The following is a 72,089-nucleotide window of genomic DNA, read 5'->3' as shown; positions in this document are numbered from 1 at the left end:
TTGTCCCATTCATCATGAAGAACAATAGCATACTTATATTTTGTTAAAGCCAAGGAAAATTCTTAGAGATGAATGTTAATAAACTCTGTCTACATGGCCACAGGTGGAGTCAAGATGTAACTAATGTTATGTTTATTTGACTAAGAGAGGGAGCCAAACTGGATAATTCCCAAATCTAATCAAACCAATTTTACTGGAAGTATCAGATTTTCGCTGCTTATTTTGGTCTTTATTCTACGTGGTGTTGAAAAGAGACAACTTAGTCTTAAGGCATAGATTTCAGCCTATCCTAGCTGCTTACCCAATTGATGCAGAGAAAAATCCAAAAAATAATAAAGAAAAAAAATGCATTTAGGATACAAAGACATGGAGGGATCTGGTTCTTTCCTAAGTTTCCTTCCCGGTCTTTCTGTTTTTCCAAAGAAGCTTCAGAAAAAATTGCTAAATGTTTAATCCAGTGCTAATGACTAATAAGAATGACAAGATCATTCTTGACGAGTGGATTAGATCTATTTTTATTCTACCCAGTCACACAATATCTGCTTAATGGAAAGCCCCCTCCTGTGTTCCTCAGTGATTAAAGAGACTTGCCCCAGAGGTAACATGGGAACTTCCTGGTTACATGAAGTTTGTACACAAGTTCTAACTTGAAATATTCCTCATCCAATGCTTAATTGTCTGTCACAAATTGGAAAAAGTAGCTGGGGACTTGGATTTATTCTGGGTTTGACTCTTCTCTGGAGGTTTTCAAAATTTTTCAGCATCCACTGACACACCATGAAGTTAGAGGTTTGGGTCAACTCAAGATTTACCTGATTTTTTTATTTTAAAGCCATTGTTGGTTTAAAATCATTCTGGTTTGGGGGCACCTGGGTGGCTCAGTTGTTTGAGCATCTGGCTCTTGGTCGCAGAGGGGGTCATAGTCTCTCAGCTCATGGGATCAGGCCCACGTCGGCCTCCATGCTGAAAGGACAGAGCCTGCTTGGGATTCTTTCTCTCCACCACTCATGCTTTCCCTCTTTTCCTCCCTCAAATTAAAGAACTAAAACATTAAAAAAATTTTAATAAAAATAATAACATAAAATCATTCTGGTTTTAAAGTCAAAATGGCCTCCTCAGCCATCCCTGTGCTTTCAGTAAGTGGACCTAAAATTCAACAATTTGATGCAAATAATTTACAGCCCTGCCTCCAACAGCCAAGCAAAAGTCTCACGAAATATATTATCAGTAAAGCTATCTTTGATATTAGCTACATATAGGATAGGTGTATATATGTGTATATATATATATATATATATATATATATGTAATAAAAAGGTAAACAAATCTTTTTGATCAAACAGGTAAACAGATCATTTGAAAACTAAAAAGTATACTTAGGAGAAGAGTTAAGTTTATTAAGATAGATAATCAATATACAATAAAGCATGAATATTTATTTCAGAATGTTTCATAAAACCTTTTTTCTCATATGGAACCATCACAGAATGTCACAAAATGTTAAACAGCCTTTTATAGACCAATCTCTTATGCCATGGGTAAATCCAATCAATCTTTCTGGTTTCTGTCGAAATAAATTTGGGGAAGGAAATACCAATTTTTGGACAGTCATAGAAGTGCTTCCATATATTACACTGAATTCTATCTGTAATTTCCAAATCAACTTCCTTGACTCCTTTTCCAGGTTACCATTCTACCATTGGATGGTTATTCTCAAAGCCTTCTCCCAAGTGTTTCTTTAGGAAGCCATACATTCCTAACTAGTTCATGCATTTGTTCATTAATTTATTCAATATTTATTGAGTATCTATTATATACTAGGCACTGGGGAACTTTTTTTTTTTAAGATATAGCTCCTGCCTTCAAGAAGCTTATGGTTTTTAGGAAGAGATAAACACACAAAAAGAAAATTCACTATAGAGTGTGGCATACACTTACATAGAGGTTGGCTAGACTTTGTGAGAGCTTACAGCAGGAACATGTTATCTGGGTTTGGGTGTGGGAGGGTGACCAGAGAAACCCTCTAGAAAAGAAGACACTTGAAAGAAGTTTTGGTGACCAAATTGGAGTTACCTAAGTGGCTAATAATGAAAACAGTGATCCCATTTACCATGTGCCAGGCACTGAGCTGAACCCTTTACAAACATAATCTCATTAGTCTTTAGTAATATAGTAGAGAATGATTTTTTTTTTCTCATTTCATAGATGAGGCAATGAAGGCTTAGAACTGGTCAGTGCCTTAAGCAAGGTATACAGCAAATAGGAGAGCTCTATCCAGGAGAGTGTTTCTGGCCAAGAAAACAGCATATGAGCAGGTCTTAAAAGGGGTAATAGTCTGACCTGTGTGAGCCCGGAGGTGGGACTGTGTATCTGACCCAAAACCAGCATGTGCGGCAGGGAGCGTGGCTGTTGTGTATAAGGAGTCTACAGCTGAGCAATGCGGAATCGCTAAGTTAAATATTTTCAATTTAATTCCACAGCTATGATAAACTCTTGAAAGATCCTACCGAGGACAAGAAAAACTTGAGTATATTTATATGTGAAGGCTTTAGTTCATCTTTTATTTTATTTGAGACGTGGTGTTACCAATTGGCAGGACTTGAACACCTCCCATTCTTCCAGTGATCATTTTGCACCTAACGTCCCCTCTGCTAATTAACATAGATTTCAGTGGTAGGATTTGAAGTGCTAAGTAACTCCCTCAGAAGTGTTGATCCCTCATTAGGGTTTTTCAAACGGTAAATAACCCATTTAGTTGGGTTAATCCGTGCCTGACTAGGACACTTCAGGTGCCTCCTCACTACGCAGATTAGACAGATATATTTTAAAGCAAATCAACACAGAGACGACGTAACCGCCAGATGAGAGCTTACTAGTAAAAACAGGAGAGAAAAGTGTCCCTTTGTGTGTGTGTGTGTGTGTGTGTGTGTGTTTGAGGCAGTTGCCGCAAGGACGAGTGGAGACACGCTAGGAGTGAGGTGGCCCCAGTCATTTCCTTTTCCTGAATGGGTGTGCAGATGATGAGTTAGGAATGTGTGAGCCTCTGCACCCCTTTGTCTGAAAAGCCTCGTGACACGCTCTGGCTCCATAAACACAGCCATTATCCCTCATGCCTTTTCCACAGTTGGGCGGTGCTGACGTGGAGAAGTCAAGGCACAGACAGGCTGACACTGAGAAATGAGAGCAGTATCTGAAACAAAGGCTCCGGATGGCATCATGTTTCCACGTGGCTGGCCTGGAGACAGATGGCACATTTGCTGGGCGCTGCTTGGGAGAAGGGGACTTATTCTGGGCTAAAGACAAAGCCCTGGCACCCCCCGGGACAAGCTGACAGGCAGGATGGCAGTGTGCCTCTTTCCGAGCAAGATCTGAAGGAGATCTGGTACGTATTCCTTTTGTGTGTGATGCCCTCAACTCAATCAATGCAGCACTTCAGGAACCACGTGGGATTCCTAGGCTTACAGAATCTCTTAACAGCTCAGGCCCCAACCCTCCCTCGCAAATGAGGGAGCACATCTGCACATACTCACATGATTTTGTGTATACTTTCAGGAGGACCATGGATCTTCCCCGTTCCTAAAAGACTAGTGTCTTCCAGAGCAGCTTAAACTAGAATGATCTCTGAGGGCAAAAATATCAACAAAGTAAATACATTTTCCATCATTTCACCTCATTTCAAATCAGATTTTCGCTGAAAATAAAACCAGAATTGTCCGGCCTTTGAGGTGTCTTACAGCAACATGAACAGCCCTCATTTCTTTATTCCTAGTAATGTTTGGCTGAGGTTGGGGGCTACCCAGCAGGAATGCTAGGGAGGGGGTTCCTATACTGGATGGGAGATTGGACACGATGACCTATGCATGGGCCTTACAACTCTTGAGTCCATGAGCTTCCATTTACAGACACCCTTATGACTCCAGAGAAGGAGACTGCTGGAGAATCTCCAGGAGTCACAGAGAATTCATCTCCTCACAGGAGGGTCAAAGGTTGTCTGGAAAGACTTCAGGTCTCTACAGGGAATCAATTCTAAGAACACTGAGTTCAGTAACATGTGCCCATCAAGCCTGCTTGCTTCCTTAAGAAGCCCCTAGATTGGGGACTGGGGGCTGGGACTGAGAGGCAGGAAGGGCAGGAAACAGGAAGCAGGCCTAGGGGTCAAATTTCCTCCAGGACTAAGAAGACAGAGATGAGCAGTTGGGGTATTTGAGATCTGGGGGGCTACTTGGAGAGTGGAGTGCAGTTTTCCTGTGGAGTTTGTTATCCCCTCGTCACCTCCCAACCCTAGGCAAAGAGAGTCAGCATTCAAAGATGTTTATTTGAAGACGAAAAATGCTTATACACAAAAGAAAAAATAAAACACACACATATAAACAGTAAGACAACACTGAAAGGGACAATAAAATGTTCCTAGTAAATTACTTTTGGGTTGTGAATTTATAGGTAATCTTGGTATGTTGTATTTTATACATATCTTTATATGGATAGTCTGTTTTCTACAACAAACATTATGACTGTTTTCCAAAAAAGCAATCACAACATTTGTAGATACAAATTCTTATTTAGAAATACAACCCGTCATTTTTGTTAGGTGCGGGCCTGGTAAGACCAGATTAAATAACTCTGGGAGATAAGCGGGCTCTAGGCTTCTTTGGATGCCTTGAGATAATCACCAACGCCATGAAACACAGGCAATACACGGACAGGGTTTTGCATTCAACAAACTGAATCTTGCTTAAGGGAGTCTAAACACAAGCTGAGCGCATAATACTTTCAAACACAGTGACAGCCTCAGTGATAGAAAATCCCTTCTTGATTTCGGATTCCATCCCTTTGGACACCCTCTCTTTTTCCTGGCACAATTTCAGACTTCTCTTTCGAGAGTTATATGTAATCTCAGGAGAGGTTGGGAACAGCGACGTTGGCCACACCTTCTATTTCTATTCTCATGGTGGCAGCCTAGCCTCGCCTCTCTGACCTCCTGCCTGAACTATTCCAAGAATCTCTACCCATTCTCTGCCTCCATCTCATCCTTCCCACACCGCCCAAACCAGAGTTTCTGTCTGTGATGCCACCTTGCCTGGTGAATCAACACCTCCATCTGAGATTCAAGACCAGGTGCCCTTAACTCCAAGCCCTGATTTTCAACCAAGCTGTTCCTAACGCAAATAACTTTGTATAGAAAGATCCAGGGCAATTAGAAGCAGGAGTTTCTTTATTGAAAACCATTAAATGATTCTCCCAAGCAACTGCAGACGGGTTGATCTTGGTTTGCATGTTCTCATTTCGGTCACACTGCCTTTCAGACTAGGCTTCCTGGTCCAGAGGGGAAGTTGCAAAGGTCAGAAAACATTTGAATTGGGCTTTGAAGCAAGAGTGAGACGAAACCAATACAGACTTGAAGGAAGAGCATTAGAGGCAGAGGGAATGACGCGCAAAAGCGCAGAGAGGTGAGAAGCAGATTACATATAGAGAAGCACACGTCTCCCATGTGGCTGGAACTACATGATGAGGTGGGAAGAGGGGAGCTGGCTTCAAGGAGGTAGGCTATAGGGAAGACCAGGATGGGGGGGAGTGTGCAGATGGTGGGGAGCTGGGAGGGGTGAGGAGGGGGCTTCCTCTCCTGATTCCTCCTTTCATGTCATTTTCATGTAGCCCAGAGGTGACTGGGCTCTCTCTCGCCATGATGTGAGTCACTGCCTGTCTTCTCTGCCCAGGCCTGAGAGTGGCCTGATGGAGGTGAGTGCTGTTACTAACATGTTCCTTCATACACAAGTTTCAACAATTAGTAATAGATGAGGTCAGGCCCACTGTGTCACCAGCTGCCACAAAGCTGGCTCCAGAGTGCCATCGACTCTCCAACCTTGCCCGCAGACAGGTTCCTGCCTCAGGAAACAGGACATCATGCTCAGGAGGGACACACGAAGCGGAAAAATAGGAGGAAAGAAATTGCAAGAGGCTGGCCTGAGACTTCCCAGACAGGGAGTGGCTGTGTAAAGCCAAGATTTTCCCCAAACATTCCAGAACAGTCTATTGAGAAAGAAAGAAAGAAAGAAAGAAAGAAAGAAAGAAAGAAAGAAAAGAAAGGAAGAAAGAAAGAAAGAAAGAAAGAAAGAAAGAAAGAAAAGAAAAGAATGGAAAAGAAAAGAAAGGAAAAGAAAAGAAAAGAAAAGAAAAGAAAAGAAAAGAAAAGAAAAAGAAAGGCCTACTTTTTCTTGTCCTTCATGAAGAACTTCAGTGGGAATGTGAAGAAAGAGCAAAAGGGCCTATTTGCAAGGGAGAGTGATTGGGTATGCAGGATTAGATTCATGTGTAAGCCGGGAAAAAGTTTCCCAAATGGTGTCGTTTGTGAGGTTTCTTCTGTACAATAACACATCAACTAGACCACGGAGCTGTTGGAAATGCACAGATCCTGTCCTTTGAATGTGTAAAAGTGACTTCTAAGCTGCAAGTAACTGGTGGTAGTTATGTTATTCCTCTATGTGAATACCCTGAAGAGTAGACAAATCTCTTAGAAATTCACACTTTTTCTGTCTTGCGCTCAGCAGATATTTGTTGAGCGGCTACCGTATGCCAGATGTTACTCTGTAGATACTGGAAACACCACCGTGAAGAGCTAGTTTATAATCCAGTGGTGTGAATTCACTTACCTATGCCTTGTACCAACTTTCTCATATGCAGAGACAGGAAGGAAGGGAGAGAAGAGTGTGTAGACAGAGGTGCTGGCAGTCAGAAGTCACTGGTACCTGGGTGTGGAGAGAAGGGAAGCCCACAGGTAGGAAAGAGGAGAAGAAAGGGGTTGTTGGAGAATCTGAGGAGAAACTTTAGATTTTTACTTTTGTGTGAGATTCTCTTAGCTATAGCCAGGACTTGGGACAAGAGCAGCCATTCTGGTCGTACTATCCCAAGGAAGTTCTCCCAAAGCTCGTATAACGTTAAACCTTTTTCGTCTCTTCCCTCTGTGAAACTAGAAAATAGAAACTAATCTCAGCCTGACAGAGAGGAAGGGAAAGAGGAACAGAGAACCAATTCCTGCCAGGAGGGTTCTACCTTGCTGTCTGCTGCCCTGCTCTTCTCATTGCAGAGCCCGAGTATGGAGGAAGCAAAGGAAGGTGAGGGTTGCAGGTAGGGTGCACAGTGAGGAGCCCGGAAGTCGCCCTCGGTGCTGGCTTATTTCCTTCACCTGGACACGTGTGGCAGCAGGCAGCCACACAGCTACAAACAAGGGTGGATTTCAGAGCTCAGGGGCTCCGGCACATTTCCGGCACCTGCGGGCTTCCCATGCCACTTGGTGGCCACGGAGCATAGAGACAGAGCAGGTGGCTGGAGGTGGCTCCCCAGGTAACACGGACATTCCTGAGCTCAAAGAGTTTTGCATCCGTGCGGCCAGCCCACGGGGTCCCGAGAGACTCTCTTGTCTCAGGAGGGTTTGACATCCTCATTCCCTTATGTCCTAGGCACCGCTGGGATGCTGTTTACTCTGCCAAGGGAATGAACTGCCTGCCAGTCAGTTCAGACCCAACCACTGTTCAAGCTTTATGACTTAAGACCACAAAAACTGGAAAAATTGCTTTCGGGAAAACGCCCCTTTTTTGGTGTGGTGAGTGTGCACGTGTGGCGAATGCACGGGGAGGGCGTAACGTTTCTTCACTGAGTGCTTTGAGGTGTTAGTTTTCCTCACTAGACCTTACTTGTTTCTGCTGATGATCTATTTGAGAAATTAGAGCAGACTTGACCAATTTCTGGCTGAGGTGTACTTGGGCTCCTTGTTGGAGCATGTGTGGGGAATGGGGACCGGCATTCCTTACCCAGACCCTTTTCCAGGGCAGCCAAATCACCCGGGAGCCGGGCACCCAGTCTATTTGCACAATGCAGTTTTAGACTCTGAATCATCCTAGGTTCTCTTCTTGGTATCGCTTTGGATTGCACTCCACAGCATTCGGGTGCCTCGGCTTCTCCTTGTACAGGCAGGTTTGTTTCCCAAGCTCCCGGGGCACCCCGCCTTCAGGAAGCAGAGAGGCCCCGGCAGATAAAAGGGTTGCCTACATTAGACGCCCACTCACTTGGGACAACCAGGTATTGGTAACAGCTTTTTATCGCTTCCAGCCCCACAGAACTTACACAAGTCTGCCCTAGGCAAAATGGTGAAACAGGCCCAATTCGTCTGAATTCGTTGTCTCTTCTTCTGTCAACACTAGCTAGCATTTCCTTCTATTTACACTGAAATGTGTGGCTTCATGCGGCAAGTATTCATTGACATTTATTTTGCCAAGAGATATGAGCCAAGCCCTGGTCTAGGCAATGAGGCTGAGGCAGGGAACAAAACAGATGAGGCTCCTACCTCATGGAGGGGTTGAAAGCCGCCATGATATTTGCGATGTCAACTTTTCCTTATAGTGCACAGATACCTGTACATGGTATAAAACTATACTGAGAAAATAATATTAAGTGGTTAATCTATATGTGCCTTAGAGTATAAAAGAATGCAGAGGAATGATACACACGGATGGGAGGAGGTCGCCACTGAGACAGGAATGGGGACAGGGTTGAGAAGTATGCAAGAGGGGTCCCAATTGTATCAGTAAAGAATTCTCAAGCTGAGTGGTGGGTACACAAGTATTTGTAAATTATGATTTGTGCTCTTTCGTATGTCTTAAATATTTCATTACAATATTTATTATATTTTAAGTGTATTTATTTATTTTGAGAGAGCATGAGCAGGGGAGGGACAGAGAGAGAGGGAGCGAGAGAAAATCCCAAGCATGCCCCACACTGCCAGCATGGAGTCCAATGGGGGCTTGAACCTAAGAACCATGAGATCATGACCTGAGCTGCAATCAAGAGTGGGACGCTCAACCAACTGAGCCACCCAGGGGCCCCACGTTACAATATTTAAAACAAACTATCAGTATAGGATAGAAAGGTGGATGGGCAAAGATGCCCATTACAGAGCTATTTGCTGTCGTCAAAATATTTTAGACTAAGTGTGAGACAAGAGAAAAATCGGTTAAATATGGCACGGTAAAAAAAAAAAAAAAGCCAAATGATACTGTGAATATTACTCTGATTGTCCTGAATCTGAAGCCGCCTAGGTCAGAGCATCATTTTCCCTGGGCGGAGTGGAAGAGGATAGTAAATTGGTGCCTAACTGAAAGTTTGATTCCCCCCATTTTATTTTCTCCAGAACTTTATCCAGCCCATAATGAGTATAAATGTGTTTACAAAGTGAGTATTCCTGAGGATATAGAAATGTTCAGTTATCACTGTACATCATCTTTCTATAACAGATAAGAGCATTTAGTTCTTGAGCAAGGAGATACGAAGAAGGCAAGATGTGAAAGGCTGAAATCAGGCCCCCTACCCCCATCTACGAGACAAGACTTCAGCACACTTGCCTCTTGACTTTCCAGACGAAGAGGCTTGATTTCAGTGGAATTTTTGTTTCCTTTCTCTTATCAGATGGTTCAGATAAGGGAACCATTGCTCACTTCTTTCATTAGGCTCTACAGTGGATAGTATGTAGTAATGGACCTTACCAAGGATTTGATTACTTCGTCCATCCCCTTTTGCACACCCTATCCAAGAATTCTAAGGAATGTAGCTTTCAAACCAATGATACAAGACAACGGGCTTTCTGCTCTGGTCTCGGGTGATTAAATTATGATTTTGCAGCCCCCTATAAACTTTTTCCATATAAAACAATCAAACCAAACATTGTTTTACAAATGTATGTGGTACAGTTACGGCTACCGGCCACTAGGTGTCATAACAGAGAGTTACGCAGGAGGGTGAGCTGGGTTTGTGTTCAGGCCCTTCAGCCCCTTTCACTTCAACAGCTTGGTGATCTCTTCTGAGTTTCCAAGAAAGCTTCCCAACGGAGCTTTATGGGAAGATGAACATATGTACTTATCACTCTGGACTATTTGCATTTATCTCAAATTGTTGAAATGTCTGTTCTCTGTTAATAAACCAGAAGCAAGAGGGGGCGTGTTTCAGGGCAGAAAAGAGATTTGACACCTTTCAATCGTTCGTCCTTCAGGCAAGACTTGCGGTTACATTCAGTTTCATACTTCCGTTTTTGTAGCCTTTGTATAATGTTGTAGTGTAGAAACTTAGTGTAAATAAGCTTGTAAATTCAGTGTATAAAGAAAATGTCTAGTTTCCAAAGTCTGTACCTCTAAGGCACATATAGGAATGTAAATCATCAGTAAAAAGTATGAAATGTGAGTTGTTCCCCTTATCTTACTTTTAATAAAGCAGCCCCCTTTTATCATAAAATGTCCTTCATCCTTTTCGAAACTCAAGTGAGATACGTATATACAGTTGGATCCTTTGACTCGACTCCACATATTAGCTTTATTCTGCAATAAACGTCTATGTTCTTGTCTTACCTGTTGAAAAAGAGAGGCAAAAGTAGGCGAGCTCCAAACCCATATAGCGCAGCTAACGCTCCGCCCTGAGCTCCCGGACACAAACATGGCCCTCAGTTCCCTGTAGTTCACGTGCCGTCAGTGCAGCAATAAACTAATAGAACTGCCAACTGATCTAACTTCAAAACCAGATGATTATCGCTTGTACTTTACAAAGTTGTGAATTAAAGATTTTTAATCTCACGTGATCTTTAAAATCTTAACTATAAATTTCATGAATAAATTTTAAAGTTATAGATGGGGCTGGCGCCTGGGTGGCTCCGTTGGTTAAGCGTCCAACTCCTGATTTTGGCTCAGGTCATGATCTCTTTCAGCTCAGGTCATGATCTCATAGTTCGGGAGATCGAGCCCCACGTCGGGCTCTGCACTGACAGTGTGGAGCCTACTTGGGATTCTCTCTTCTTCTCTTTCTGCCCCCAAATAAATAAAGATTTTTAAAATGCTCTAAAAAAAAATCAAGTCATAGATGTGGGTGAGGCTATAGATACGGATGATAGGTGTAGATGTAATTTCTTCCAAAAAAGACAGACAATTTGTAAGGGGAAAAATGAGTCAGAGAAAAATGGAGTTTAGTGATTTTGATTATACACTCCAGTCAACCAGCCCTTTCATGGGAACTGCAGGAATGTAAAGTCTGAGGCTGGATCACAAAACAGCGCTGTTCACTAATTACCGCCTAGAACTTGAAAAAGACTGCTCAGCTGTTTGCTACCTAAGATTCAACTTTGAGACTTTTACACTCAGCCTACATAGAAAGAAAAAAAGAATTTGTGATTGGAATTATTCACAATGATTACCTTGGTAGTTTCTATGTTGCTCAAGGCTATTGGTTATATTGTTCTAAAGCACAAGAACTGAAGTATTCGTTCTCAAATACTCAAGGAAAATATTAAATAAGAAAAATTTGAGTAATTCAATACACTTTAGTAAAGATGAGAAAGGAAAGAGGAGGATAATTAGTGTAATTATTGATATTGGTTCTATCTCTTCAACCTGGCCTCCTCGGGGAATGAGGCATTCTACACAAGTGGGTAAAACATTACTTACTAAAAATTTTAGGGCAAATTTTATATTTAATGGAGAAAAATAGATGCTTCCCTTGAAGATCGCAAAGTACCTTCTATCACTGATCCTGTCTCACTTAGTACTGGAGGTCGTAGCCAACATTACAAGGAAAGAAAGAGAAATAGAGACAAAGGATAAAAAAGTCATCATCTACAGCTGATCACCTACCTAGAGAAATGGACATAATAAGAAAATTTAGCAAGGTTGCTGGATACAGGATCAAATTACAATAAACTATGCTATGTCTTTATGTCAATCCTATCCAACTATATAGCTAATTATATCCAAGTTACCATTCACAATGACAACAAAAATATAGATATCTAGAGATTAATTTAACCAATAATATATAAGATCTCTAAGGGCAAGTTTGTAGAACTCCACGACATAAAAGATGATCGGAATAAACAGAAACACATTCCAAGTTCTAAGCAAGGGCAACTTGTTATTATAAAGACATTAATTCTTCCCCAGAGTAATCTATTAATGGAATTCAAATTCTGACAGGATTTTTTTTAAGGAAGTCAATAGACTCACTCTGAAATTTAATAGCTAAACCTACATTGAAAGTCCCAGGGAAATTTTGGGGTATTTACCAGAGATTGTCCCCTTTGGGGCCCTAAACTTTACCCCCACGGATTTGTTTTTTTCCCTTTTTTTCTTTCCCCGCCCCACGAATCCAATAAACGCTTTGCTCAGCTTTTCCAGCCTCTCAGCTCCGTCTTCCACAATGAGCAGAGCCTGAGAGGGGAAATATGGCACCATAGTCTGAGCTCTCTGGGGGCCCCTTTGCTTTTGGATCTTGGCTCAGCAAATCCTCACCGTCACGATAGCTCTCCGATCTAACAGATTAGTAATACTTTGTCCAGCTCTCAGAGGGAGGTTTGGTTTCATAGGAGAAATTCCTTTGTTCTTTTTGACACCTTGGCATCATTGCAAAAAGTGCTCTACAAACCCCAAGTATGTAACCTTGGGTTTTACTGTCCGCTGGGCACATTCCGATCGCTACCTGCTTCTTGTCGTTGCTATAACATGGTTCTCATGATGGCACAGATTCTCTTACTGCTTGCTCCAAGGCACCCTTGCTCTTTTCTATTTCCACGGTTTAACTGGTGGAAAAACGATCTCTTGACATCTCAGGCCGCTCAAGTCAACATTTTCTCCCTTCCATAATGTTTGATTTGTAGACCCTTAACCTAGATTTCCAAATCCTGTTCACTCATTACTTCTTAAGATCATGAGGATTATGTGTATTTTGTTTACCACAGTTTCTCCAGTACCTGGCAAGGAGCCTAGATGAGTGATCAATTGTTGATGATCGATAACTATCTGCTGAGAATATACCTACGAGCGAAATAGCAACAAAAATGTATTGACACCTACTTAGTGTGAGGTACTCTTCTTTAAAAAAAAAAAAAAAAAAGGTTTATTTATTTTTGATAGAGGGTGAGGGAGCATGAATGCGGAGGGACAGAGAGAGGAGAGAGAGGGAATCCCAAGCAGGCTCTGTGCTGTCAGTGCAGAGTCCAACTCGGGACTCAATCTCACAAACCGTGAGATCATGGTTTCAGCTGATCATGATTTCAGTCCAAATCAAGAGTTGGATGCTTAGCAGACTGAGCCACCCAGGCGCCCCTGTGGAAGGTATTCTTCTAAGCAATTTACAGTGAATCCTCCCAACAACCTTCCGAGGAAGGATTTTCTCTTACCTCACTTTATAGGTAGGACGTAAAGACGTTCAACAACTTGACCTTGTTACTCAGCTAGCAAATGGTAGAGACAGGACTTCGATATAGTTATTGTGACTCCGAAGCTGGCCTTCTCTCTCTCTTTTTTTTCCCCCCAACTTTACTGAGCTGTAGTTGATACTTAACACTGTTAAAGTTTCAGGTGTGTAACATAACGACTTGCCATACGGTACGTATCACAAAATGATCATCACGATAATTTCACCTAATGTATCCATCACCTTGGGAAGCCTGGCTTCTTTTTATTTTTTTTATTTTTTATTTTTTAATTTGAGAGAGAGAGAGAGGGTGTGCATGCATGATCTGGGGAGAGGAGATGAGGGGGTAAGGGACAGAGGGTAGAGGGAGAGAGAATGAGTCTTAAGCAGCCTCCATGCTCAGCCAGATGTGGGGCTCGATCTCATGACCCTGAGATCATGACCTGAGCCTGAATCAAGAGTTGGAGGCTTCATCAGCTGAGTCACCCAGGTGTCCCAAGGGAAGCCAGGCTTCTTAATTTCCTTTCTCAATATATGACCTCTTAGAAGGCGCTGGAGTTCTCTCTCCTCCTCCCTTCCTATACTCATTTCCATTTCCTCCCTTTCTTATATAACACTGGATATTTCCATGTCAATATGTATTTGTTTTTAAGATAAGAGCTTGAAGTTTTACCCTTACCCAAATCACAGGGGCCACCAAGACCACAGGCAGTCCAGTGCCTGAGAATGGCTTTGTGAGAATCCCTTGTCTCTCATAGGTCCCCAGCATGTCACACAACTCTGACCTGCTCACACCCTTTGATGAGTTATAAAAGCAGGGCTGAGAACAGCCTTCTCAGACTTTGCTCCTGGATCTCATTTGGTTATGCTGCTGATCTGGGCCAGGGCCTGTATGGGACTCATGCTGCTGATCTGGGCAGGGCCTGTATGGGATTCTGCTTCTCATCAGCATCTGCTGCTTGCTGTGAATTCCCTGACTGGGGCCTGGGTGTGGTTTTCCTTCTGCCTGATTGTTCTTCCTCATGCAGGCCTTATCCTGGTGACCCATTGCTTGTCCTTTCTTGCCTTGGAATGCTCAGATTCAGAAGTTGGCCTTGCTTTTTATAATAAGACTATGTGCCCTATTTATGTTTGTGAACATCCTGGCCTTGAACCCATATGTCATCTCCGGGCCATGTGGACAAGTTAGGCTCTCAATTTTGGTCATTTAATATACCTCTGGGGCTTCCCTACAACCTGAGGCTGACTTGTTTACCCTAAGTTTTGCTCGTTTTCCCACTTATTAAAGAACAGCCCTTAGTGTATTCCCTCAACTCTTTCCTTTCTTCCTCTTCTTGCTCATATTTCTCAGCTTATCTCCACCCTGCGATCGCTGGTTTCATGAGAGAACCAGATGCGCATGTGAGAAACCTTCCTCATTTTTCCCCGAGAACTTCTGCAGAGGAGGTGTGACAAAGCCATTTATGCTAACAGTAAGATGTGGTGTAGAGGTTGGGATAATGGAGGCTTGCCAGGTCTGACCTTGAAGAATATTCCAGAAAACTCCAGAAACTGTATGAAAGAGGCCACAGAAATAAAAGGAAGAAGCAAACAAACAAATTGTGACCAGAAATTATTCGGTGGGAAATAACATAAATTAAAATAAGATCTAATCGACTCCATTCTGTATGCCTTTCTGTTGTACTGTGTGTGTGTGTGTGTGTGTGCGTGTGTGTGTCCGAGAACCTGCTGGGACCATCTGTTAAATGTTTATTTCCATTGTTACTTCGGAGGTGCCAGAAAAGCCTGTGAAGGAAAGAAAGAGGAAAATAGCTTTTTAAGATCATTGGAAGATGATCAAGAAAAGGAAAAGCCAGAAGCCAAATTCAGCCTCAAGTTCTGTCCATCTTTTTATAACCAGAAAGTTCTAGAATAGGCAAGTCTACCTTTTCAGGGAATTATTACCTCCATCTCTGCTCGTTTCCTTGTTGTTGATACCACTCTTTTATGGTAGAGGAAGTGGAGTACTTAGGAGGGAGACATTTTGTCATTTGTCAATACTTCTTTGCAAGGACAGAGGAAATGGAGCAAAGACAGGAAACAAACCATTTTACTTTACTTGTTAGCTCTTCTGGAAAATAGTTTGAGAATAAGGATGAAGTCTTCAGCCAAAATAAGGTACAAGAGCTTGTCTGTACAATTTAATTATTCATGCTTTCCCTTCCTACAATTAGTCTGGATAATCAAATACTGAGTGACCCAGAAAGACTGAAAGACAATGGAACATTTTCCAGTGGCCTCACATGCTCCTGAGGTTTAATCCTTCTTGCTGACAGCCAAGAATAGCTTCATCGTGGAAAAATTGAAGAAGAAAGTAATTAGCATCTCTGAACAAACCTTGAAAGTTTGTGTTTACATTGGATTAAATTCATAAAAGGAAAAATTGGGTTTTTCTGCTCTCCGAACTATAAAAATTTGGGCAGACAATACTTAAAGTGCCAGCAGCTTCAGAGTCAATTACCTTAAACCTTGTTGCCAAAAACTAATTTCATTTGGTGAAAAGCAAAGTGAGAGTCTACTGGTTTGGCCCAAACCTTAAATTAGCTTACAAATGACAAATTCTCATTTTTTTCCATCAAAATAAAATAGCTCCACTTAGACATTGTGTATTTCTAGGAGATTGAAACCAACATATAGAACTTACCTTTAAATACTGTAACCACTTAACAAAGGCCTGGGGGCACTTTTGGCTAGAATACAACAGAGCAGAGTCTGGTAAAAAGTCCATCTGTTTAAGGAAAGTTATAGCGAGATTTCTGTATTTTATAGAAAAAATTACTTTAGGTTCATCCTATGGAAGTAAAGGATTGTAGTGCTTTACATGAACTCTCATTTCATCCTCACATCCCAAGAAGGCAGGTATTTTTATCCATAGGTTATAGAAGGCAGAACTAGTAACTTTCCCATTGTCTTTTTTTTTAATTTAAAAGTTCTTAATGTTTCCTTTTTTTTGAGAGAGAGAGACAGAGCATGAGCAGGGGAAGGGCAGAGAGAGAGAGACACAGAATCCAAAGCAGCCTCCAGTGCCCAACGCAGGGCTCAAACCCACAAACCATGAGATCATGACCTAAGCCAAAGTCAGATGCTTAACTGACCAAGCCACCCAGGTGCCCCTCCTTTCCCAGAGTCTTAAAGGTGGTGATGAGTCCAGGACCTGCCTGCAGGTGGCTTAGCCTCAGAACTGTCTCTATTAAGCATAGGGGAAAAGTTTTTCCCCTGTAACATATTACAAAGTTTGCAAGATATAAGAAAACATTTAAATTATGGAATTAGAGCTTACCACCCACATAAAAATAAAAGTGATAGTTCTAATGATTGGTAGAATGCTCTCATCAAAAGCTCATAGACACTACTGATCACGAATTCCTCTTTTTTTTCAGAGAGATTGATTCTGGACTTGAGACAATATGCTTAAGCTTTTTGCGGATCATTTTGGCTTTGTAAAGACATGGCCTTTAGGATCATTTTGATTGTTCCACCAGGAGATATTCCATTTCCCTGTGGAAGAGAAAATAGCCAGATTGAGTTATAATAATTAACAAAAATCTCTTACATAAAATTTGTTGAGCATTGCCCCCACATCCTCTTAGTTTTTTCCTCCAATCCTTTAGATGCTCACACAAAAAAAAAAGTACTGAGAAAATGACCAAGGCTTTAATCAATGCTAAAGCAAACCAAAGACTGATTTAAACAATTTCTGGAAATAATGTTTGATTTATAAAATCATGTTCATTGATAAGAGTTCTATTTGTGATATGTTTATACTTTTTATGCTAATATACTATATTTTAGAAATATTTAAAGCTGAAATGAAACTCATTTTCCTCACTATTACAACTTATATTTTCGACATCGTTATGTTCTTTTTTTTTTTTTTTAACGTTTATTTATTTTTGAGACAGAGAGAGACATAGCATGAACGGGGGAGGGTCAGAGAGAGGGAGACACAGAATCTGAAGCAGGCTCCAGACTCTGAGCTGTCAGCACAGAGCCTGACGCGGGGCTCAAACTCACGGACTGCGAGATCATGACCTGAGCTGAAGTCAGCCGCTTAACTGACTGAGCCACCCAGGCACCCCAACATCATTATGTTCTTATTCTCATCTTATTTTCCCACAAAATGAGAAGGAATAGAAATCTAGCTCTCAAAAGAAATGCTCCCGAGGCGCTGGCTATCTCAGTCAGAGGAGCACGAGACTCTTAGTCTTGGGGTTGTGGGTTCGAGCCCCACGCTGGGTGTGGAGATTACTAAAAACTAAATAAACTTAAAAAAAAATAAAGAAAGGAAAGCTCCAGGGCAAGATGAGTCATGTAGTAAAAATACACTGGAGGAAACCAATAGGTCCTAGTCTCACGCTACTATTTCCACCAGCTTCTGATATGGCTAAGTGACTAATATCAGACCACCTCACCTAGGAATATGAATTATAAATTTAGGTAACATACAAATACAACAGCCATTTAAAGGCAATGAAGAGCAAATAGGCATAAACTCGAGGGGATTAAATTCTTGAAATAAGAGAACTGTACTGTCTATAATCCATATTTATTCAACTTTTCCCTGAGAGCATTCTTCAGACTGTAAGGCATGAATGAACACAACTCAATCAGGAAGTAGCCATTTTATTAGCCTAAGAAGTCAGAGATGGAATTAGGAGCTACTAGAGTGGTTAGAAATGGGGGAAGCAGATTCCAGGTAAAAGGGGAACCTATGACAGAGATAAGCCCTCAAATCTAAGCATACCCTACCTTTAAATACTTGGTTGACCCCGGAATAGAGCATGTGCAAAGCATGACTCCAAGGATGCCTGAGGAAAAGCAGTGGCTGGACACTGCAAAGAGCAGAGATTTTCGCAGCTGTCTGCTACAGAGAAGACAAAGGGGATTAAAGATCAGAAATGTTAAAGGAGCTTGAAAAACACTCAGAACGTTTCAATGAAAAGCCAGAAGAGCCACACTGTCAATGTGAAATTCAAATCCCAGTTCGAAAGGATTTACCTTGGAACTCGGAGAAAAAACTAAAATAGACCTACACTAATAAAGCCTAGAACCAAACTTCTATAAGTTCAAGATGACTGGCAAGCAATTTACCTGCCTGCTACAAAAAAAACTTGACATTCTTCAAAGGAAGATAATAGAATTCAGGATCTCTACAGTAATTTATCCAATATATCTGGTATGTAATAAACACTTAGTAGACATGAGAAGAAATAGGAAAATGTGACCCATAATTAAGAGAAATATCAACCAATACAAACAGTCCCACAGATGACCCAGATGTTGAAATTAACAAAGACTTTAAAATAACTCTGATAAATATGTCTTAAAATTGACTGAAAAATATAATCATAATGCAAAGAGAGATGGGGACTTTTAGGAAAAAAATGGGAAGTATGAAAAAGGATCAAATGGAACCCCAAAATATAACATCTGAAATTAAAAGTATATTAGATGTTATTAACAGCAGGTTAGACACCATGGAAGTAAAGGATTGAAGACCCTAAAAACCAATGCAGCCATTGTAAAAAAATATTGTATAGAGGCAAAAAGATGTTACATACGGAGGAACAAGGATGGGAAAATGTATGAATGATAACTGATTTTAATTAGAAATTGAACAAATTAAAAATTTATTTTAATTAGAACATAAATAGGCTTTCACACAATTCTATTGATATGAAAGCATAACTGATGATATTTCAAATTAATTCCACTACATTTATTATTATTTAATTTCAGTGGTTTTGAGATATTCTGGAGCAAAAAGGTTTATAATTGACTAAAAGTGACTGGAAGTAGTGCTGTTTCTTTTTTTTAATATCAAAAAGGAACATATAAGGTCAAAATGATACAAAATGGAGTAAAAAAATATTGCTACATGTAACATATACTTTAAATTATTTTAAAATACACAGAAAAGTAAAGGTGGTAATGATCATTACATTAAGGTGGTGGGATTATAAGTGATTATTTTTCTCCTCTCAAATTTCCAAGTTTTATACCAATGGCCTATTATTCCTTAATATTTCAGTATGTATTTCTGAAACACAATGACACGCTCATACATAACAATAGCACAACCCTCAAAATCAGGAACTTAATACTGATATGCTACCACCATATAATCCAAACATTTCTCTCAAATTTTGCTGATTGTTCTAAGAATCCCATCTATAGATCTACAATTAAGTCCAGATCCTGCATTGCATTTTTATCTCCTTGTACTCTTCAATCTTGAACAGTTTTTAGATCATTCTTTAATTTTCATGACCTTGAAGTTTTTTATACTTTATATACTGAACTAATTTTAGACTAACAGAAAACTTTCAAAGAGTACAGGAATTCCTATATGCTTTGCATTCAGATTCTTCAAATCTTAACCATTTTAACACATTTTCTTTATTTCTTTTTTCCAAAGTATTGCAGAGAAAAATGCAGCGATGATCACTCCTTACTTCTAAAAAACATCAGTATGAATTTCCTATTAACAAGGACTTTTCCTTATGATACCAAGACACAATTATTAAACTCAGAAAATTAACATTGATATAATACTTTTATCTAACCCACATTCAAATTTTGTCAACTAACCCACAAATGTTCTTTTTATCAAAAGAAAAAATGATGTCTGGTCCAGGATCCAACCCAAGATCACAGGTTGCATTTAGCTGTTACATCCGTTTAGTGTCCTTTAACCTGGGACAGTTCTATAGTCTTTTTATCTTTCACAATCTTGGAACTTTTATTTATTTATTTTTTAAAGTTTATTTTGAGAGGGAGAGGGAGAGAGAGAGAGAGAGAGAGAGAATGCATGAGCTGGGAAGGGGCAGATAGAGAGGGAGAGAGGATTCCATGCAGGAGCCCAACTCTGGGTTCAAACTCAGGAACTGTGAGATCAAGACCTGAGCTAAGACCAAGGGTCGGGTACTTAACCAACTGACCCATCCAGGCACCCCTGGGAATTTTTGAACAGTACAGAAGCTATCTTGTAGATTTCCCTCCAAAAAATGGGAAACATCAGCAGAGAAATGAAAACAATGAAAAGAACCAAACGGAAGGCTTGGAATATTATAACTGATATAAGAAAATCACTGAAGGAACTCATGAAAATAATGGAGGTGCAGAGGAAAATGTCAGTGAACTTGATGGCAGATCAATAAAAATGATCAAATGTGAAGAATAGAGGGGGAAAAAACACTGCAGAAAAGAACAGAGAAAGAGCTTCAGGAACCTATGTGACATCATGAAAACGTGTAACATACATGACAATGGAGTCCTAGACCGAGAAGAGGGATGTTGGGACAGAAAAAAATATTTGACAAAATAATATCCAAATGCTTCCCTTATCTGGTGAAAGGCATAGGTTTATAGATTCAAGAAGTTTAGCAAACTCTGAACAGAATAAATTCAAAGAAAGCTTTGGCTAGACCTACCATAATCTAATCTGCTAGAAATAAAAAACACAGAAAAGCCCTGAAAACACCTAAAGGAAAAGGATAGATCACATCAGGAGAAACAATGATCCAAATTACTGCAGTTTCTCATTAAAACCATGGAAATCATAAGACAGCAGAATAGCTTCTTTTCTGAAGGACAGCCTCAGAATTGTTAGTGTTTATAACCCTCATCTCAAAATTACACCCCTAGTAATTTGGTATAAATAAGTGATCAAAAAACACCTAAAATGCTCATTCTGGTATTGCTTAAAACAGCAAAAACTATATAAGTAAGTAAATAAATACATTAATAAATAATTGATAAATACTTCAAAAAAGGGATTAAATATATAATTGTACATCTTTATACAGTTCTATGCAGTCATTTAAAATTCTGTTCATATACTTATTGACATGGGCAGGTATCTACCATCTTGTCAAATTTGGAAATCAAGCTATTTAAAAGGCATGCATGGCATATTTTCCGAACTTACGTACACAAGTTCTCACCAAAGTAAGGGAGACAGTATCACAACTTTGTCTAAGGAAGAAAGAACAAAAGGTTAAACTGCCATTGGTTTCGAATATTATTATTATTTTCAACATTATTTTATCTTAGTGTTCAAATTCTCAAATCATGACCAAGAAGCTATGTCTTCCTGATTTACAGGAGTTCCTCTTAAAAAAGAGGAACTTCAGGGGCACCTGGGTGGCTCAGTCGGTTAAGCATCTGACTTTGGCTCAGGTCATGATCTCACGCTTTGTGAGTTTGAGCCCCGCGACATTGGGCTCTGTGCTGACAGCTCAGAGCCTGGAGCCTGCTTTTGGTTCTGTGTCTCCCTCTGTCTCTGCCCCTCCTCCACTCACGTGCGCTCTCTCTCTCTCTCTCTCTCTCTCAAATATAAATAAACTTTAAAAAAAGAGGAACTTTAATTTTAAGAGGAACATTTAATATAACTGTGGTACATGGTTTAAAAGGGTCCTCGATGAACCGTGCCTCCCCACGTCCACACCCCCTTCCCGTGTCACTTTGCTATTCTTCCCGTTGAGAGGAGGCACACACTTCTCCTGAATCAAACTAGCCATGTGGCTTGCTTTGACCAACAGAATGTAGAGGAAGTGGTGCTTTGGGGTTTTGGAGCCTATATCTTAGGTACCCTGCTAGCTTCTGCTTCTGCTTTTGGAATGCAGCAGCCATGTAAAGGCTATCTTACTGGGAAGAGGAATCACATGAGGAGGGAGGCCCAGAGGGATAGAAGACCGAGGAGAATGGAGGCACCACATCTAATAGCCAGCCCCAACGCCCAGAATTGGAAGTAAAGTTTTTTGGGATCCTGGAGGTCTAGTGACATTGTCCCAGCTCATACCACATGAAACATGGATGAGCCATTTCCACTGAGTGTTACCTGAGCTCCTAATCCACAGGATAGGTAGCAAAGGGTGGTTGTGGCACTCCCTCGTCATGCATAGGTAACTGGAACAATACCACTCAGTTACAAATCTCCACATCAACTTAGGGGTGCCCGGGTGGCTCAGTTGGCTAAGCTACAGACTCTTGATTTCAGCTCAAGTCGTGAGCTCATGGTTCCTGAGATTGAGCCCTGTGTCAGGTTCTGTGCTGATAGTGCAGAGCCTGCTTGGGATTCTCTCTCTCCTTCTCTCTCTCTCTGCCCCTTCCTCGCTCATGCTCTATCTCTCTCAAAATAAATAAATAAAAACATTAAAAAAAATCTCAACACAGACTTAAATATTGCTTATAGCTAGAGGATAAGAAAATGTCAGGAACATAACATGGTGGCCATTTTGAGTGAACATGCCAGAGCAAAACAGTCCCTATTAAAAAAGAGAAAATTTGGGTATTCGAGCAAAGCTTGATGAATTTGCTTTCTAAGTAGGCATCACTCACCAAGATCCTATGATAAAAAACATTTTTCAAGCTTTTGATTCTGGCATTTAGAATTGTTACGTAGCATTAAATTCATTTCACAAAGGTATATTTGAAAATTCACAGCACCAGGGTAAATAATTTAAAGCAATGTTCTGCTAAAATGACTATCAAAATTCCTGGCATTGAAAACTTTGAATTAATTTAGAGACACCTGCTATGCAAACAAATTGCCAAAGGGATGTCAATGATTCTCAGTATACACATTCTTATTTAAATAAGCCATGCTACCTTTGACAACTATGGAACCTTTCTCAATCCAAATACTAAGCATGCAGTGTAGGTCTAGGTCATTCTATATAGTTGACATTTGAAAAATAGATACGATTCAAAAGCTATTTAATAAAACACAATTTGAAACAAAAGTGTGCATTTGAAATCATATTCATCCATTCTATTCCAGTATCAATAATCGGCATTCATTTCAGATATCAACCTAATAACAGTATTAGAAAGATTCTTCTTGAATATGTTAAAATCATTCCAAAAGTGATTTTAAAATGACTACTAAAGAAATCTCTGATTTTCTAAGATAAGCTCTTTCAAAATTTAAGACAGTAATAGTAACAGCACCCATAAGAATAATGTCACATATTCTCGTAAAAATCTCCTCACACACATTATTTTATTAGAGCCCCATAACAGATGTGTATCAATTGTATAGATTAAGAAACAGAGGCCTTTGCATATGAGAAAGGTGCTCACTGTTGCTGTAAAAAGAGTATCTTTTAAATCATACACCTAAGTTCTCTAAGAGTTAATTGCCTAACTCATGTATTATTATCAGTGAATATCACAAAATTTATATACAGGTAGCACCATAACTCAGATAGGGAAATGGGGACACCACCCCGCTCCATGTCTATTGAAAGCATAAATTTCATGAGAATCTTTCAGACAGCTATCAAACTTCTGTCATTTTTCCAGATAACCAAAAAAAATTTTTAAAAAACAGCTCATTTTCTAAGGGAAACTATCATTTTTTATGATATCTTACCCTAGATCAAATAAATAAACAAACAAAACAAAGACAGATATTGGACAAAATGGCACCCACAGAGAATCTGAAGTATCCTATAATATTTTGTACCTTGGAAATGACTGCAAGTTAAAATGTTCCATTACATAAGAAAACTGCCCCCAAATTGAGTGTGGGTTACATTTTATTGCCAGTTATCAGAATGAAGTCTATCAAGAGGTCAATTAACTAAAAATTTATTAACATACTGATACTGTGGCAGGTACCAAAAAATTTAGACTTCTAAAGAGAGTTATATTCAAATTGTAAAAATGATAAGTATTTATAAGAAAGATATCTGGGAGGCTAGCAAGTTAACTCTAGGAATTAGAAACAGCATATAACTAATAAAGCTAAAAAGAGCAGGCATGGTGGATGCTGGGGGAACAATGAAATGAAGTAAATCCTGAAAATGTTGATAAATAGATGGGCAGGGTTTATGAAGTCATTTCTAGTAAAACAATATAAGGAGGAAAGAAGAGCAAGAAAGGTTTGGAAGTTAGGGGAAACATAGAAATTGCATTTATTTGGAGGTAAAACTTTTGAAAATTCCTGTATGCTTTCATTAATGACTGAGGTATTTTCCTTCTCTTCTTTGAAGAGGGTTTGGAGACTATTTGAAGATGCAGTGGGAAATAAAAGTGCAAATTAAATGTTCAGTGAGTTGGGCACGTGAAACAGTCCACATCTGCTCCCTACTCCCGCATCATCAAATCTGCACGTCCTTCTATATTCTTGATCTTTGTGAATGGTAAAACCATCCATCCAGTTTATAAACCAGAATCCCTCTCTATGCCCTTCTCATTGAATCTGTCACCAAATCCTATAAAGTGACTTCCCAATTTTTCTTGAAACTGCTCACTTTCCACCTCCTCAGTCCATACTCTGGACTCCTAATTGGAGGCCCTGGAGGCCCTTCCCTCCACCCCTCCCACTCCCCATCGCCAGCTAGCATGATCTTTCCAGCATGATCATACTAGCCTGATAGTTCTAAAACAAAGAGTTGATTATGGTATTCTGCTTAAGATCCCTCAGCGACACATCATAGCTTCAAAAATTATAAACTCATGGATCCTGCCTGCTTTTCTAGCTTCATCTTTATAACCTCACATTTACACAGTTTGTTCCAGGCAAACTGAACAATACATACTGTACTTCAGAACATATTGTTTCCCACTACCCACCAATTTACCTATGTAAATGTCACTTAACTTTTATTTTTAATTAAAATTTTTTTGTTTTTATTTATTTATTTTGAGTGACAGAATGCAAGCAGGGGAGGGGCAAAGAGAGAAGGAGAAAGAGAGAATACCAAGCAGGCTCCACACTGCCAATGCAGAGCCCAACACAGGGCTCGAACCCACAAACCATGAGATCCCAACCTGAGCTGAGATCAAGAGTCAGACACTTAACTGACTGAGCCACCCAGGCACCCCTTGACTTTTAATCTTTGACTCATATGTGGTCATCTCCTCCAGAATACCTTCTTTAGTCCCTCACTCTCAAGTCTGTCTCTCTTCTTGGTTCCTGAAACATGATCATGTCTTGACGTGGGTTAGGGAAGCGTTAGCCAGGCAATTGTTCAGTACACCAATCTTCAAGAAGACTTAACCTTAATCAGGAAGACTGCTGAGAGAGAAAATTTGTGTTTATCAATACTATATGTGATTAAAAGGATTATTTTGATAGGCTTCTAGGAAATCAGAAGCCTGAGAAGACCCAAGAATATGCTTGAATAGCAATAAATGATTTCTAAACTGCCTTTCAAAGAGGGAGCATTTGGTTAGTTCCCATGTTTTTATTTTGCTGGTTAGGGTGTGCAGGTTTGGAGTCAGAGCAAAGCTGTTTGGAACAATATAGGAGAGGGCATCCTCTGCCAACAAACATCCTTCCCTGCACTGTGCTTGTGGTGTGGTGGTCTGTGCAAAATTGTGGTTTCTTTCCAAAAGAAAAGTGGGTCAGATACTTAAGGAACATCAGTTTCAAGGGAAAATAAAGACCTAATTAGCTTTCTCAGGACACACCATGTTTCTCTCTGGTCCTGCTCGTAATATTTATCACATGATCTTGTAATAAGTTAAATGACTTATTGAAGTTCTCCATAAGTTTCCCAAGTGCTGAGACTATGACTTTTTTGTTTTGTAACAAGTCCGTAAAAGGAACACGTTCACCCAAATGTGCGATCTTGAAGTATAGTGAACTGACACCCAAAGATCAGAATTTAGCAGTGGGTCCACACAGCAGGACTGTCCAGAGAAGAATGACCTTGAGTCAAGCAGGTAAGAATACTATGTTCACTAAAGAGACTTTCTTTTCATGGGATAGACACAGAAGATTGTGAGGGAAAATATCCCTTAAAACTATACTTTCTTTGGTTTGACCTCATGTTTACCAAGTAAACTACTGACTGCCTATTTCCTACTTTCATATAAGGGATGGAGGGTCCTGGATGGAGAAAACCAAATCTATGGTCCCTAGAAAAACATATCTACCATTATCAATCAATAAATTTGCATTCTAGTTTATACATTATTCTCCTGAAAGTGTGATTAGTAGAATATAAGGTCTCTAAATCTGATTGACTGTGTGTATGTGGACAAATCATAATTTCTGAACCTCTCATTCTGCTGACCACATCAACCTATCTGAGGTTTGGGGTAGATCAAATAAAATAATATGTGTGTAACCATTTTGAAAATTATAAAGTTCCTACACGTATTTTTTTCCTCTTCGACAAGAATGGCCTACATATGTCAAAGGATATTTTAACTTTGGTTATTTTTTCCCTAAAATTTTATTTCATTTTGGTACTACTTTTTCCCAGTAGAAATTTTATGCTCTTGACCTGATTTAAACTAATATTTTCCTTCTTTCCACTGCCAGTAAAATATTGTTATATTCAACTTTTCTCAGGAGCAAGACGATCTGTATTTCTTCATACTAGACTACCACACTGAAAAGGAAAAGGGGTACCTCTTGACCTGATGACTCTTCATCTGGAAAATATACAAAATACTGTGAAAAAACAAGCTAGTAGGATCTTTTAGGATTAAGTTACATTGCTTTATTAGACAAGAAACTACACAGATGTGGAATTTACAAGAAATGATGTATTTTCTGGTAATGACCCATATTGATTTGGCAGTTGTTTAAATATTATGTCAACCAATTATATTTAAAATCTCAACCAGATTGGAGAGATAATCTGCTTGGAAATTGGAGAGGAAGAAAGTACTATCGAGGGCAAGTAAAACTGTTTTTTGAAAACTGCTACTTGACTTGAGCCTTGAAACTCAAAACAAATACGAATAATCTTAAATTTTGTCAAATCAGGATATTAAATCGTTTATTTAAACCACTCGACCCAGCAGAAATGCTATTTTCTTGCATATATTTTCTGCTCTATTAGAGAACTCTGCTAAAACGAGAAGGTTCATAATCCCTTATCCAAAACCCATAGGGTAAATGTGTTTTGGAATTAAAACTTCTTCAGATTTTAGAAAAGTGATATTATATGTTTGCCATATAATCAGTGCAGTAGTAGTAAAAGGCTTTCTGAAAAAAAAGTGGGTGTTTGTTATATCTTTACTGAGTACATGATGTATAGCAAAATTATAAACAATAATAAAATATATAATATTCTTTTCTGTAATTATATATAACCGATTTTCACAGAATGCTTTAGTTAATTTTTGTCTAACTCTTATAGCCATAGCCAATCTATGGTTATGATTAATGAAGGCAGGTAATTCAGTCATGAGTGTTGGTTGGTATTTTCCTTAATTCTTAAATCTTTTGTGGGGAGTTATAAGTTCTTTTTCTAGCGTATATATACATATACACACATATATGCATACATGTACATGTACATACATATTAAATGCATTGCAAGCCTTACATGTCTGACTTCCACTATAACTGCATCCCTACAAATTTTATGTTGTACTCATTATTGTCTAGTTTTCCTTTTATTTTCAAATAGGTTGGATTAAATTGTTTCCTTACTTAAAAAAAAAATGATGTAGAGGCACTACTTTAAGATCCATGAAACTTCTTCAAAGTCCTCAGCCTTTAGTTCCCTATTCAAACACTTTTTGAAGTATGTCCTGCAAAATATTTATAATTTTCCTTTCAATTGACAAATAAATTTGAGAAGAAAGGGTTAAACATGGTTGAAACAGGTTTCCTTAAAGCAGGAATAATGTGCCAATATGTGTACCAGGAAGGAATTTAGCATGTCTGACTCCATGTTGCATCTATTTCCCTTGCTGCTGCGATCTATACTTTAGAAACTTCTGCTTAGCCCTGCAAGTAGGCATGTTACAGCTAGGATTTGCAAAAAGTGCTTTTTACCCCAAATCTACTTCACCTGAGGAGAGAAGTACATACAGAAATGACTATGCTATGTTTAAGATTTACAGGAATGACATGAACAGATTCCTGTATGCAAAGATCAACTGACTAAGGACAAAGAAGTTACTCAACCTTCTTCAAAGTCTACAGATATCAGTCACCTTTTGACTTCAACTCCCTCCTCCTTCCTTTTCTTCCTAACATAAAACAGGATTGGGACGGCGTCTAGGTGGCTTAGTCAGTTGGGGGTCCGACGTTGATTGTGGCTCAGGTCATGATCTCTCAGTTTGTGGGATCCAGCTCTGCGTTGGGCTCTGCCCTGACAGAGTGGTCTGCTTGGATTCTCTCTCTTCCTCTCTTTCTGCCCCTCCCCTGCTCACTCTCCCTCTCTCTCAAAATAAATTAACAAACATTAAAAAAAAAAAAAAGCTCAAATCTCAGGATACTGGAGATGATTTTTTGGGGACAATAGTCTGCCATCTCCTCAGCTTTTCAAAACTGTTTGACTTTTAAAATTAAGTATATGTATAACTCTGTTTTTAAAAGCACAATTTAAAACTAATACAAGCCCCCATTGGTGGGAATAAGAAATGGTGTAGCTGCTATGAAAAACAATATGGCAGTTCCCCCCCCCCCCAAAATTATATAAATAGAATTACACAATCTAGCAACTCCATTTCTGGAAATACATTCAAGAAACTTGAAAGTGGTGTTTTGGAGAGATATTTGTACCCATGTTTATAGCAGCCGTATCTACAATAGCCAAAATGTACAAGCAATGTAAGTGACCGTCAGTGGATGAACAGACAGACAAAATGTGGTACAACGTGGATGGAAACTTGAGGACATTGTCCTAAGTGAGGTAAGCAGTCACAAAAGGACAAATACTGTATGATTCCATTTATATGAGATAACTAGAGTAGTCAAATCATAGGAAGAGGAAGTAGAATGGTGGTTGCCAGGGCCTGGCAGGAGAGGGAAATGGGGAGGTGTTCAATGTGTATAGAGTTTCAGTTTTGCAAGACGAAAAGAGTTCTGGAGATTGGTTGCACAACAAGTGAATATACCTAACAGTCCTGTACACTTAAAAACAGAGATGTACACTTAAAAAAGGTTAACGTGGTAAGTTTGTTATCTGCATGTTCCCATAATTATAAATAGTTTTTTGAAATACGAGTTTCTAGGGGCACCTGGGTGGCTCAGTCAGTTAAGCGTCTGACTTCAGCTCACAGTTTGATCTCACAGTTTGTGGGTTCGAGCCCCACGTCGGGCTCTGTGCTGGCAGCTCAGAGCCCGGAGCCTGCCTCGGATTCTGTGTCTCCCTCTCTCTCTGCCCCTCCCCCTTTCACGCTCTGTCTCTGTCTCTCAAAAATAAATAAATGTTAAAAAAAATTTTTTTAATAAATAAATAAATAAATAAATAAATAAATAAATAAATAATAAACATATAATACGAGTTTCTAGGTCTTACTCCTGACTTGATGGGCCAGAACCTAAGCCTGAACCTAAGGAATCAGTATTTTTAACAAGGACCCAAGTTTATTCTTTTTTTTATTACATATTTTTTAATTTTTTTATTTACTTATTTACTTTTAATTTACACCCAAATTAGCATATAGTGCAATAATGATTTCAGGAATAGACTCCAGTGATTCATCCCTTGTGTATAACACCAAGTGCTCACCCCAGCAAGTGTCTTTCATACCCAAGTTCATTCTGATGTGCATTATAGTTTGAAATCTACTGCCCTGGGAATAAACCACCTACCTTCCGAATATATTAGACTACCATTTTCAGTAATTCATTAGAGCATTCCTGATCAAGGGCATATACTCCCAGTTGAGGAATTAATTCCCAAGTCACTATAGAACATTTATATAGAAATTATTTATATAGCAGTTTAACTCCAAAGAGGGTGCGCTTAGTTATTTACTAATCTCAGTGACATTGTTCTTCAAAGAGTGGGGCAAATTATAAGTATTATCCATCTATAACACATAGAGAAACTGAGGTAAAAGGAGATCAATTGTCCAGAAAAGACCAAATTTAAGTAAGACACAGTATCTTTTGGTAAACATTTAGTAATCACTACATTGTGTTTACTACAGTAGAAATTTAAAGATGAATTTCCCTCTCCCCCAAGAGTTCATCTATAAGTACTGACACCCCCCTAACCTATGGAGATGAGAAACTTCCTCTTGCCAGCTAATCTCACCCTGCAACACACCTCCACCTCTGAGCCCAAGGGCAGCTTATTTAGCCCTCTCTTTCTACAATTCCTAATTTATAGACCCAATTTTAAAATATTATGCAGTTTATCAATGTTTATAATCAATATTATTTTACCAGAGACTGGCAGTCATTAAAAATAGGTAAAAGAAATGTCGATCCAATTCTGAGACCCATGAAGGGAAAACAGGTATCCTTGACGAATTATGTTTTTGGAACCCAAATCAAAATAAAACCTTATGTCAACTTCAGGTCCTACCAGATGAGTCGCCATTTTATTTGGCCAAAGAGAAGATATCTTAGGTAACAGGTGAGAATATTCAAGTTCTTTCTTCAAAGCGCTAAAATTAAAACTTTAAATCTTACCCAGGAAGTTGTTTTCCAAAATACTAGTTATTCAATAAGAACAAGAGACAATGAATGCTGTACACAAAACACTTTGAAACACAGAAGTCCTCTAATTTTAAAGAAAAAGATGTACTATCACGTGGATTACCACCCTGGGGCACATGTTGCCAAGTGTACCCAAAACAGTATTTTTTACATGGCTTTGAAAGAAACCCATTGTTGAGCACATAATTAAATTTTAATATTACTATGAGTACAAATAAGCCTAGTTTAATCTGAAATACAATTAAACAATTAAAAACCAACATGTGTTAATATTTGTGTCATAGAGTGCCCAGAAGATGCCTTTTCGTCAAAAAGTATTAACTTCATTAACTTCAAACTGTTCAAATGGCTTCTGGAGGTTTCTCTTGTTTTAGCATTTCTCATGAACTCCGGAGAATGGATCTCAAAGTTTCCATTTTAAAAAAACAACAACAAAGCATTTGTTCAAAAAGCCTTGTAAGGATACCATTACACTTGCTATGAGATGATATTACATTGACTAATTTTAGAACTCATTCACCAAATACGAAAATTTATTTAAAACAATTCATTATGGATTTAAGTAAGTTAAATTATAAGCTCTCCTATTATTAATAAATGAAATTTAACCTGCCATTTTAACTCTGCATATTATAGGCCACTAAACTCTCAATAAAGTCTATTATGATAACCTAATTAGTGACACATCTGCACATGTAACTTCAGTGCAGTGACTCCTCAAGACGATTGTTATCACCACTTGGAAGAAGAAAGTCATAAGAACTCAGAAATAAAAGAGTTTTAAAAGAAAAATAGCTAGATTGACTAATGCAGACTTCTATTGGAAGCAAATTCAACTTTTTGATGTAGAGCTCTGGTGAAAAAAATGCCAATGGATCAGAGTATTGTTAGACATGCTGATTCGGTTTCCTGTCTTTGACAGGTCACTTTTGTATGACACTGGAAACTTTCTTGGCTCTGCTGTTTTGACTCAGAGGAGCTTATGCTAACTTTGATTTTGAAAGAGACCATTTGTTTTAAAGTTTCAAGAGATGAAACTACTGATTTTAATGGTTGGAGCACACACTCAGGGTCCACGCAAATAAATATTTCATATGTAGATTTTATTCATGTTCCTGGACAGGGGCAAAAGCTATACTATTTATGTTTTCATGGGTTTGAGATTCACATGAAAACGGCCTTTAAAAAAAAACTAACATTAAGTAGTGTGAATTACAATAAGGTTTATAAATTATTTAAAGGAGTGAAACAGTATTTGCATAAGTGATTCTTTTTAAAAGTGATTTGCTATTCCAATCTGACAAAAACCTCAAACAAAATAATTTATTGCCTTCTAAACTCTATTTTGATGGAAACATATTTTATGATTTTCTATTAATATGTAATATTAATTTTTTCCTCATAAATCTTATTTTCACTATAGTTATGGCATTATAAAATAATCTCAAAGATAGTTAAAGCTAGAAATTATAATCAGAGCCAGAACTTTGATAATAAATTTTCATTTCATAAAGCATTTCTAATAATGCCAAGATATGATATCGATTTTTACACGTTATTAGAAAGAAGCACAAACGTTTGAAAGTTCATATTCACTAACCTTCAACACAAATTTGACAAAAGTGTACCTACTGCATATAAGAACAGATAAAACTTAAACAATCTAGATGTCCACTAACTGGTAATGGATAGACGGTGGTATTCATACAATGGACTATTATACAGTAATAAAAATTAATAACTGTGGCTCCATTCACCTGCATGGATGAATTTTAAAGTTTTTGAGCAAGAGAAAGTCATGTAAAAATACATGCAGTGTGAGTGTATTTACATAAAATTCAAAGAGAGGAAAAACTAAACAGTGAAAAGCTATAAAAACAAACCAGGGAATGGTGAATAGAAAATTTAGGATATAGTTACCTCTGGGGGAGAGAAGTGCACGTGATCAAAGAGAAGACAGTGTGGCTATCAGAGATGTGAGTAATGTTCTACTTTCAAAGCAAGGTGGTGAGTACCATGGGTATTTGTTTTATTATTCATTCTTAAACCGTGCATAACTTGACAAAGTGGAGAAAATGAGAGGCAAGAAAATGGTGACTGTACATGTAGACAGCTCTTTTTGAAGAGCATTCATCTTGAGTATAAAGAAATAAAAGAGTAGATAGGAAGAAATATGAATGTTTACAGAGATTTTGTTTTGCTCTTGTGCTTTCTAAGATATGGAGAGCATCTGAATGACACAGAACATTTCCATCAAAGGGGAGAGGGTGGAGGAACAGCAGGGATGACTAATTAGGCAAGGCACACTTGAAGAGGTTCGCCTCTGAACTGAGGGGGAGCACGACTAATTCAGCCAAAGGGCAGTAAGGAAGGATAGAAACAGGCACAGATTCATACAGTCGCTGTAAACGCAAGTCCATCATGTATGGTAGCTTGCTCCTCTTGAATGAGGCAAGGTTATCAGCTGAGAGGGAAAGGACAGACCTGGCTTTGAGAAGCGAAGGCATGAGTAACAGGTTGGGGCAGTGAGAACAAACGGACTACAGATAAATAAATGCCAGCGTTCTCTTGGGCATTTCACCTTAATTCGTTTCCCTTCCCTCTGCCTAGAATGTATTTCCCCTTCCTTTTCACCTAGAAAATCTTCCCATCCTTCAAGACTCACCTCAGATCCTACGTCCTGGGTGAAACGTTTTCTGACTATTCCATGGCAACCCTTGCCTCTTTTAATCCTTACAACACTTAGCTGTATCACTAATATTTTACTTACTCATCAACTATCTTGCAGTAACTCCTTTGTGTCGTGCATGATTTTTTTGTCTCCCTAACTACGGTTCTCAAGGACATAAATCATGTCTTAAAAAAAAAAAAAAAAACTTTTGTCCTCCTTTTAGAAATAGTGCATTCTTATACACACAGCAAACATTTAGCTGCATTTTCTAAATATGCCATCTACTTAAAACAGATATTCTTAAAAAAAATAAGATACACAAAAAAATAAGTAAACAAAATAAGAACACATGAATAAGTGAACTTTGAGTCCTCCCATTATTTTGTCACTGCTTCTGATTTTCAATTTTTGGTTTTAGAACTTTGTAGAAACAAACCAGAGATCTAATGTTAACATAAAACTGGTTTGAATTTTTATATTTTTTTAAACAAATTGTTTCTGCTCATTCAGCTATTTTTTTTTTTTTTTTACAACTTTTAAGATGCTTCTTCACAGAGGTAGGTCTCTTAGGAAATGAAGCAGAACGTTATCAGCGAAGACAAATTATGTTAGGAATGCCATCTTGTGGCTGAGAGTAGTCCATTACACTATAGATCCTTTTAGTGGCAATCTTTAATTCAGAAATAAAATATCCAGGAAATTCACAAATATAAATCATGGTTAAAATTATAGTTACTACCAAGAAAAGAAAGCTAAATGTGTGTGTATGATTGTGTGTGATTTCAGTTGCCAAAAGAGACAATGTTCATTATAAAGAGAAATAATAGGCAAATTATATAGGAATGGATTCCAAATAATACGGAAAAACTGCCACCTAGAACTATAAGCATACTTCTATTAAGACGATTCAAATACTCTGAATTTTGGGAAAACTTTTCTCATGAAAGAGATAAGTAATTTTACTTCTATATCCACTACTAAGTAGTTCCGTTGATAATTACATCCCAGATTTTAATCATGTGTCTTGATTTTCAAACTGCATCACCCTAACTATAGCTATCCGAAGGGATGTGAAGGACTAAGCACTTATCTAATTTGGATCATGTAGGATCCATTAACTGCAGTCGAAAATGTGAAGTTTGAGGAGAGCTAAAAACACTGGCCCTATCTTAAGAGATGGGCTTACTACTTCTTCCATACAAGTTTGCCATTTGAATGATAAATTCTCTTTCTAGTCAATACAAACCTAGTAATGGTTACAGTTGTATTACAAAACGACTGTTTAAATATTTTAATTGCCAGGGTGAATAGCAGACATTTTGGTCCACTTAAAAGTGGGATGAGGGAGTGGAAATTGACATATCCCTCACGAGTGCAAAGCACTGCACACCGGCACAAAGGTCCATGCACTATGCTACCCTTTTGTCACTTCTAGATAAGGTTCCAAGCAGCATGTGCAGGTACGATGTTCAGTCACCGAGACTAGGTTATTGAAATTCCAAAAGATAACAGGCCTACGTATAGATGTATTTACAAAAAAAATGAAAATACTCTCATACTCCAAATCAATGTTTGTGATTTATTATTGCATGCTTATCACCAGAAAAAAACATTTTACTCAAAACATTTTTATATGAATTGATTTTGTATTAGTTTTTCCACATGATTCTTTAGGACGTCCACATCAGCTGCACAGACCTGGTACTCCATCTTCTTTTGCTGCTTCATTCTTTCTAATAAAGCTTCATGAGGTGGAGGTAATGCGTTGTATGAACTCAGTAAATAAAGCTGGCTTGACGAAGTATGGTTGATTTCTTTAATCTTTAAAGCCTGCATGATAGCAGGTGCAAACTTTGAGTAATGAGCTGTAGACGCGACAATCACTGGGCAAGTTTTGTCTCGCATTCTGTCCGCAACCACTTTTGCGACCGCAGTGTGTGGATCCAGAATATACCCTGAAGTACTGTAGGTGGAATGAATAGCGGCAAGGCACTCTCTCTCAGAGCACCAGTCGGCTACAAAATCCTGCTGAAGTTTCTCGACTAGCATCTTGTCGATCTGGAAGTGCTGCTGCTCTTCTAGTTGATTAAATAATTTTGTCATTAACCCTCCATCTTTATTAGCCATCATGTGTAAATGTCGTTCCAGGTTCGAAGCTTTAAGAATATCTATTGATGGTGAAAAGGTAGGAGTTATTTTTCTTTCCCTCAGATCATAATGTCCTGTTTTTATAAAATCAGTCAGAACATGGTTCTGATTAGAGGCACAAATAAATTTTCGAATAGGGATTCCCATCATTTTGGCATACACTGCTGCTAAAATGTTACCAAAGTTTCCTGTGGGAATACAGACATCCACCGGGCTTCCAAAAGAAATAAATCCTTGGCTAACAAGATCAAGATATGCAGAAGCATGATAAACTACTTGGGGAAGCAGTCGGCCCCAGTTGATGGAATTAGCTGAACTTAAGATAGTTCCATGTTCCATAATAAGAAAGCCAGTAAAGTCAGAATCTTTAAAAATTCTTTTTATAGCTGTCTGGCAAAAATCAAAATCTGACTTGACACCCACTGCCCACCCATTTTCTTTCTGGCTGCCAATTATTTGTGCTTTTTGAAAATCACTTACTCCATTTTCAGGGAAAAATGTGGCCACGGCTATTCTTTGCTTGTGATTCTTATTAATACGACTAAAACCATTTAAGACCGCGCTGCCCGTGTCTCCTGACGTAGCTACAAGTATCATATAATTGCAGCTTGGTGGAATACAGTGTGCAAACAGATGAGGCAGAAGCTGTAAAGACAAATCTTTAAATGATCCTGTTGGTCCATGAAACAGCTCCAGGATGAACTGGTTGCCTGAAAGGTGCCTGACAGGGGCGATTTTTGAGCAGGCAAAGTTTTCCCCATAAGCAGTTTCAATCATTTCTCCCAATCTGGCAGCAGGTATGTCAGCAGGATGTATACACTTTTCCAATAGTATTTGTGCTCTTTCTATGTAGGTTGCTCCTACTAGGCTTTTCCACTCCCTACAGTTTAATTTTGGAAACTCCTTCTCAGGAACGAAGAGTCCACCATCAGAAGCTAACCCCTCAATCACTGCTTCACTAAAGAATTTTGTTGAGACCTTCTGCTCGCAGTCTTTAGGCCAATTGTGTCTTGTTGAAATGAATGTTTCTGAGTCCACATCTTGGTATCTTTTAACTGCATTAAGCACTTTGTCAGCTACCTCCTCTGGGGAAGCCCCACTTTCACAAAAAACACGGGTATCGTACCATTTCTTATAATACTGTCTTCTAAATTTAAGTAAGTCTTTCATAGATGTGCCAGCATTCTGACCTACAATCCTATCTACTTTCATGAATTTTAAACGACTGACTAGATCTATTAGAGGTACGTCCAGGTATACAATTATCCCATTTTTCTTCAGATGCCACATGCTAGCATCATGCATTGGATTGGACCCAGTAAGGGAAATCACACTTCCAGATGCAGAGAAGTTTAACACAGCTTTTCCTTCCTCTTCTAAAAATTGCTCATTACCAACATCCTGTAATTTTTCAGACACACTCATATTCCAGGTTTTTTCAAGGATATCATCATCCACATCTATGACACAACAACCTAGTTTCTGACCTATTATTCTGCCTACTGTTGTTTTCCCAGCACCAGGAGGTCCCATCAGGATAATATTTTTGTCTCCAACAAGAGAGCGGGTTGAGTGCCATGACTTCCTGAATTCTGCAAGTGCAAAGGTTCTTGAAAGAAACAGCTGCACATGTTTATCCGTTCTAACATGTACACTAGGAAAACATTTCTGGGCTATTTGTTTCAGATGCGGACATCGGTTAAAGTGGAGCATTCTCTTTTCACTTTTCTGCCCAAGTCAACCTAAAAACTGGCTTTAGCCCTTTTCAAAACATAAAAACAAAAAAGACATTTGGTTACTAATTTCAACGGACTTAAAGTCCCAACAGGACTGAAAATAACCATGTCCACTGTACATAAACTGTTTAGAAATCTTTCAAATGTATGGGACATTTAAAAAGTACTTAAATCCAAATTCTCAAATATTACAGATATCCTCTTAATAATCTTTTCGATCTCAAGACTGAATCATCAAAGCTTTAGAAATTTGTAACTATAAGCAACACTTTATTCAGAAAATGCCTTATCATAGAGGCTTTAAAACACACACACACACACACACACACACACACAATCAGAGTAGTAGTTCTTTTCCTCTAATGAAAATTGTTTCTTGGTTTATAACCCATATAAACAAGGATTATTTGGAATGCTATTTACTTGCAATTCACAAAAGCTGAGTAATATTCTTCATATTTCTCTTTAGTTGTATGAGCATGTAGACAGACTTATACGTTTCTTATAAAATTCACAACAGGAAAGCAGGCTAAAATATTTGCTCACAAAACACTTAAATAACTTCCCAAATGATAGGGCAAAGGTATGACATTTTTTTGTCTTATGTGTCTTTTATATGCATATTGTAAAAGATCATCCTTACATACTTTTCATATTGAAGACTTTTAAAAAGCTAAAATGAAAGGTATAATATTATGCAAATAGTTAAGAAAAAATTGATAATTAACAGCAAAGTCAAAGGCTACGTATCTATAACCTTATCTGCATGAAACTGTCACTTTTGTTTCTGTCCTCTAAACATGATCAGTGGAGAGACTTAACTCAAATTCCAGACTCTACAGTGATAGCAAAAAAAAAAAAAAAAAAAAAAAAAAAAAAAAAAAGCCTCAGGAATGCTTCCAGTCATGAGAGAAAATAATTATTCTGGCATGCAGAGCAGCTCTGCAATTCCCCACGCTAGTCAGATCCCTGTCTTTGGAAATATACTCACCATTAAAACATGAATATAAGCCATACAAGTCAAATTGTTAGTCGTGTGCAAAATGCAATTTAGGAACTGCTGCAATGTTCATGCAAATTCACCACAGGAGTTCTACAGACATGTAGTGGGGCTTTTCACACGTTCCACAACTAAGCCATATTAAATATTAGGTGGTATGTTTAAATATGTTCTGAAAACTTTCAATCATTTACTACTCTGATTATCTGTAATACTGTGCTCTGTAATTAAACATTTAAACCACTTTAAACTAACACCGAATTTAACTTACAAGTTAAATTAGAACTGTCAAGAGAAGCATTACATTTCCTTATTTGGCTTTTCAGCTTGTATGTGCTGACTTGTAATTTCCACTGACTTGTAAATATATGACACACAGGAACCAATCTTAGATGAAGAGTTTGTTGATGCTGAGGCAAAGTCAATCTTAGCAAAAAAAACGGAGTCTATAATAGAAAAATTTTCAAGTTAATCATCACTGCATACAATATTATAAAATTCCACACATAGACTGGTCTATTATTAAGATATCTACCTAAAAATTTTAAAGTATAGACAAATAATCAATTGACCCCTTTCCCGTTTCCCCAAATCTATTATTAAAAGATTAAGATACTTTTTTCCAATATCTGTGTCTTACAAAAGAAATTTTATTAAACCGTACTGAAGGAATTTTTTCCACCAAGCAATATGAAAGAGTAATATTACCAAATAATAACAAATGTACAATCTTTCACAATGACACCTAAAATTTTCATTTCTTAACTGGATGTTTAGTGATGACAGAAAAATTTAAATCTGTGGCCTAAAGCTATAAAATGAGTGTTTGAATTTCTCTTGTCGGTTGTTTTATCCACCTGAATCACTACATGATTTGTACGTAATGATAACCTACTGTAAAAAGTGCAAATAAAGTGTCTGCCACATACAGGTACCTCTTGGCTACTTAACTGAGCTTATAATAAATTCAAAGCACATATCACAGTGGCTGGCACATAAGAATATTCTCATATATGGTAATATTAATTACTGCCATGCAGAAACAGTGGACCAAAATCATTTAATTTGAATCAGAATACCTAGACTCAAGGCTAAGTATATTTTTTTACGGTCTGGTTAGTTTATAAACCTTCAGAGAAAATAATGGTACTTATCCATGAATCAAGAACTGTTTTGCTGTGCAGTCTAATTCTCTTCCTGTAGTAAACCAAGGACCAGAGAACTGTACACTTGAGCCATTTCAGCAATCTCTTTTATTGAACTGTATTCTAGTAAAGTACTTTAACACTAGTTATTTTTCCTGGAGGAGAGAACACTAGGTGTTTTGAAGGCACTTTATAAAATAACCTGATTAACCTCCTATTCAGGAGGCTTTGGCTTATGACATCACAGTGTGTGTTCTTTTTTTTACTTCCCAATGTGTAATTTTCTGATGTCCGTATTAGCAATCATTCTAATATTACCTGAGTAGCTGGTTTGTTTTTATGAACATTAAATCTTTTAACTGATCTTCTCCACTTTGTGTTGGTTACTACAATGCTCACCATCAACTATTAAAAGTAGAAGACTGTAACACAAACATTATGCATCATTCATTCACCTTATCTCTTGTAACCTGAGTTGTCCTTTACTTTATATGAATTAAAAATAGAAAATTATGACAGTTCAATTTAATTCTGTATCAGTATTATTTACTGATACAGTAGCAGAAGGGAGGTGTTAAGGGCTAGAATATGTAAACAAATAGTATTACTGTTAAAGAAAAATAAAGAAGATGAATTCTATTTTAAGTAACATACTGAATTTTGTTTTATAACATTTTAGCCTCAAATTAATTTTAGGGCTTCAACATCCATTGTAAGCCAGCCAAAAGGCAAGATGAATAATACCCACACTATGTAACTTCCATCTGGAAACTAGGTTTACTTAAGAGTAATATAGTCAATTCTTCTTATTCATGGTAGTTATATTCTATAAAGTCACCGTGAGTACTAAATTAGTGAATATTGAATATTCTCATTGTTCCTAGGGGAAATACAGGGTTAGGTTCCTGTGAGCCTCTAGTCACCTTTTTGCCAACTGATCAATATATAACCTTGTTTTATGTCTCTGTTTAAAGACATTTTATATATTTTTTATATTTTTAATACGTAATTTGTACATATATATGCTTGATTCAATACCACTGAACAGCCAATAGTACTCTAACTTATGCCTGGATGAAACTTATCTAACGCACATTTTATCTGTTAGGTGCATCATAGCCTTATTGCCTTAGGAACACTAAGCACACTTCAGCCCTCTGGGGGCCATTGTAAACATCAAAAATCACTAACTAGAGGCACAGAAATGTGAAAAATGTGGCACTAAATAGAATGGGAGGAGGACACTTGTTGGCCGTATTTGAGCTGAAACCAGAAGGCAGACAGCATCACCTTGCTTGACCTCAGCTTGGAGCACGCGCATCAGGAGACTCCTATCTTTCGCCACAGTGCGTGTGTCCGTGAACAAATGCACAGGTTCTACAGGGAATTACCTTGGGGTTATAAATAAATTCTAGCGAGCAGAATTCACAAATGTCGAACCTGCAAAAAGTGAGGATCAACTGCATATCATCCTCCTTTTTGACTCAAAGCCATGTTGTGACACTGCAAAGGCAACAGACAAAACAATTTCCAATTAAATGGAAGTCAACTACAAGAGTCAGAAAACAAAAGCAGTATTTAGACCAAATCACTTGGCTATAAAGTACTCAGGTTTTACTATCCCAATATCCTGAAGTATTTTTTGCAGAGCCACGTTCCTCATGAAAATATTTTAGTCCTACTCTCTAACTCCTCAGAGGATGGAAGACCAGCACATTATACAGTAATACTTTTTAAGTAGGTTTTCCTACTAATCACTTAGAGTGGGGCTTTTTGATCCACTAATTCCACTGGCTACTTTCGAGACATAATAGACACCTGCCATTCAAACAGACAAATGAAAAGGCAGTAATGTGTCAGTGTCACAGCAAGAACTTTAAAATACAAAAACACAATGTCCACATGGACATAATGATTCATGTACTCTTTGATCTCAAGACGCAAAATTTAACAATTTTACTGTGGCAAGCTGATCAAAACTGAATAAAGAATTCAAGGGAAAAAAAAGTAAAGAAATCACTTTTTAAATCACTTTCAAATTATTTCCCATAAATGCTAATAAGCTTACATTTTTTAAACCAAAAACCACATTAATTTTCAGCAACCTATGTACAGTGAAGTTTTCCTAAGGTCACACTAGATGACTGCTCATCAATTAAAATCATACCCATTATCAATTTTTACTTCCAGAATGGTTGAGAAGAATTTTTCAATTCCATTATAAAATTACCTAGTTTCCAATTCCTCTGGGAAATCATCAAAATCCTATTTAGTCAGGATGATTTAGCATTTCTCACTCATTTAAAACATACTATTTCAAAATAAAACATAAGACACAGCACTTTAAAAATTATTTTAGGGGCGCCTGGGTGGCGCAGTCGGCTAAGCGTCCGACTTCAGCCAGGTCACGATCTCGCGGTCCGTGAGTTCGAGCCCCGCGTCAGGCTCTGGGCTGATGGCTCAGAGCCTGGAGCCTGTTTCCGATTCTGTGTCTCCCTCTCTCTCTGCCCCTCCCCCGTTCATGCTCTGTCTCTCTCTGTGCCAAAAATAAATAAAAAACGTTGAAAAAAAAATTTTTAATAAAAATTATTTTATGATGAGAACTGGCTATAGTTCAATAAACTTCTGAAAATATTCATGTCTTGAGTATGCTTGTCACCCTATATTAATGCAATCTAAATTTCTCAGAAGAATGACTAATCCAGTCCATTGTCTTAAGAAGTAAGACATCCTGATTTTTTAAAATTCTTAAAAATGACTGCATTTTTACAGCAATAAATCGTTTCCCAATACATAATTTAAAAAATGCAAATATACTGAGACATAAACTAATCACAGGGGGTAAAATTCCGCTCTGGAACACTGAGCAAAAATCTTCTCATATCAAGCCTTTGTGTCAGTCAGCTCCTAACTTACCTAGAAATAGCGAGGTGGAAAGGGTGGAAGGAACATACACTCCGGTGCCCTGTTGTAATCACAGGGCTCTTATAATCAAAAGTGGAATTTACAAGTTCAACCCTCATCCTTGCCCCTATTTAGTATCAAAGCTGATTAAGTCTTTCCTGTGGCTACTCTTTTGCTGTTGGATATCCTCTTAATGGTCTTGAGTATTTAATTCAAGACTTCCTAAGTATCCTTTTAAACTCTGTAACTTATAAGTATTACAAAGAATATCTCTTACACAGGGTTTATTTTCCTCCTCCTTGTCTTATTTATATTCCCACCTATGCCCATTTTATTCATCTAAGTAAGTTAGATTAATCTTTAGCAAAAAAACTCAAATTTGTATGTACAAGCATTTATAGCAGGGGTCTGTGCAAACCATAACCCACAGGCCAAATCTGTGCAAAACCTGGATAATTAAGTTTTTTGTAAATTAAGTTTTATGGGAACACAACTTTACTTATTTATTTGTTTTTTTTTTTTTGTAAATTAAGTTTTTTTGTAAATTAAGTTTTTTGTAAATTAAGTTTTATGGGAATACAACTTTGCTTATTTATTTGTTCACCTGTTTAGTATTGTCTTTGGCTGTTTTTGAGCTACAACAGTGGAGTTGAGCAGTTTTGACCAAAACCATTCAGCATGCAAAGGCCTAAAATATTACGTAGCCCATTATGGAAAAGGTTCATGACCTCTGACAATATATCAGTACTAATTCTTGGCGGGCATACTGGACACAGATATTTTCTTTAACAGTATTGCTATTTTGAGGGAATTATAAAAAACAGAAATATATTCTTTGTAAATATGTTTTCAAAAGGCAAGCAGAATTATAGACCAAGGATCTAAGGGAAAAAAGTTCCTTTCTAAATGATTTAACAATTTCATCAAGACTGTAAACTAAATATACTATAGTGAGATCAAATTGTTTGGTATTTTTAAAACCACAATAAATACATTGTCTTCTGTGAAATTACTGTATTTGGTAACACCAAAGAGTCAGGACTGTAGCTAAGGTCGGTTGGTACTAACTGGAGGTAACAGGCTTTACACTTACTGGCTCTTTTAAGAACTGAATAATATAAAACATCCCAAAGTGTTTCTTCATTAGAATATTTATAAGCTTTAGGTTATATGACCAATGACCATCCATTGGCTAATGGTGTTATCGTTAGGAGTCCTTAGTTCAAAGTTTAGTATGTATTCTTTAGAAAAAGATTTTTTCTCTTTATACATGCTAAGCAAAAAGAACACCCACCCCCCAAAAAAACATAAAGGGGAAAGGAAAAGGACAAAGTGGTATATACACACAGAAAAAAAAGTTTTAAAAAGTAGAAAATCTGATGTGAACAGGAGCATCATTTCCAACGTGTCACCCATCTGAAATAAAATGTTAAACACACGGGATAAAGATAAAAACCTGATTAACTGGATAAGAAAAAACTAAATGTATTCTTATCTAATGAAATTCACTAAAAGTCCCAAATGATCAGCACCTACATATTCTGCATAGCCTTTTAAGTAGGAATTAAAAGGTTAATGAAGCAATCGTGCTGTTTTTCTCTCTCCCAGGAGCACCCTGGCAGTGAGCCGACCCACACTGGTGTTGTCTTTTATCTCTGACCGTCTTTATTCCCTGTGGGCAGTGGCCTCTGTAAGTTTGGTTCAAACCAAATAACTTATTTCCCAAATCTTGCCAAAATGCCTTTTAGAGACTCGGGGTGGCAAAGGCTTCTATATAAATTTCTTTCAGCAATCTTACGTGAATAGGCTTATGGAAGACCAGGCGGTTCAAAACGGAATAAAACCTTTTCTGAGAAGACAGTATCAAAAAAGGGACAGCAACCAATCAATCAAACAAAAAAAAAATAAGCAAAAATTCAAGGGCCCGTTTAAAAAAGCTTCCCCTTCTGGTTTAGGCTGCTGTTTTTAAAAACAGCCAGTCCACACGTCGGTGGAGTAATACCTAAGAGGAGGGACCCGACTAAGAGGTAAACGGGCGGAGCAGAGAAGCAGCGAGGCGCAGGAGAAAGAGGGAGGCTGGGGAGGACCTCAGCGCGACAGGTGGATGGGCGTAAGGCGGGACGTGGGCGCGCACTCCCGCAGGTGGTGAGCAAGGCAGCCGAGCGAGCTCCGGGCAGCCCAGGCAGAAGCAGCGGGGAAAATGCGCCCAGACACAGTTGATATCACAACGGAGTAGCGGAAAGGGGAAGAAACGAAAAGGGGAAAGGCATGCGATGGGAACGGACCGGTTTCTACAGTTTCCCTTTCTTTCTCCTCAAATCACTCACCAAGAAAATCACACTGAGAAGACTGGGGGGAAAGGAAAGAAAATGGGAAGGAGCGTTCAGGAGCCGCCACTGCCGCCTCGGGACGGACTCCCACACCTCGGGGCCTCTCCCCGGCTCGCCCACGGCCCAGGCCCGAGGCCCTCGCTAGGCCTGATCCGCCCCCAGCCCCGCGCTGCGGTCTCTGCGCCTGCGTCTGTCAGGGAGGGCCTGCGCGCCGGCGCGCCACACCCACGCCCCGAGCAACCTCACGCCGAGCACGTGACTAGCTGTCCGCGCTCCACCTATGTGAGTCCTCCCTGCTCCTCAGGCTTCTCCCCACCCACCCCGTCCAGCTCTCGGCGAAGGCCTTACGTCAGCCTGGCCTCAGCGGCTCGCCCCACCGCCGCCGAGATTGGCGCCTGCGCACGAGAGCCTTATTGTGTGACGCTTGCGCAGGAGCTATGCTTCCCTACGGTCTGCAGTGGAGCGTGTTTTCCTCTCCAAATATGCAGACAGAAACGAGCAGTGTGTTTAAGTAAGGGGACGCCATTCAACTCATTATTCCCAAAGGCACATATAAACAGTGGTTTCCATATTGAACTTCTCAAGCAGAAGAACTGCAGAGGGAAGAAAACCTAGTTTGCAGGGCTGCCTTCTACTTCCACGTAGCCTAGCAACTGTTACCCAAGCAACCACGCCGTCAACAACGCTAAGCAACCCCTAGAGAATTAGAAGGGCTATTTTATTTTCTTCCCAAGAGAGGACTGCTGACAGGTCAAAGGGGAATTAGGTGAAAGAGAGAAACCTTAGTTCCGTGAGAAGTCAAGAGTAGGAAAGGAAACGGGAAACAGTGAAGAAAGGGACAGACATACTGGTACAGTGAGAAAAAAGTTGACCATATTTAAGGAGTCATTTTGGTGGCCATGGATACAACTTGCTTTTCTGAGAGCATTTATAACCTCATACCCAGTGACCGGAAGGAGCCTCCCCAGCCTCCTAGGTATGTGGGTAAACAAAAGATTATCACTTGAAACAAGAATAAGGAATAACTATGCCATTTCAAGATTAAGCAACATACGACTTTTAAAAAGAAATTACATATATTTTTGTCTTAATGAAGTAGACTTGGATGCCAGCTTTTTAAGGAAGTGGCTGCAAAACCTGGGTATTTAACATCTATGTCACAATTCACGGAGAGGACGGTCCAGTGCTGTGAGAGGGCCGTTTTATTATGTTAGCCACTTGTTAATATAGTATGTAATTGTTTTGTAATTTAATTGTTCGTACATGATGTGGCATACAAAATAGCGTGAAATTTCTTGTTACTGAAAAAAGAAAATCACAGTTTTATTGTCCTGTGTTAGGATACTTCCTACTTGGTTTCAGGGGTTCGTTGTTTTATTTCTGACTACACTACTGCTCCCTCTCTAAAGGGATAGTAGTTATTTCTGAGATTGTTGTCAAATATACATTCCTTTTTGTTTCTGAGGCTCAGTTTTTTGACTGGTAAAACAAAATAGATTCGTTTCTAAAGTCTTTTTCAGATCTGATAGTTGGATAGAAAGAAGAATAGATGGGTAGAGACCCAAAAATATATAATTGAGTTAAAAATTTTACATGGGTGTTAGGACCCCTTAAGTTCCCCCACATTTCAAAAAGGTAACCCTGAAGTAAATATCTCAGTTAGTCTCCTGTGTATAAACTTAGAACTTATGTAAATCTATGGGGAGAAAAGAAGGTAACTAGTGCAGAAGATCTTATTCCTCCTAGAATTCGAAATATTTGCTGTTCTTTACCTTTCTTCTTTTCCTGATGCACGTCAAAACCACATTGAAAGTGCGATGGGCTTAAAAAAAAGACTCTGCAACTAACTGGTTTGGGAATCATGAATAAATTTTCATTTATTTTCTTATCTGTAAGACACACTAAATGATCCGGATCATCTTTAAGGTTCCTTTCAGATCTAATGGTCAATTATTTATACTAGTAATTCCTTGGGGTATATAACATCAACAAGTGGGCAAACCCTTCCATTGTAAGCCCAAGAATCTGGTTTCAATAAGAGCAGTACCTATATTATTTTCCATTAGTTTCTCAGAATCTAGCAGAGAATGGAAAGAGGAATGTAAAGTAAGATGTGATGGACTTGTAGAATTTATGACGAATGTTCAAATTAACTATTGCTGAGTGAACTTTTGGTCAAAAAATCCAGTATGTTGTACAAGATAAAGTTCCTCTTCTCTGAAACCCACTGGTAGGCTGTATTTTCTAGAGAGTACTGAATTTGAAAGTTAAGATATTTTATTAGATAGGTGTTCTGTTCATTGATAAATTAAAAAGAGGCATCTTTACTGCATCTAAGTAATTTTTTCAAGAAATTTTATAGGAACAGTCTAGTCTGTTCATTTGATAAGCAATAACTGAGCCCCTATTTATGTGTATAACATTGCCTTTGGAGAATGTTCTTGGGAAATGTTGGAAGTGATAGCACAAACTCCTTGGTTGACTCTGAAGGAATAAGTAAGAAAAAGGAACTTAGGGTGAAGGGAATAGAAGGCATCAATTGTGGTGCCAGAGGACTCTCTGTTAGGGTGAGACTGTCCACAACATCCTACACTGTCTGCAACAACCTGGGGAGGTTTTACTTTGATAAAGATGCCATACAGGCAAACCACTAATATGTAAAAACAGAGCATAATAACACATTTAACAAATTCCTCCTCACCACACTGACACTAACTTGCCCTGACCCAATCCCCCTGTTAGTGGTGTTACGGAACCAGGCTGGAACACTGGCGGAAAAACCAAGCGGCATTCAGAGATCTTGGTGGATCGGAGATTTATTTAACACCGGTGGGCTCAGGGGAGACCATTTCTCCAAAGATCTGAGCCCTGAATGCAAGCAGGAAGCGTAATTTATAGTTGTCTGCCTCCGTATTTGGGGGGGGGGGGGAGGGGGGTTGCGCGCATGGCAAACAGGGCAAGAAGAACCTGGAAGAGGGGTTTCTAAGCCAGAGACCAGAGCTTGTTTTAGTCCTCGCGGCCATCTTATGGTGTAAAACTTTATTCATTTTCCCAACAGTGGTAAGAATCTTAAGAAGGAAACATAGGGGGCACCTGGGTGGCTCAGTTAGTTAACCCTCTGACTCCTGATTTTGGCTCAGGTCATTATCTCACGGTTTTGTGGGTTCCAGCCCCGCGCTGGACTCTGCACACTGACCATGAGGAGCCTGCTTGGGATTCTCCCTCTCTCCCTTTCTTTCTGCCCCTCCCTGTCTTGTGCTCTTTTTGTCTCTCTCGAAGGAAGGAAGGAAAGGCAGGAAGGCAGGGAGGCAGGAAGGAAGGAAGGAAGGAAGGAAGGAAGGAAGGAAGGAAAGAAAGAAAGAAAGAAAGAAAGAAAGAAAGAAAGAAAGAAAGAAAGAAAGAAAGAAAGAAAGAAAGAAAGAAAAGGAAGGAAGAAAGAGAAAGAAAGAAAGAAAGAAAGAAAGAAAGAAAGAAAGAAAGAAAAAGAAAGAAATCTATTTGCATTACTGAGTTATAAACCCAGCTTTAAGAAAGCTCACTGTGGCTCTTTGCAAGACTAGCAAGATTACTGTCCAGCTTTCACAAAGTGGTGGATTTCTCAACAACTGACTGCATTGTGATCTCTCATGCCTCAGAGGTTACAGTCTCCTTGGGAAACTAAAATACAAACATTAAAATGTTGATCAACAGTAAAACCATATCCCAATGAGAGATGCGGATAACTAATGAGAACTTAGAAAATGGATCTGTGCAATGAAAGTGGGGTGAAGGCCATCCTCTTGCAGTTGAACTTAATGAGCTGGGATTTAAGATCTAACAATGTTAAAGTCAATGGGAAGCCATGAATCAGTTTTCAAAATTTCAATTGCTCATGACACATGAGATGGTTTCCAAGATGTTCACCAAATTTGTCACCCTTCTGTTGATGGCTCCAGTTACTTAAAATCTCCAACCATTCTCTCTTTCCCTTTTGTTTAAGGTAATATTCCAGATATGTACCAAACAGTTTATGGAACCATTATCTTTAGCACAATACTTCCATTAATGAATTCATTAGCATTTTGACACTCATGTCCCACCATTGCCTCACACTGAAATGCCCACATGACTTATAGCTAAGGTCAGTCTCTCTCATCCTCTAATTAATGTAACTGATTTTTTAAAAATCTAAACTCATCATTGATCTACGGAGATAGTTTTGCACTTTAAATCTTTCATGCACTGTCTCAACCGTCCCTCCCAGCTTTGTGTTATTTGTAAATCTAATAAGTGTGTCTTGTATATCTCTGTCTGTCATTGAATAGGGCAAATATTTTGCTTAGTAGACTAAAGGACACTTCTTTCTAGGCTGACAGCCATTCAATGTTAGGAGGGTTCAGTCAGTCATCCATGTGCATACATTAATCAATTCATATCTCTCTTATCAGTAAGGATAAGAGGCTCTGCTAACATAAAGGTGTATATTATGTCTAAGGTATTTGCCTGATTTATGAGTCAAGTAATCTTTTTTAAAAAATGATATTCATTTCAGGGAATTGAAACTCCAAATGGCTCATTTAATCATTGCTTCTCTACAGGTTTTTAGATGCTCTCTAAAATTTACATCAGATTCACCAGCATGGAGTTTCTGGATGCATGCTTATTTAATGTGGGAATATTTAATGTCTAAGCACTCACTAGTTGGCTGTTTGGTTTTTTTTTAAGGCTTTCTGGTTTTCACTGGCATCAACTGTGACATGGAGTCTGAATTTCATTTTCACAGCTTTTCATTTTTCTTGGACTATCTTTCATTTTCTTTATTTTCCATACTACTATATCTATATTTTCTGAGGTTTTATAACATCTCTTTGTTTAAAGTCTAGTTATGTATCTGACTTTGCTAAGTAGTCTTGACTATTATGAAATCTTAGATAACATACTTATTTTCTCCTGAGGTTCTTATCTACTTTGCTGACAATTTGTATCCAATAATTCAACTGGGGAAAGCAGTAGTCCTTTTAAATGAACTTATATTCAAAGAAAGCCAGGAATATTCCAAAGTCCTTGTTTATAGAATAATGAAATTTTATGTTAAAATTCTCATTGCTGCCATATGTGGTCTCAGAGTTTTATGACTAGTGTTAGAAATTGTTATTCAGATTTTAATATAGCTGTCCAGTCTCTCTCTGCAGACTTCCACAATAATAACATGTTTCTTCATCTCTTGTAAAGAAAAGAAACTTTGCATGTACTAATATGGAAAGAAATCACATTATATTAAGTTTTAAAAAACAAGGTATATTTCATACATAAATAGAAACATAGAAAACTAAATTTATTTGGAAAAGGGATTGAGGAGATAGAGTAAAACTAGATTTTTATTCATTTTTAAAATTGATATATAATTAGTATACAGCATTATGATAGTTTCATCATTTTTTATTTTTGTAATTTGGAAAAATAAAAAATTATTCATAAAGTATAAAATATATTGTTTTGTATAACAAATGGGTAAGCTTTCAGCTCACAAAATAATGTATTGAATCACAAGATAGCAAATTAAAAAGAAGTGAGAGCATATACACTCTTTTCTTACCAGAGGGGAAGTTATTTTATTAATCAAGAGATATCTGCCAATTCCAACTTCTGTAGGAAACTTAAGGCACAAATTTAGATTGAACATTATTTTATAAAGGTATCTAATAAACTCATTCTTTTTAGACCATAATTAATCCCCAACCATTGAATTCAAGGTTGAGGAAAGGCCTCTAAAAGCAAGAAACAATTTAATGTTTTTCCAAGCAAACTTATCAGCATACATAAGAAAATAATACAAGTGGGTGCCTGGGTGGCTCAGTCGGTTGAGCATCAGACTTCAGCTGAGGTCAGGATCTCACAGTTCGTGAGTTCAATCCCCACATCAATCTCACTACTGTCAGCACAGAGCCTTCTTCAGATCCTCTGTGCTCCTCTCTCCGTCCCTCCCCTGCTTGCACTCTCTCTCTCTCTCAAAAATAAATAGACCTTAAAAAAAGAGAAAGAGAATACAAGTTGTTAAAAGTGGCATAGCTAAACTTCTGCTTCCAATCAAGGATGAAATTTATCTTCTCACCTTAAACAACTAAAACATCTGAAAACAAAGTGTAAAACAATAGTTTTTCATACACTGGCCAATAGACAGCACAGAGCAGTCACCCCTAAGAAAGGAGAAACAAGCCCTACAATTGCCCCAACATTCTCCCTAGAGAGTTTCCAGGCCAAAGCTCAAGTAAGAGGAATTTAAACAAAACTCAGCAGTTCCCTTCTAGACATAAAGGATACCATGCCTAAAATGAAAATAGTCTACTAGGTGGGATTAACAGTAGCTAAAACACTGAAGAAAATATTGTTGACTTTGAAGACACAGTAATAGAACAATACAAAATGAAACAGGAAAAAAAACTGAAAAGGAAAACAGTGAATCAGTGAATTGTAGACAACATCAAGCAGCCTAACATAAGTATAATTAGAATTACATAAGAAGAGAAGAGAGATGGGTAAACAGAAAAAATATTTGAGTAATGTCCAAAATTTTGACAAATTTAATGAAATTTCTAAATACCCAAATCCAAGAACCACAATGAATGCCAAGCAGGAAGAAGAAAAAGAAGGAGAAGGAGGAGGGGAAGAAGACCATACCAAGGGACATTACAACCAAATTTCTTAAAATCAGTAATAAAGGGAAAGTCTTAAAAACAGCCAAAGATAAAAGAAACATTAAATACAAAGAAGATAGCAAATATCTCATCAGAAACAATGGAATCCAGATGTTAAAAAGTCCTTAATGCACAAGAAAGGATACAAGTTGGAAATTTGGATCTGCATAATGAAATAAAGAACACTGGAAATGGCAAATACATGGGTAAATATTAGAAATTATTTTTTTCTCTTTAAATTTCATTAAACTATAGTTGGCTTTTTAAGGGGAAAAATCACAATGAATTATGGGTTTTATAGCACATGGAAGTAAAATATATTACAACACTAGGACAAAGGTGGGATGATGGGTAAATGCAAGTATTCTTTTGTTAAGGTTTTTACACTCTATATGAAATGGTATAATGTTACTTGAAGGTAGACTATAAGTTAAACATGTATATTATAAACTTCAGAACTTACATAAAACAAAACAAAGTCAAAAAATAAAAATAAGGCAAAATAAAAAGAAGAAGAATGAACAAAGTGGTATGTAGAAAACAAATAGCAAGATGGAAAATTTAAACACAGATGGAGTTTTATTCATTTTTTATTTTTACTTTTTAAATTTTTTGTTTATTTTTATATTTTCTTTTTTTCTTTTTTTGAGGGGGGAGGGGCAGAGGGAAAAGGAAAGAGAAAATCTTTAAAAACATTTTTTTAATGCTTATTTTTATTTTTGAGAGAGAGAGAGAGAGAGAGAGAGAGAGAGACAGAATGTGAGCAGGGGAGGGGCAGAGACAGAGGGAGACACAGAATCCAAAGCAGGCTCCAGGCCCTGTTCTGACAGCTCAAAGCCTGACATGGAGCTCAAACTCACGGACCATGAAATCATGACCTGAGCTGAAGTTGGACACTTCACCAACTGAGCCACCCGGGCACCCTTGGAGAGAGAAAATCTTAAGCAGGCTCCACGTCCAGCATAGAGCCTGACTCCAGGCTCAATCTCACGACTGTGAGACTATGACCTAAGCCAAAATCAAGAGTCAGAGGATTAACTGACTGAGCCACTCAGTCCCCCGCAAATGTATTTTTAAAATTACATCAGATATGAATGGTCTGAACACCAAATAAAGGAGATTTTTAGAAAGGTTAAAGTTTCTATGCTTTCCATAAGAAAACTCCTTTAAAAATAAAGTCACAAAATAAGTAAAAAGTCAAAGAACAGAAAACACTGTGCTGCCACAAATCAAAGGAGTGATGAAATAGTTTTATTAATATGACATAGAGTAGATTTTTGAGTACAGAGTTTTAAAGGGGATAAAGAACATTACTTTATAATGATGAAGTAGTCAGTTCAAGAAGATGTGATAATTTTATTTATTTTTATTTTTAAATGTTTTTATTTGTGAGAGAGTGAGAAAGAGAGAGAGAGCACAAGTAGGAGAGGGGAAGAGAGAGAGAAAGGGAGAGAGAGAGAGAATCCCAAGCAGGCTCCACACCATCAGCACAGAATCTGATACAGGGCTTGATCTCATGAACCGAGAAATCATGACCTGAGCTGAAACCTAGAGTCAGATGTTTAACTACTTGAGCCACCCAGGCACCCTGATATGATCATGTTCTGTTCTCATGGAGTTTATAGTGGGGAGAGAAAGGACACAGTTCACCAATATCAGGAATGGGAGAGGAGACATCACCATTGATGCTACACACATTCACATGATAACAAGGAAATACTATAATCTTTACACTGGCACCTCTCAGGGCCAAACTTCCATCTAGGGTACCTGATAGACAGGGCTCAGATAATTATGCTTTATGTCTATCTCTGAATGAATATAGACTTATATACATTAAAATGTATATCCTTTCTTAAACTGTAAGCAATTTTTACTAGAAATATAAATGCTACAGTTTTGGTTTTTTTTTTTTACTTTTAGGTACGTATCCATTTTTAAGGCCTCTATTAAAGATAACACGCAAAAATGTAAAGCTGCAATGAAGACTATGGGGCCACCGAAAGTTGAACTACCTTCTCCAAAGAATTTCCTGAAGAAACATTCAATGGAAAAAACTCTACCACCCAGTAGGTTTCATCACTCTTTTTAATATTAAAAGTGCTAACAGCGGGGTGCCTAGGTGGCTCAGTCAGTTAAGCAGTTGACTTTGGCTCAGGTCATGATCTCACGATTTGTGAGCTGGAGCCCCACATCTGGCTCCATGCTGACAGAATGGAGCCTGCTTGGGATTCTCTCTCCCTCCCTCCCTTTCTGCCCCTCTCCCACTTGCCCTTTCTCTCTCACAAAATAAATAAATAAACTTGAAAAAAAGTGCTAACAGAGAATTTAACTCGAATTATCTTACTGCCTATGAATATTAAATGTTCATAGGTGATTGGTTTACCTCATATTTAACAGAAACTGAGAGGCTAGGAGAAAGTAGAAGTAGAGAATTCAGTGGAAGAAGAAGGTGGAGAATGCTGAGTTATACCCCAAATAGCCTTTCCCTGTCCTGGTGCATACATCTGAATGACATCTTGGACTACTTAATGAAGCCCTACCGCTAGCACCACATGCCTCACCATCCTAGTCCCTAGCCGTATGACTTCAGTAACAAATGACAATTATAAGAAGAGTCCTAAGCCCCAATAAGATGGCCTAGCATCTAAACCCTGTCTGGTCTTCCCTGCAAGAGATGAGAATCACAACTGTTATACCAGCTGAAGCAACTATCAGGCATGGGCTTTAACTCTCCCAGATCTCTAAGACCATTAGGACAGCAAATAAGTCAGGTGTAATGGAGGACCCTTCGTGAATGAGTGGTAGACAGAGCCAGCTTCTCGGGCATTCGCATGGGGAGGGCCACATGCTGAGGAGCTTGGTTTAATGCTTTGCTTTTGCCGTCTTGAAATTCTTGATGTTTGATCAAGGTGCCCCATGTTGTCATTTTGTACTAGGCATTGAAAATTGTGTAATTAATAATGGTCGTCGAGCATATAGATTTTAGGAAGAAGGCTATCTGGAAAATGGATGTATGCATGGAAGAAGCTTCTTCCCATCCTGGGTGTATCTTTCCTGATGTTTTAGGACAATAGAGAGGAGAGAGAAATTAGTCTCTCTCTTTTAAAAAGTTAGCCTTTTTTTGTCACCTGGCATCAAGAAAATAATTCAACATCTGAAGTCCAGCTAGGGTGGATCTTTTGACAAAAGTGGAACTATTTCTCCCTATGGCAATATTTGCTATCCCACAATCCTCTTGCAAAACCCATGTGCCATGACAAAGGATGAGGACATTATCAGGAAAGAGGGAAAAAAGCACATCTAAACATCCACGCATAAGTTCATGTCTTCAAAAGTCTATTTTCTGTCTTTCTCAAGAGGAGTCTTGGTATTTTGTGACTCACACCACTTGTGAACACTGGAAAATTGTAAAATGAAATTAGTTTATGTCAATGATATTAGTTGGGTTCTCATGTATCCTCTGTAGGGTTAAGCACATTATACAATACACTGCCAAACTATATAAATCCTAAACATCAAATAAGGAAAAAAGGGAAGAAGTCTATCTCTCCCATTAAAACAGGACAACACAAACACAAAATTATATCTGCCTTATGAATAATCAAGAAAGCTGGGGTGTTGCAAGAGTTCAATAATATGAGTTAAATAAAGGTCATATATATATATATATATATATATATATATATATATATATATATGCCAAGGCTGCTGCTAGTCTCTTTTTGAATATTCTGCCATTTCAAACACAATAGCTTTGATGCCAGAAATTTGTTAGACACACTGAAAACAGATACATGAACATTTCTCTAAATTCAATTGATAGAACATTGACATGACTACAAGGCTGTGTTGACATTGCCATTTTGACATAATGTTAAAAAGCCAAACCATTTGGTTTTCAGATTTATTATCCCAACTGCCGAATAATTTGTGAAAAGACATCCTCATCCCATTTTCCAAGCCTCACCCCATTGCCAACCCCTCCTCCTGGGATGAGAGAAAAGATGATGTTTAGGTAGGTTAAGGGAAAGAAGGTGGCCAGTGTTAGGCTCCATCCACTGGACAATCATAACCAACCAAGGGTTGTCATTTGCTCTACTTCCTCACCTAAGAATGAATTATTAGACTTTCTGAGCTGTTTCCTCACGTTCTAAGAATTTAGTTTACCTCTTATATACATTTATAAAACTACATATTCCCTTATAGCTACAGGAGCCATTTGCATGCACTTTCAACTCATAATTAAATTTGGCCAATGAATAATTTCAGTGTGAACATCTAGAGGAGAGATACCTCTGATTTTTTAGGCAAACATTATGCAAATCTGATTTGGTTAAGTGTATCTGGAAGAAAGAAACTCTTTGGGTTGTAACAACGAGTCCTTATTCTCTGCTCCAGGCTTTATAGGAACTCCAAATGAAATCTCTAACAATGCTCACAACATCTCAGTAATGTATTACATAGGAAGATACTATTTTGGTAGATCAGAAACAGTAAACAACTTTCACATATGGTTCAAGCAAATATATATATTATATTCTACATATTAAATTTAATTTTTCTTTCCCCACTATAAACTCCATGAGAACAGAACATGAGAGTTCTCTCCATAAGAACTTTGTCTCTTTTGTTTACTATCGTATCTACAGTTCCCAGATCATTAACTGGGGACATGGTATTTGTTCAACAAAAATATGCTGCATGAATTCATGAATAAACAAATTTTCCAAAAACTCCTTTATAATATTTCTAGGTGTGTAGAACTATATCAGAAGTATTAGTTTGCTGGAGCTGCCATAACAAAGAGTCACAGATTGAGGAGCTTGAACAGAAATGTATTTGGTCACAATTCTGAGTGCCAGAGTCCAAGATCAGGGTGTTGTCTGAGTTGGTTTCTTCTGAGGCCTCTGTTCTTGGCTTGCAGATGGCTGTCATTTCCATTTCTTTTCAAATGGTCTTCCTTCTGTGTGTGTCTGTGTCCAAATTTCTTCCTCTTCTAAGGACGTCCATTACATTGGGTTAGGACCCACTCTAGAGTGACCTCATTTTAACTTAGGTACCTCTTTAAAACCCTGTGTCCAAAGGGTTTTACCTCTGGTACTGGTGTTAGGGCTTCAACATATGAATATTGGGAGGGACACAATTCAGCCCATCATGAGAGGTTAATCCAGTCCTTAGACTTTCTAATAATATCTTTTTTCCTGCTAATACAAGTCACATAAACTCATAAAAAAAAGTTCAAACAGTGCAGAAATGAATAAAGCCAAAGTACCTAGTAATTGTGTGGAGTTAAGATTTGAATAAGGTTTTGTCAAGACGTCTGTTGCCTTCAGTTCTTGGAAATAAATTGTAATTATTTTACATTCTTTTCTGACAAACCATTTTGATGTGGCTGTATCAAAATAGATGAGTTGGAATGGTCAAGTTGAAGAGGCTGTGTAAAAATGGCCAATTTCATCTGCTGCTAATGAAGAGAATGTGGTAGAGAGAAATAAATAAGATGAATTCTGTATAGTAGTAATTTTAGGAAGTGAGATGCAATCAGGGAGGAGCGAATAGGAAAGTTCAACTGTGTTGGTAATTTTTGTTAAGCTGCATGTTGGGTACATAGTTATTACATGATCTTCATACCTTATAGTAACAAGAGTTCTGGTGAAAAAAAAATCCATACAGTCTTGGATTTTCATCAAGTTTGATGTATTGGTGATTTTTCAATAACTTTCCTTTGAATAAGCAATTATTAGCAATATTGGTAGTACTCAGAAAAGAGTTGAATTTTTTCCAGTGAGAAAGCTGAACATTTGTTGTTGACATCTTTATTAGAAAATATTTTCACAATAACTAGTAAAAATATATTGGTTAGCTAGCATATGACTTGGGGGGCTTATCTCCTTTCCTTAGGTTAGTATATTGTTCTTCAGCATATTAATTGATTATGTTGCACTTAATATTTTGCATTTACGATTACTGATTTTTTACCCCAAATATTTGAATATATTATTAATAAAACTCTAATATCCTCATGGTAAAATATCTAGATATTATAAACAGTATTGAATAGCAATGTTTATAATTTAATATTAACAAGGGTATGTTATATTTAACAGAAAAAAAATTTGATTGGAATGAGCCCAGAAAGCCTCCTGTGCCACTGAGAACTGATCATCCAGTCATGGGAATACGAAGCGAAAAAAATTTTATAAACACAAATGCAGCCAATGTCATTCTGGGAGTGACTAAGAAGCCTAAACCAATTTATGTTGACAAAAGAACTGGAGATAAGCATGATCTTGAAACTTCAGGACTATTTCCAAAATACATCAATAAAAAGGTAACCTTATATTACTGGACCTAAAATTCAAATAATTTAAGAATGATGTTCATAATGATCATCTATATTATCACTAACAGTGCTCTCACTGGGAAAATTATCTAGACTGCCAATTATCATTCCTCTGAAGTCTGTGCTTGATCCAAATTATATGTGATGAAATTATGAAGAATTTGGAAAGAATAACACCATGTTGCCTAGTAGAGGAAAACTCAGGTTGTTCCCTTAATTTCAATTATTAATATATTTACCAATTCTAACAGTCTCTGAAAGATGTTAATTTTTAGTGAGGTAGAAATTTCATGAAAAGCATAGTCATTACTATGAATCATTACTAAGAAATAGCTTTTCAGAAAGTCCTAAGGGACACCTGGGTGGTTCAGTTGGCTAAGCATCTGACTCTCGATTTTGGCTCAGGTCATGATCTCATGGCTCCTGAGTTCATGAACTCTCTTGGGATTCTTTCTTTCCCTTTCTGCCCCTCCCCTGCTTGTACTCTTTCTCTCACTCTCTCAAAATAAGTAAATAAACTTAAAAAAAAAATAAAGTCCTAAGATTTAGTCATTAGGCTGCAGGATCTTGGTAGCAGAATGAGGAAAAATGAAGAGGAAAATAATTTTAGAGCCATCTCTCCTATTAGTGTACAATTTCAGCTTGAATGTGCTTGGAGTAAAGGAGACCTTGAAAGTACTATACAATAATCTAGTCCTTTGGGGACCTTCATCTCTATCTGAAAAGGTGCTCATCGTAGAGGCATACAATTTCATTGGTGAAAATTATAGGAGCCTGAGTTCATTTAAATATAGAAGACCTTTAAAATTTGAAAAGCTTACAAAAATACCTTATACAAAACCTATTTCACTTTGTATACTTACAGAGTACAACATTGCTTAGAACACACATAGGAAAATATGAGTGCACAATCCTAAAGAATAGTAATATATAATAATGAGTCATGGCAAAAAAAAAAAAAAAAGAAGAAAGGAAGGACAGAAGGAAGAAAGGAAGGAAGAGGAAAAATAGAAAAGAAATTGCAACGAAATTGCAAAGAAATTGTATGAAGGGCTTGCACTGAGGTAGTCCAATGATCTACCATGATAAATCCAATGCCTGTTCAAAGCTGAAACAGGAACTTCGAGGCTGTCATCAGAGCACACCACCTATTCTCTGAGAAACTCTTACCACTCCGTAAGCTAAGACGCTTCTGGAAGACCTCAGCAGGTATCGAGGGGTTGGCAGCACATGCTCATGAAGTTATGTCAGACTTCTTTGAGTAATTCCTCCTTCTGTGTCCTGGAGGCTGCCCATATTCCTTGTCCCATGGGGTGTGGAAAAGCAGAAATTTCAGTCTCCTGGCTGACTCTTCAGAGCCATTTCCAAGCCATTATTTCTCCACGATGACATAAAAACCCTTCTCCTTTGCTGGTTATGCCACCAGTGACCACTTTGTGCCCTTCCTTCTGACTGCCTTCTGCCTCAGCTGTCCACTTCAATGCATCTTCTTCCCTGAACGGAAAATTGAGAGTATTCCACATGGAGACAGAAAAATGTGAAGTTAATCTACCTGTGCTTGTTTACCAAGCCATGCAAATGCTCTGCACCGATGGTGTTGCTGGCCAAGCCTTCAGGGCTCATGAAGGACTTCTCAACTTACTTCCCACTGATCAGAGTTCAGTTTTAAAAATCTGTGAATGATAAGTGAGATAGTAAGTCTTTTGAAGGTAAATGCCATTTTTTAAAGTGTATTTATTTATTTTGAGAGAGAGAGAGAGGGAGAGAGAGAGAGGCAGGGAGGGGAAGAGAGGAGGAGGGAGAGAGAATCCCATGCAGGCTCCGCACTGTCAGCACAGAGCCCAATGCAGGGCCCGAACTCACAAACCAGGAGATCATGAGCTGAGAGGAAACCAAGAGTCAGACGCTTAACCGAATGAGCCACCCAGGCTCCCTGGGCAATGCCAGTTTTTAAAAAGTGAGTGAACCTCATGTTTTAGGTCCAAATGAGAAACCATTTATGAAAACAAACCTAGGTATACAGCAATAGTAGTAAGACAGTGTTTCCAGTTCTCCCTCTGTGATCTTTAAGAAGTCATTAGATTTATCCCAGGATTGTAGTGAGGGTTGAATGATATAAAACCTGGCAAGCACTTGACACAATATCTGGCACCTAATAAAAGTTCAATAGAGAATGGCTATTATTAATTATTAACATTAGTGTTATGCATTAGCCCTCAGTGACCCAGCACACGGGAGCATTTCAGATCACTGAAGCTTTTACCCATTTGTGAGATAGCTCTTTTTCCTAAAATGTCTTACCTTATTCCCTTTATTAAACAGAATATGCCAAAAATAATTTTGTGATGACTCAGAATCATTATTATGAACATCAGGATCTGTACCGAGCTTTAATGAGGTGTTGCCCTAAGTGTTTCCGGAAATGAATTGGACTGTTTACCACTGCACTAATTTACCAGAATGCTATGGTCTTAGAATTTATTTGTATAGTGTTTTGCAACTTTCCAGAACACATTTATAGCTAGGATTTCTACCCCCTTTTTTTTTTAGCCAGGGTGGGTTAAGTTATGCTTTGATGACAGACAATCCCCAATTTCAGCAGCTAAAAACCAACTAAATTTTATTGTTTGCTTACACTCCATGTCCACTGAGAGTTGGCAGCTCTGCTTCTTGGGTTTAAAAGATGAGAATCAACAAGTTCCCAATGAGAAAAGAGAAAATAAAATTGAATTTTGTCAATTTTCCATGTTCTGAGCAAAGGCTTTAAATCTGTAACATTTCTTTGTCTCTCAATCACTAGTTGGTATGTATACATATGTAAGTTGCATTCAGGATATTGATTTTTTTTTCTGAAAAATCCTTATAAGGATTACGGTGTCACACCTGAGTATATATGTAAGCGAAATGAGGAAGTAAAGAAAGCCCAAGAAGAATATGATAAATATATCCAGGAAAACCTTAGGAAAGCAGCTATGAAAAGGCTGTCTGATGAAGAAAGGGAGGCAGTTCTTCAGGTAAGTATCCTGTAATTTATATTCATATGTAACACTTTAGAACATCTCTGAAAGAAAGGTCCATTGTCAATGATTCTTAAAGCCTGCACCTTGACTCTAAAATCAGAATGCTTTCATTTGGTTATGGTGACAGCTACGTGCAGCACACTGGGTTCTTTGGGGAGAGCAAAAGTTGTAATATAAGAATTATTGAATAATGTTTTGTTTCCAATTTTGTGAGCTATTGTTTTTCCTGGGATAGTTAGTGTCGTAAGGAAGCCCACCTTCTCCTTCAATGAACATGCAGAAGTAAGGCAAAAAAGCATTTTTATTTTCATTCTCATGTCCCTGAATTTTTCAAAAATAATATCCATAAAATAGATATTTTTCACTAGATGGAGCTCTAGAATAATTGAAACAGTTCCTAGACCAAATTTTTTTTTCTTTCCTGTAAACCAAATGTCCAAATTTTAAAATAACCAGCTGTGAGGTTTTTAATATATTTTCCTTATTTTGAATACAGTAGACATAAAGATATATGACCTTATGTGTTTAGTGCAAGACTTTTAACTGAAGCATTTAAAATATTGAGAGATGTGAGCAGGGTTGCTCCATATCTTAGGAGATTATTTATTAAGCACCTAATTGTTCTCTTCTAAAGTCATGCTATCTTGGGGCACCTGGGTAGGTCAGTTAGTTAAGCGTCTGACTTCGACTCAGGTCATGATCTTGCGGTTTGTGAGTTTGAGACCCGCGTCAGGCTCTGTAATGACAGCTCAGAGCCTGGAGCCTGCTTCGAATTCTGTGTCTCCCTCTCTCTCTCTGCTCCTCTCCTGTTCATGCTCGCTCTCTCTCTCTCTCAAAAATAAATAAACATGGAAAAAAATTTAAACTAAATAAGTAAATAAATAAAGTCATGCTATCTCTTCTAGAGGTAAAAATAGTACTTTATTCTTTGTTTTGTTAGTTTTGAAAGATTTCTACAAATACATTTCTAATGACCTTTTAAAAACATAAAAAAAATTTTCCTACATTAACTTCTGTTGAAAATGGATTTGTATGCTGTTATAAATTCTTAACATTTTATCAATGTCATAATAGTAAACATTTACTAAATTCCTGCTTTACATATAGTATCATGCTAAGCCTCATGGATGATAAAAAGGGCATGAGATAAAATTCTACTATAGGTAATGTTGTAATATAATAAGAGGTGATATGTATATATGTAGCTGTGTGTGTGTGTGTGTGTGTGTGTGTGTGTGTGTGTAGAAATCATAAGTTTTATTAGGTTCCACGACAGAGTATCTATCCACTGAAATATGTAGGTACATGTCTTTATCTGGGCCTTCAACTGCACAAGAAGAGGCTATTCCAGACAGCAGAAGCGGTCTAAAGGCAAGGACAGTGTCTCTTTGTTGACAGCCTTTGTTGAGTACCTTACTCAGTACCCAGTATAAACACAGATGTTTAACACAGGTGTGCTAGAAAGAAGAAAGGAAGAAGGTAGGCAAGAAGACTGGAAGACAGGGAGCTGGGACTTTGCATGTCATTTTCACAAAGACTACTGGTTTTTGGTCCATTCTCTCTCTCTCTTTCTTTTTCTCTCTTTCTCTTTCTCCTTCTCCAACCCCATCTCTCCGTAGTTCAGATTCTATCATCTTTAGAAAGTACATGCTTTTGTGAAAGTCAGGTTTTTATATCTAACAAATGCTGGAAAATAGGAAAAGGCACCAATAGATAGATCATCCGGACAGAAAATCAATAAGAAAACCTTAGCCTTAAACAACATTTATTAGACCAGATGGACTTAACAGATATATACAGAACATTCCATCCAAAAGCACCAGAATATACATTCTTCTCAAGTGCACATGGAACATTTTTCAGGATAGACCATATCTTATGCCATAAAACAAGTTTCAGTAAATTTAAGAAGATTGAAATCATATCAAGCATCTTTTCCAACCACAATGGTATAAAAGTAGAATCAATTACAAGATGAAAACTAGAAAAATAACACACTTATGGAGATTGAATAATATGCTAATGAACAACTAATGGATCAATAAAGAAATCAAAGGAGAAATAAAAAATACTTTCAGACAAATGAACATAGAAATACAACTAAAATATATGGGATGGCAGTCTAAGAGGGAACTTTATAACAATAACAATCTCAAATAAGCCATCTAACTTTATACCTAAGCTAGAAAAGAACAAACTAGAAAAAGAAGAACTAGAAAAAGAAGAACAAAATAAACTCAAAGTTCTAGAAGGAAGGAAATAATAAAGATCAGAGTGGAAATAAATGAAATAGAAACTAAAAAGACTAGAAAAGATCAATTAAATTAAGAACAGTTTCTCTAAAAAGATAGATTAACCTTTAGTTAGATTCACTAAGATAAAAAGAGGACTTGGGGCGACTGGGTGGCTCAGTCAGTTAAGCATCCGACTTCGGCTCAGGTCACAATCTAGCGGTCTATGAGTTCAAGCCCCGCGTCGGGCTCTGGGCTGATGGCTCAGAGCCTGGAGCCTGCTTCTGATTCTGTGTCTCCCTCTCTCTCTGCCCCTCCCCGTTCATGCTCTGTCTCTCTCTGTCTCAAAAATAAATAAACGTTAAAAAAAAATTTTTAAAAAAAGAAAAAAAAGAGGACTTAAATAAATAAAATCAGAAATGAAAGAGAAAAAGTTACAACTGATGCCACAGAAGTACAAATGATCATAAAAGACTACTATGAACAGTTCTATGCCAACATTTTGGGCAACCTAGAAGAAATGGATGAATTGCTAAAAACATACAGTCTTTAAAGACTGAATCATGAAGAAGTAGACAATCTGCATAGACCAAGTGCTAGTAAGTAGATTTAATCAGTAATCAGAAAACTCCCAACAAATAAAAGTCCAGGGCCAGATGGCTTCACTGGTGAATTCTACCAAACATTCAAAGATTTAACATCTATCCTCCTCAAACTCTTCCAAAACATCAAAGATGAAGGAATGCTTCCAAATTCATTTTATAAGGCCAGGATTACCCTGATACCAAAACCAGACAAGAACACCACACACAGTCACAAATCATAGACCAATATCCCTGTTGAACATAGATGCAAGAAACCTCAACAAAATATTAGCAAATCAATTTCAATAATATATCAAAAGTATCATTTACCATGATCAAGTGAGATTTATTTCAGGGATGAAAAGTTGGTTCAATACCTGCAAATCAATCAACATGATAGACCATATTAATAAAATGAAGGATAAAAACCATATGATTATTTCAATAGATGCATAAAAAGTATTTGACAAAATTCACCATCAATTTAATTGTAAAAATTCTCAATGAAGTAGGTATAGATGGAATGTACTTCAGCATAATAAAGGCCATGTATGACAAGACCACATGCTGAACAGTGAAAAGACAAGGATGCTCACTCTCACCACTTTCATTCAACAGAGCATTGGAAGTCCTAGACAGAGCGATTAGGCAGGGAAAAGAAATAAAAGCCATCCAAACTGGAAAAGAAGTAAAACCCACTAATTATGGATGACATGATTTTTCCTCCAAAAATCTGTTAGAACTAATAAATGAATTTAGTAAAGTTGCACAGCACAAAATCAAGATCTGTTTTGTTTTTATATACTAACAACAAACTTTCAGAAACAGAAATTAAGAAAATAATTCCATTTACAATCACAATAAAAAGAATACAATACCTAGGAATAAATTTAACCAAGGAAATGAAAGATCTTTGCACTGAGAACTTGTAAGACACTGATGAAAGAAATTGAAGAAGACAAAATAAATTGAAAGGTATTTCATGCTCATGGATTGAAAGAATTAATATTGTTAAAATGTCTATATTACTCAAAGCAATCTAGAGATTCAATGCAATCCCTATCAAAATTTCAAAGAACAAAGTTGGAAGAATCACACTCCCTGATTTCAAACCGTATTATTAGGATATAGTCAAAACAGTATGGTATGGGCATGAAAACAGACACATAGATCAATGGAACAGAATAGAGAGCCCAGAAATAAGTCCATGCATATATGGTCAATTAATTTATGACAAAGGGGGCAAGGATATACAATGAAAAAAGGACAATCTCTCTTAAAAGAGTGTTGGGAAAACTGGACAGCCACATGCAAAAGAATGAAACTAGACCATTATCTTTCACCATATGGAAAAATTAACTCAACAAAGATTAAAGATTTGAACATAAGACCTGAAGCCATAAAACTCCTAGAAGAAAATATAGGTAGTAATTTCCTTGATATCAGTCTTGTCAATGATTTTTTTGGATCTGACTCTAAAGGCAAGGGCAACAAAAGCAGAAATGAGCAGCTGGGACTACATCAAACTAGAAAGCTTCTGCACAGGGAGGGAAATCATCAACAAAATGAAAAGGCAACCTCCTGAATGGGAGAAGATATTTGCAAATCGTATATCTGGTAAGAGGTCAATATCCAGAATATATAAAGAACTCATAGAACTCAACAACAACAGTAACAACAACAACTAAAACCCAAACAATCCAATTAAAAAATGGGCAGAGGATCTGAATAGATACGTTCCCAAAGAAGACATGCAAATGGCCAACTGGTACATGAAAAGATGCCCGACATCACTAATCATCAGGGAAATGCAAAGTAAAAACCACAATTAAATATTGCCTCACATCTGTCAGAATGACTATTACCAAAAAGACAATGAAAAGTGTTGATGATGATGTAGAGAAAAGGGAAACCTCATGCCATGTTGGAGGGAATGTAAATTGGTGCAGTTACTATAGAAAACATTACGGAGGTTATTCAAAATTTAAAAATAAGACTATCAAATGATTCAGTGATTCCACTTCTGGGTATTTATCCAAAGAAACTGAAAACACTAAGTAGAAAAGATATATACCCCCCCTATATTCACTGCAGTATTATTTACAATAGCCAAGATATAAAAGCAATCTAATTGTCCATATGTGTGTGTGTTATGCTAAGTGAAATAAATCACACAGAAAAAGACATACTATATGATTTCACTTACATGTGGAATCTAAAAAACAAAACAAAACAAAACTCATAAGAGTGGTGGTTGCCAGAAGGTAATGCGGTTGGGGGTGGGTGAAATGGGTGATGGGAATCAAGAGATACAAATTTCCAGTTATAAAATAAATAAGTATGAGGATGTAATGTACAGCATGATGACTATAGTCAGTAATATTGTGTAACACGTTTGAAAGTTGCTAAAAGAGTAAATGTTAAAAGTCTTCAGCACAAGAAAACATATTTTGTAACTTTCTACAGTGACAGGGTAGCTAGACTCATATAGTTGTATGTTCTTGAGTCAGCCACATTCTGCTCATTCTTCATAAAATAATAGTCTCACTATACCTGCAAGGGGTCATCTAGTCTAATGATTCCACACTTCTCATTTTACAGATGAGGATATAAAATGCAAATATATTGAGTTTTGTTATCTATTCATTCATTTGAACACCTACCACGTTCCAGGCACTGTATCCAGGCCAGGGGGTACTATTTGAGCAAGGCAACTGCAATCTTTACTGACAGTGAACTTAGAGTTTGGTTTACATTTGCCCTTGGTCACAAAATTATCGAGTAGCTAAAAAGGGACTAAAACCTACATCAACCACTTCATAGGTCAGTGTTTCCCCACTACGTCATACACACATGCATAGGAAGTAACAAAAGGAAGCTCTGTCAGTCGGAGATCCAACAGGAAATACAAGGGACCTTCAGGATTCAGGATTCTGAATTTATGAAGGAACTATTTACAGAAGTGAAGCAGGGCTAAGGGAGCAAACAAAAAACACCGAAGCACCTCAGGACTGAGGACAGTGGGAATCCATCACCACCCTAGGCTTAACAGCAAAGGCAAGAAAGTGTTACCAGAGCATGATGAGATCTGGAGCCTGGAAGAGGGGCCACCTATCAGGATTGCAATTACAGACAGATGAGCCAGAACTAGCGTCCAGATAGTCAAGGGAGAGGAAGAAGAAATGCCCCAACCTCTCTCTCCTCCCACCAGTGCTGATTCCAGAGGCTGGAGGGCAAAAGAGCTGGAGGTATTGTGGGGAGCCTGCCCACAAGAATGAACCCTGACTCCCACCCCACAACACCATGGCGCTCATCACAGAGCAGGACAAGAAGGTGGAGAATGGATGGGGGTGTTGTGGGCACAAAAGAAACATGGAACCAGAGCCACTTATTTATTTTATGACTGCTTCTTCCTAGTTGAAGTTTTCCCCAAATTAATGATAAAAAAAATGGAAGAAAGAAAAATTAATAAAAAAAATCACTATTGCTGCAATGAATAAAAGATGTTTTAGATGCAGTAACAAAAGTAAGTTTTAAAAACAGCAAAGAGGCTATTTCAATATAATATGAAATATGAGTTACATCTAGTTCCCATCTCTGGCTGTTGACTTTGATCCAAACATTTTTGTACACACTGGAAGATAAAGCAAACTATCCTTTAAAAGATAAAGGCTACAGAGAAACAGTGTAGCTGCTGTGACCACAAGTAATGTGGAAATATCACTCAAGTAGCTAGAAAAACCTTTGATATTTGAAAGTGTATAAATGCATGGATTTCCTCTCTGCAGTAGACACCCCTGTGGAGCACTGTGGAAACATATTTTTCATTTCATAATAAAAGACTATGAAAAAAGAATTCTGAGGTCATCTTTTTGGAATACATCTCATACACTATTAAGGACTATACACTAACCCATCCCCCTCTTTTTAAAATTTAACCTGGATATCTTCCCTGTATCTTTTCTTTAAACCCTTTATCTAGACTCACTCAATGAGGTTCAAAATCCGTTGCCCTTTCCCCCAGCCAACCTATTCTAGTTCTCATCATCATTTTAACCTAAGCATAGAAATAAGCCATTGACATTTTATTATCCCCCAAAAGTTTTTACAAGATTAAATTTGTACTATGAGGGCTTATTATGCAGGTGTGATTATAAGGCACTTCTAATCTTTTCCAAAACCTAAATATATAGCCATGGATTTCAAGGACTGTATTTTCAAGACAATATCTTAAATTCTATGTTCAGTTTGACTGTTTTTGTGTAGATAAAATGATTTGTGCATCAATAGTAAATAATAGAAAGTGTTAATTTTTCAAATTTCAGAGCACGAATTCGATTAGAGGTTTTGGCCCATTTTGTCAATGAGATCTCTAGTGCACTGTCATAAGGGACTATGCAGAGATGAAATTACCTTTATTGCTCCTAAAAGATCCCTAATTTTGAATTCATAGATTACTGAGAATATAAAGCATTAACTCATTAACTACATTATTGAATTAGCATGTGTGTTACATTTAATGACATCTCAGTCATTTCTAGTATACATTAATGGGAAGTATAGATCTTTTGACTATATGAAGAGTTCTTTATAATACATGGAAAAAATACATCAAAGATCATCTCTTGTTAAATTGAGTTTTGGCATTTATGCAATTCCATTTAATCCCATATAAGCAAACATGCCATGCAAGCCCAAATCAAGCCTTTTCATGAATGAAGATAATGGCTTAAAAAAAAAGTTAAAGAAAAAAAACCTAAAATTTTTACAATAAACAATTTCCTATTCAAAAATATGTTTTGCCTGGTGAGGAGGTGTGGGGGTGGGGGTGGATATCACTTTTAAATTGTTTTTACCAAAACATTTGCTATGAGTTTAGTTTCATACTGCTTGTAACTCTGCACATTCATAGTTGATGGTAAAAACAAGTACAGTAACATTAAAAACAGAGCAAATAAATACTCCCTCTGGGAATTGAACACACAATCGAGGACAGGACTTGGCCTCTGTATAATATGTTTTGTTACTTAGCCAAGTGTTTGATAAATACTTATCATCCTGTAACGTTATCTTCCTCTGTTTTCTTTACCAATTTGCATTTTTCTTCACTAGTATACTTTTTTTTTTTTTTTACCATCGACATTACTTTTGCAGCTACTTTAGTATTTACGGTGTTCGTCACATTTTCAGGGGCTGAAGAAGAACTGGGAAGAGGTACATAAGGAGTTCCAGTCCCTCTCTGTGTTCATCGATTCCATACCGAAGAAGATTCGCAAGCAGAAGCTGGAAGAAAAAATGAAGCAGCTGGAACATGACATCGGTGTCATTGAAAAGCACAGAATTATTTACATTGCCAATAAGTAATAACGGATTTCTAAAATAGAGTCATTTTCACATAGGAAAAAGCCCGCTGGAAAACATAAACATGAAACTTTGCTTTTCAAAGAGGAAAATACTCTGAAAGAGAATAAAAATAGTTTTTACCGAAATGCTTAGGCAATGTTTAAAGGATAATTGAATTATTCTACTTACATGAGGGAAAATTCTGTTTTTACCAGCGTTAGGTTTTCTAAGCATGAAGTTTGATGTTGCGTGTTCCAACTTGTAGTATAATCCATTATTATTATGTACTTGTTTCACATAAATATTAATTTCCGGGCCCCAAAGAATAAAGCCAGCACTAGGAACTTCCGATTTTTTCTACACTGCACGATACAAAGAACACAACATTAAAAACTTAAGTATTTTGAAGTGGAAATAGTGGCATATGCTTTCTTGCTTCTCCGGTGTTCTTGGCATATTTTTTCAGAACCGCCCACGTTTAGCAGTGTATATTCTCAGATAGCCTATGTCATTTCCAACCATTCCCAACTGCAAATATTTTCAATGTCTATAATGCTATATATGCCGAAGGGCTTATATTTCAAGGAAGAAAAATGAAGAAGGCAGCATAAAATCAAGAACACAATTTACAAAATGCATCACTGAGGATAATCAAAGAGAATAACTCTTCCAAGCATACCAACTTTTAAAAACTTTGCTATTCACTGTAAGTGCTTTACTCCATAATTCATTATATGTGTTGCACTGAAATGGGATGTTGCTTTTTCTTTTTGGTCCTATGTATCTATTTTTTTGAATTATAATGTTTCTATTTGTAAGATTAATTTATTAAGCAATAAATTTATGTGAGTAGAGCTGTCTTCAACTCTATGGCTATAAGGAAAGTCTAAAAGGAAAAGATTTTTTTTATGAAACTTTAGAGAAATTCAGTAATACATATGAAATAGAAAATATCAGAGAATAACAACATCTGCTACTAACACTGATTTTAATCTTATGGAAAATAGAAAAAAATATGGCAGCCTTTTGAGACTTTTCCCAAACAGAATTTGAGAGCATGGTACAAAAGCTTACTTCAAATAAAATGGTTATACACAAATGTTTTTGAAAACTCACTTTAGACTTTTTTCATATCTTTTTATGAACATCATTTCTTTATTTCTTCACCTTCAAGCAGATCTAAAATTAAAGATAGCAATTATCCAGAATGGGTGGTTGCCTCTTAGGGTAAGCTAATAGCTATAACAATAAACCCCCAAATGTATAATAATAACATAATAGAAACTCATTTCTTGCTCACATAACAGTACTGTGCTGTGAATAAATGAGCAGAAACTCTTTTGCACACAGTTGCTCAAGAACCCAGACCTAGCGAGTGGGTAGGCTCTGTTCTATCCAGAGTTGGGAGACTCATGGACAGGCCAAGCCTAGAAAAGATACACACCATTTCTGTTTGCATTTTCTAAGCCAGTTACACTAATTGCACCAACTACCTCCAAATCTTATTTGCCTGATAAAAATTTCTCATTTACATTATTGTCCTATGTTAATGAGGAGGGTATGTCCTCTGTTTTCATGCAGTCAGTTAGGGACTCAAGTCTCCTTTTGTCTAGTGGCTCTGCTCAGTACAGCCATCCTTCTCCGTGACACTTAAGGATAAGATGTAGAATTTTATTTGTGAGATGATTCCTATACATACTAAATTTTAAATAATTCAAAGTCAGTAGCAATGCAAAAAAACCCGAATTATTTCAGCCTTATCATGGTTATGTTTTGGGGCCATGAATGAGAGTTGCCTTAAGTGATATCCCTGTGGTTCTAATGGATGATTTTTCTCTCGATTTCTGTAAATTTCTACTAAAGAATACAGACTTTTCCCCAGGCCCACAATGTTGTGGTAGATTGACTTTATTGCCTTTCTCACTCACAGGCTTCCTAGGGAAAACTTCCTATCCGTTGTTCCTGAGACATTATCCTAAACCACCCTACCATGGGATCCCAAACTTGAAAACCTCCAGTGCAAGCTTCCCATATCCACATCCAAACACACACACACACACACACACACACACACACACACACACACACACCTGGGTCATCCTACCAGGCAGGGGAGGGACAGACACCTGACTCAGGCGTTTGGTCAGTGACTGATCAGATTCTCTTTCTTGAGAACGTGAATTAAGAGACACAAGACCACAGGCATTTGGGAGAAGGCACTGGAGCCTAAAAGGTCAAACTTCATGCCTGCAGCTAGTTTGACTTGGTTTCTATTCCTATTCAAAAGAGCTCTGAATAGAATAAACATCTGATATGGTCTGGCCCCTTGCCTGTGATTTCTTCCAATTGGCTCCTTGAAATGCTACCCCCACCCCACTGTGACAGGCATTCCTTTAATATTGAAGTATAGAAGCCTCCCAAAATTTTGCACAGTGTTTTTCTCTACCCTTTTGTTTCTCCTCCTGCCTATCTGCCTGGAAGATCTCTGCTCTTCAAGAGTTGGATCACATTACATTTCTGTGACATCCCTTTTTGATGCCTCAGACTCTGTCCTCCTATTCTAGCATTGCTCATATCGTATTGTGCATATGTGGTTATCTGCTGCTTCCCACAAAACGGCAAGCTTCTGGGGGAGAAGGGACTGTATCTCATCATCTGCATTCCTTAGAATCTACATAATAACTGGTAGATAGAAGGTGCTCAGAAAAGTCTTTGTTGAATAAATTAATGATGCCCAAGCATATATATTAATGACCCTTTGGTATTATTAATTATCATGACAAAAATCAGACTTAGAAGATAGGGATTACTAAACAAAGCAGTTAATACAACAGCAGCTTGCTGCATGATCAAGTCAGGGGAAGGCAATTTCATGTAGTGCTTATGAACTTAAGCATTGGAGTTGGGTGGATTCAGGTTCACATCCCAGCTCAACGCTTACTAACTGTGCTAAAATCTTTTTAAGCTATGTTTTCCTGGGGCACCTGGGTGGCTCAGAGAGTTGAGCACCCAACTCTTGATCTCAGCTCAGGTCATGATCTCACAGTTCATGAGATGGGGCCTGTGCTGGGCTTCGCACTGACAATGTGGAGCCTGCATGGGATTCTCTCTCTCCTCCTCTCTCTTCCCATCTCCCCTTCTCTCTCAAAATAAATAAATAAACTTAAAGAAAAAGATACGTTTTCCTAATCTGTACGATGGGGTCGATAACCCATAGCCATGCTTTGCAGAGTTGTGATGAGAACAGAATGAAACAATACGTGTATAAAAACATAGTCCCTGGCATGTAGAAGGATAATACATTTATTGCTAAGATTTATTATTAA

The 72,089-nt window shown here is 37.7% G+C and overlaps 2 protein-coding genes across 10 annotated transcripts; one reads left to right on the top strand and one right to left on the bottom strand.

Annotated features, from left to right (window-relative positions):
- Positions 1-34,861: 34,861 nt before the first annotated feature.
- On the bottom strand, positions 34,862-44,947 carry THNSL1 (threonine synthase like 1). Of its 7 annotated transcripts, none has more exons than XM_042991245.1 (4): positions 44,914-44,947; positions 40,723-40,834; positions 38,458-38,632; positions 34,862-37,211 (listed from the first exon to the last, which is right to left on the bottom strand). In XM_042991245.1, exon 4 carries the CDS (start codon positions 37,161-37,163, stop codon positions 34,932-34,934), a length of 2,232 nt encoding a protein of 743 aa, XP_042847179.1. In that variant the 5' UTR covers positions 37,164-37,211; positions 38,458-38,632; positions 40,723-40,834; positions 44,914-44,947; the 3' UTR covers positions 34,862-34,931. The 7 variants fall into 7 exon arrangements, with proteins under 7 accessions (XP_042847179.1, XP_042847180.1, XP_042847177.1 ...); XM_042991246.1 differs by having other exon boundaries at positions 40,772-40,834; XM_042991243.1 differs by lacking the exon at positions 44,914-44,947 and adding an exon at positions 44,563-44,864.
- On the top strand, positions 44,927-69,615 carry ENKUR (enkurin, TRPC channel interacting protein). 3 transcript variants are annotated; one of them, XM_007081298.3, is made up of 5 exons: positions 44,933-45,541; positions 53,163-53,308; positions 57,350-57,573; positions 60,453-60,599; positions 68,611-69,178. In XM_007081298.3, exons 1-5 carry the CDS (start codon positions 45,465-45,467, stop codon positions 68,782-68,784), a joined length of 768 nt encoding a protein of 255 aa, XP_007081360.1. In that variant the 5' UTR covers positions 44,933-45,464; the 3' UTR covers positions 68,785-69,178. The 3 variants fall into 3 exon arrangements, with proteins under 3 accessions (XP_042847184.1, XP_007081360.1, XP_007081361.1); XM_007081299.3 differs by lacking the exon at positions 44,933-45,541 and adding an exon at positions 51,157-51,445; XM_042991250.1 differs by lacking the exon at positions 60,453-60,599 and having other exon boundaries at positions 44,927-45,541; positions 68,611-69,615.
- Positions 69,616-72,089: the final 2,474 nt, after the last annotated feature.

The sequence above is a fragment of the Panthera tigris genome, chromosome B4 (genome assembly GCF_018350195.1).
Source record: "Panthera tigris isolate Pti1 chromosome B4, P.tigris_Pti1_mat1.1, whole genome shotgun sequence".
Lineage (NCBI taxonomy): Eukaryota > Metazoa > Chordata > Mammalia > Carnivora > Felidae > Panthera > Panthera tigris.
This window is presented reverse-complemented; position numbering and strand designations above follow the sequence as displayed.

Excerpts from the sequence above, each read along its gene's own strand:
- THNSL1 (XM_042991245.1), bottom strand. The coding sequence starts at position 37,163 with ATGCTCCACTTTAACCGATGTCCGCATCTGAAACAAATAGCCCAGAAA.
- ENKUR (XM_007081298.3), top strand. The coding sequence starts at position 45,465 with ATGGATACAACTTGCTTTTCTGAGAGCATTTATAACCTCATACCCAGT. Across the intron at positions 53,309-57,349 it reads GGAAAAAACTCTACCACCCA|AAAAAAAATTTGATTGGAAT; the intron begins GTAGGTTTCATC and ends TATATTTAACAG. Across the intron at positions 60,600-68,610 it reads AAAGGGAGGCAGTTCTTCAG|GGGCTGAAGAAGAACTGGGA; the intron begins GTAAGTATCCTG and ends TCACATTTTCAG.